Consider the following 72089-nt stretch of genomic DNA (forward strand, 5'->3'; position numbering starts at 1 on the left):
GTTGCACTTACACTTGTCAGAGTGATGTGCTTGTACAGAGGTGTGACATGCACTCAGGGAATGTGTGATGGAATGCATGTATTTGCACATGCTGTGCCTTTTGTACTGTCCCATGATTGCTAAGGCCTGTGACAATGTGACATGCTCATTTGTCAATGATGGTGTTCCTACGAGCTATTCCTGCTGCAGCTGCAGTTGGGTGTGGTGCACCTGCATCAACTTCCTCATCATCATCATCCGGTGCATCTGGCACTTGTAGCCATGGGGTATTGGTGTGTACACATATGTTGTGCAACTATGTCTGGGATGTACTGGAGCCTTCCAACTGTGATGTCCAGACACCTGAAATGTTACCAACAAACAAAAGAGTGGCCTGGTCAGAAACCTGTTTGTGTGCAGCAACTGAACTAGTTACCCGAAACCATTAGAAGCACTAGAAGTGATAGCCCAGGCATGTTAGAAAAATTCCCATCAGCCCACCCATGTGGTGGAATGTCGTCATGTGGGAGATGTCACCAATCCAATTCTCAAACAGTGCACCTAGTCATGGTGCAGAGATGGATGGATTAACATGGTGTAAATACAGACCAATGGGCTTCACTGGTGATACTAATGGGGTGCAGTGCAAAAAAATGAAAGTGATAAACGTGAAGGTAAAATTGACTCCGAGGGCCAAAATCAATTTTAATCAGTATGGCGCTTGGGTCAAGATTAAAATTCTGCCAAAATAGTTTGAAATTATAACTATGTGTGGGCAGAGTAAGTGAAGGTCGACATGTTTCAGCTGTACTGACTATTGGTCTTAGCTTTCTTCAGGACCATTAAAGAAACTGCGACTGCAAATCAAAAATTAGAGGATCAGTGATGCACGCTAATGTACATTGGATAAGTCCTACCAGTTCCTCTGAGCCCAGATGGATGCTGTAGGTAGTCCAGAACTGTATGTATCTCCTGAAGAAGAGACATAAGCGTGAATCAAAAACCATGTAGTGCACAACAGGTTTCGGGAGAACAAGCACAAGATACTAGGCACACAGACAGGGCGGTGGAGACTGTCTCTCCCCGCTAAATATATTGCTATGTTGTAAACAGTGTTAAAAATCACTTAAATTAGAATGAGCATAGTAACTTACCCAGCATCATGTGGGAGTACGCCTCACCTCACCCGGAACCCACTCGGGAAAAAGGGAGGCCCCGCTCTAGTTAAGGAAGGAAATGGACAGAAAAAGTACCTTTGAGAAATAGCAAAGGGACTAACAACAATAATAGTTGCCATTTCCATAGCTGTTCCTAACAAAGCTTTAATCAAAAAAGAAACTCAACCAAATATAAGAAAATTAGACTATGAGACTATGCAGAGAATCAATCAACCACGGTTGGAGGGTAAGGGTACTCCTTGGAGGACAATGTCCTGCGCCCATTAGTAACCTTGGGGGGACTGTGTCTAGTAAAAAGATGACTACCAAAGTTTGTCAATCAGCAAGTACTGGGCAAACAAGTAAAGGCTAAAGGTTGGTAGAGCCACTCTCCAAGGCAACTATCACTAGTACTAGAAACATGGGGCCCATGGGGCTTCCAGCCACATCCGCCACCTATGAATCCATACACTCCTTTTCCCCAGTTTTTCCCTAACCAGCCTTTTTTAGGGCGTGGCCGGGGCCAGAACAGGGGAAGAAGAAAAGGACCACAAACTGTCCACTGGGAAACCGAACAGACGTTCCCGAACACTCGGAGCAGGAGAGCAGCTCAAGAGAACAACAGTTCAGAGACGACAGGAGTCTAGTTGTGAATCTCAGCTCCCGTACTCTTACTCCAGTCGAGCAGTCAGTCTTGGAGAGAGGTCTGGGCTTTGTGCCAACTAATGTCGGAGACCCATTTCTTCTAAGAACAGAACTTGAGAAGTTCTTCCGCAAAGTGCGTCTTCACTTCTTCTTTAAGGATAGGACTGATGACTCTCAGTCAGGTGAAGAGACTGTTAAGAACACAGGACTATGTCCTCCTTCCACTTTTACTCCTTTGAATCATCAAGTCCCTTCCCTCGTTACCACCTTTGAACAGGCGGTCAGACACGATATCTCGCAGCTGCAAACTACCGAACGGAGTACGTTCCACAACTTCTCAAAACCTGAACAGCTGACGGTGAAAAATCTCTCACTAGACCCGTCCATCATAATAAAACCGGCGGACAAAGGGGGAGCCACTGTTGTTATGGACCTGGAACAGTACCGTCAGGAATGCCTCAGACAGCTGGACAATGATAAATTCTATCGTCGTCTTACTTCAGACCCCACCCAAAGTTTGCTTACTGAAATCAAAACTTTGGTGGACGAAGGGAATATGGAGGGGTGGATTACACCTCAGGAAGCTAGATTCCTTATAACAGAGAAACCTACCATTCCAGGTTTCTACTGTCTCCCCAAAATCCACAAGGCCACGAGACCACCACCAGGCCGTCCCATCATCTCAGGGATTGGTTCCATTTTGGAACCACTCTCCACCTTTGTAGACCATTTTTTAAGACCTTTAGTTAAGAAAATGCCTACGTATCTGGAGGATACAGCCGATGTCCTCAGCATATTACCAACTATTGAGTACAACGTGGAAACTGACCTCATGGTCAGTTTTGATGTAGAATCACTCTACACCTGTATTCCACAACAGGACACGCTGGATACAATCAGAGGCCTTCTGTCAATGGAAGATCTGGACAGCATAACCCCAGTCAACTTTATTCTATCTCTTGCAGAACTGGCAATGAAGCGAAACTATTTCAAGTTTGAAGAACAGCTGTTTTTACAGATCTCCGGGACCTCCATGGGGAGTGTCTTTGCCCCGAGTCTGGCAAATCTTTATGTACACCAAATGGAACAGACTCACATCCTCAACCATAGCAACTCATTTTCAGAACACCTGGTGCTATGGAAGAGGTATATAGATGACGTCCTGGTAGTGTGGCGAGGCTCTATCCCTGAAGTACAAGCTTTCCACACCTGGCTCAATGGATGCAACCCGCATCTCAAGTTCACGCTGGAGTACAGCCACACAAGACTCCCCTTCCTTGACCTATCCATCTTCCCTGAGGATGGCAGTCTCCGTAGTGAGTTGTTTACCAAACCGATGGCAAGAAACTCACTCTTGTCATTCAACAGCCATCACCCACGCTCCCTTAGGGAGAACCTTCCGGTGGGTCAGTTCCTCCGGGTCAGGAGGAATTGTTCATCCAGAGAACTCTTCAACAAACATGCAACCACACTAGCCACTCACTTAGAGGAACGCTATTACCCCAAACATCTTGTGAAAAAAGCTTGGAAGCGTGCCTCGAACAACAACCGCGAGGCACTGATTGAAGAACGCCCACCCAAACCACCAATAGAGCGCCTGACATTTGTGAGTACATTCAGCACAATGTCTAACCCTGTCCAGAAAATGGTTCGCAAACACTGGACGATTTTGAATAGCACCGGGGCCAACCTTCCATTACCATTGTTCTCATTTAAAAGGGCACCTAGTCTTCGAGACACTCTTGTCCATACAAGACCCAGGACTACCAAGACTGACGGCTCAACTACCTTATGGAACCTTCCTCCAGTCTCTGGTCACTACCCCTGTGGGTCGTGCAGTGTCTGTCCTCAGACTGAAAAAACTACTACAGTCGATATAGGGACTGGCAGGACATGGTTGCTCAAGAAGCACACGAATTGTAACACCGACAACGCTATCTATATGATAACGTGTCCCTGTTCCCTCAAGTATGTTGGCTATACCACCCGCAAGATTAAGTTAAGAATAGGGGAGCACAAAAGCACCATTAGGTGTCGTAAACAGGCTACTAAACTAACAAACCACTTTCTGGAGCAAGGACACACTGCTGACGAAATGAAATGGGTCATTTTAGAAAGGCCATTTATTCCGTCACACATCAGTGACGTAGCCAAGTTTCTTTTCAGGAAGGAGCAAAAATGGATTTTTCTTTTGAAAAGTCATATGCAAGGTTTGAACGATGACATACCGTGGACATCGCTGTCAATCTATTAGTCCAGAGTCTTATGCATCTGTCTCTTAAGCTACCCCATTCAGTTAGCATCCTTGTGGCCACTTAAGACTCTATCCCAGACCACATTTAGCCAATTTGAGCCTGTTACACCACTTGGCACATACATATTACTTATTTTAAGTAAACACTGTCAATTCTTGTTGTCATTAGTAGGATATGTCCAGCATCAACATCACTTGGTACATACGTATTACTAATTTTAAGTACACATTGTCAACTCTTGTTGTCATTAGTATGGTATGTCTAGCTGCCTTCATTGTGGTTCAATCTATGTATCACGTATACAGATATTTGGCATAAACACTCATTTTCTCCCACATTGGTAATAGGGATTATATATGATTGCATACGATTCCCTTACATCCCGCATTCATTATATCTGAGTGCCTTTCAATTTGGGAGTAGCTGGTTAAGCTTTGTTTACCCTTCGGTGTCACACATCGGCAGTATGATCGTCAGCGATGTGTTTGCACACCAGCGCATGCGCAGTACACTTTGACACATGCGCTGATTGCTACACTTGGTTTTGAGCCCGCGCATGCGCTCTGCGTCCTATGCGCTGTGCGCATGCGCGTTTACAAGTTCGCCTCTCACGCGCCGCACTATCGGAACGCCAAGCGCATGCGCATTACAGCGCGGGCTTCCGATTTCCTAAGCGGTCGCTTTAACAAACGACAACAGCTGCAGCCAGGTACCCAATCAACAAGGGTATAAATACACATGCGTGCTGAGCGTCGGTACCTCCGTTCCTGCTCGGACGCCGGCAGCGAGGTACCGACGGATAGGTAGGGTACCAGACCTTTTCCTTACCATTTCAATAGGGCGAGCCCCCCTGTCTTTGTTTCTAGTACTAGTGATAGTTGCCTTGGAGAGTGGCTCTACCAACCTTTAGCCTTTACTTGTTTGCCCAGTACTTGCTGATTGACAAACTTTGGTAGTCATCTTTTTACTAGACACAGTCCCCCCAAGGTTACTAATGGGCGCAGGACATTGTCCTCCAAGGAGTACCCTTACCCTCCAACCGTGGTTGATTGATTCTCTGCATAGTCTCATAGTCTAATTTTCTTATATTTGGTTGAGTTTCTTTTTTGATTAAAGCTAGGTTTTTTGTTAGGAACAGCTATGGAAATGGCAACTATTATTGTTGTTAGTCCCTTTGCTATTTCTCAAAGGTACTTTTTCTGTCCATTTCCTTCCTTAACTAGAGCGGGGCCTCCCTTTTTCCCGAGTGGGTTCCGGGTGAGGTGAGGCGTACTCCCACATGATGCTGGGTAAGTTACTATGCTCATTCTAATTTAAGTGATTTTTAACACTGTTTACAACATAGCAATATATTTAGCGGGGAGAGACAGTCTCCACCGCCCTGTCTGTGTGCCTAGTATCTTGTGCTTGTTCTCCCGAAACCTGTTGTGCACTACATGGTTTTTGATTCACGCATATGTGTCTTCTTCAGGAGATACATACAGTTCTGGACTACCTACAGCATCCATCTGGGCTCAGAGGAACTGGTAGGACTTATCCAATGTACATTAGCGTGCATCACTGATCCTCTAATTTTTGATTTGCAGTCGCAGTTTCTTTAATGGTCCTGAAGAAAGCTAAGACCAATAGTCAGTACAGCTGAAACATGTCGACCTTCACTTACTCTGCCCACACATAGTTATAATTTCAAACTATTTTGGCAGAATTTTAATCTTGACCCAAGCGCCATACTGATTAAAATTGATTTTGGCCCTCGGAGTCAATTTTACCTTCACGTTTATCACTTTCATTTTTTTGCACTGCACCCCATTAGTATCACCAGTGAAGCCCATTAGTCTGTATTTACACCATGTTAATCCATCCATCTCTGCACCATGACTAGGTGCACTGTTTGAGAATTGGATTGGTGACATCTCCCACATGACGACATTCCACCACATGGGTGGGCTGATGGGAATTTTTCTAACATGCCTGGGCTATCACTTCTAGTGCTTCTAATGGTTTCGGGTAACTAGTTCAGTTGCGGCACACAAACAGGTTTCTGACCAGGCCACTCTTTTGTTTGTTGATAGCTTCTCTTGGGGCATGAGTGGTTCTGGTCGTTAAATATAGCCCTAGTTGACCCTCCCTACGTCTATTTTCTCTACCTGAAATGTTACTTCAACACACCAAATGTGCGTTCCACGATGCCCCTGGTGTGTTTGTGGGCTGCATTGTACTGTCTCTGGGCCTGTGTGTTTGGGGCTCAGAGGGGTGTCATCATCCAAGGGTTGAGTGCATATCCTTGGTGACCTGTGGCAGTGCAGAGAGACATGAGTCAATAGTTGTTTGATATGTACTGCTTGTAGCAAAAGAGTGGCATCAATGTGTTTTACGTTGTCTCACTGCTGCTCCTCCCTCCCGAGCCTATTTAGTAGTGTGCGCAGCGCAGTTGCATCACTTGCACTCCTTCGTCACACCATTGTCATGCCTGTATGCGCATGTCTACAAGCCTGACAACGACACTGTGATGTTGTGTGTTGAAGGTGGGCAGCCTATGGTAAGGATCGGGCAGACACAGATGTATGGGTGGCTGAACTCGTGATGCGGTTGAGGGGAGACCTTTGCCATATGCTGCGGTAATAGCGACACACACAACAGTTGGCATGTATGATCCCGGACCCCGAGCTGCCTTGCGCTACCTCATTTACCCTGTCGGTCAAGCCCGCACTCCGGGGTCATGCTATATTGCAACATTGTGCATTGGGGGGTGCCAACACTACAACAGAGACACACGCATTAGTTACTTCCTTGGCAAGGCCAAAACTTAAGCAAAACTTAACCATGCCCAGAGTCCTGGGATGATTAACCACACCCCTTCGCTGGACTGTCATACGCCAGTCCACTCCGCTTACACTTACAGGGGGGTACGACACAACTACATGTCCCAGGTCTACCCCACTTCCTGAGGTGACATGGTTGTGTCCGTTGTTCACAGCACAATACTATGTGGTAGGTCCCGGGGCCCTCATGCATACATAATGACCACACAGACACACTTAAATAGTTTGTGGAACTGGCTACGGGCACTCTGCACGGCCCCTTTTATTGCCAGGGCCACATGTCCAGTGACACCTGTGCTGGATGAGTGTGGGGTGAGTGTAAGTCAGCCCTCGGAGTGGTTGGTGCTGGCAACAAATACAACAGTGATCAGACAATCAGAAGTTCAAAGTTCAAACAACAAGGGTCCATGACTTGAGCTAAACATAGTTAGTGGCTCCAGATGCACTGCAGCCGGCACAGGCACAATGTCACAGGACGGTGACTTGCGGTGCACTGAGGTAGGGCCAGAAGAGCTGAGCGTGTCCTCGTCGATGACGAAGATGAATGTGGTAGAGTGTTTCGGGGGACAGTGGAAGGTGTTCTTCCAGGGCATGATGCAGACTGCAGAACGAAGCAGAAAAAGGCAATATGGAGGAGATGAATGCTACAGACTAATTTTTACCACCAAGTCAGTATCAGCTACATGATGATAAAGACCACCTCAGGCCATATACTCAGATGCCACCTAAGTTCAACCAGAGTGTCCATGGATTTCCGGACACAGAGTCAGTGGCATCAGAGCTGAAAGGGGATGCAGTCTGGGATGAGGCCTGTACAATTATGTAAACTCTGGCATAAAGAAATCAAGGCAGTTCCAAATGTGTGACCTATTTGTCGACACTGTAGGGCAGAGGCAGCGGTCAGTAGGGGCCCACAGCCACATGTCATTGACTCGCAATGCACAGAGTTAGTGGCTATGTAAAAGCGCTAAAGGTACCCCCGAAAATTTCTTTTAGGTCTAGAGGAGGGGGAAACGAAACTGTACAATATATAGAAAACCTCTGAAGTGACCTATCTGATTTCACAAAATGGTATAACTCAAAAACTGTTTTTTTCAAAGATAACGCACAAACATATTCAAATATCCAAGAAACAGTGACTTTCTTTTGAATTACATTTTATTTATCTTTCATTTCTTTTTATGGTAAATTTTTTTTAACATTTCAAAATCAATTTTTTGGGTTGTTATTAGATTTTTTTATACAAAACAATGATTGGCAATTAGGAATAAACTAATCACCAAATACATCACAAACTTTTTCATACATATGTTCAAGACAAACCCCCAAAAAGACAAATATAAAACCGCTCGGTAAAATAAGCCTTATACATTCATTCAAAACAATATCACCATTCAGTCTACTCACACATACACACTCTCACATTCTACAAAAGATATAGAAACAACAGACAAAAACTAACTGAGTCAGTGGCACCAGAGCAGTTGTTGGTAGTGTTCGATCACCTCCATAACCATGATCCTATTTTCCCCTGGACTGAACCGCGTCTTCCTCTTACTCCTCACCTCTCATTGCGTGCAATGATATGAACTCAGCCTTTGAAAAATCAAGACTAAGTTCCAAATGTGTGGCCTACTTGACCACAGTGTAGGCCGAAGGCAATAGTTAGCAAGGGACCACAGACACATGTCGTTGGAATGCTATGCACAGAGTTGGTGGCACCACATTGAAGGGAGTGCAGTGATATCAAACGTCTCATTAACATATGAACTCACCCATTGAAAAACTCAGTTCCAAATGTGTGACCTACTAGACCGCAGTGTAGGCCGGAGGCAGCGGTGGAGTACATCAATGAGAAAGGAGTGCTGTGGGCCTGTGTTGCGGAGGCCCGCGATGGTCTGAGGAGGCTGCCAATGTCGCAGGCCTCGGGCTTGGAGCTTGCACTGGTACGTGGGGGGCCCTCTTTGACACACACCGGTGTCTGCAGGTGAGCAGTGAGGCCTGGGTGCACAGGGGCAGCCAAGACGGGTCTGGGGAAAAGCGGCCTGGGGTGCAGCAGGTGCACAGGATCGCAAATACCACCGCTCACGGCGTCAGCCTCGTGGCATGGTTAGAGGTGTTAACCTGGCAGACGCATTGGCTATTCTGGAAGACAACCACACCCAGAGCAACATGCTTTTTATTCACCCCCCTACACTAGGATGACGCACGCCAGGCCAGCTCACTCCGCTCATGCTTATAGGGGGGACGTGACAAGCTACATTTCCGCAATCTTCCCCACTGGCTGAGGTGACATGGTTGCGTCCATTGTCCACTACACTCCAAACACCAGCAGTGTATGTCAAAAAAGACATGTCTGTGGTCTGCATACTGCAGTCTGGCCAACACATCCACGCCACACTTGGCATTGTGTACATTATCATTCATGGGTCACTTGCCTCCTTCGCATATGCATGGTTCCCACCTCTCCCCACATATTGCGTGGCCGAGGGCCAATGCCAGTGATGGCTTGTGTACATGGCTGGCCCAGGTTACCACAGTAAGTTGTGCTATCATGTCTGGTAGGTGGGCATTTTGTTTGGTATGTTGTATGCGAGTTCGTGACATGTGCATTCCCAGAGTTGTGAATTGCATGATTGTGGAGTTGAGGTGTGTGGTGATTTCATTTGGTACTTACCAATGAGCAATGCATTCCCATAGGTGCCAGCCTCAAAGCGCTGGATGATGATGGACTGTCGGAAGATGAAGGAATCATGCACACAGCCTGGGTAGTTGGCGACATTGGTGAAGAGTCCCAGGTGGTTCACTATTGCCTGCAAATAATGGAATGCATGTGCCTCCTGTTGCGGTAATTGTGTGCAGTGGCGGCAGGGGGCCTGAGGCGCACATGTGTGCAGTCGATTGCCCCAACACATGCGGGAAGCCAGCTTTGGCATAGAAGCCTTGCATGGTCTCCAGCTATTCCTGCACAGTGTGGGGGAAGTGAAGGTGCTGGGGTACCAAGCTGATGATTGCATCCAAGACAGGTGTGAGGAACTTTGGTAGGGCTGGCTGTTGTGACACACACAAAAAGGAGGTGATGCACATTGTTTTGCATACTATACTTCCTACACTTATTTTTAATAGCACCAGCTCGGGGGCCCAATAAAGTTTTTGTTAACCAACGAGCCAGGTACTTTTTAGCGTCACTCACTTAAAAATAAAACCTCACCATGCACTCACATAGAAAATCCTCACTCACACCACACATAGTCTTTGTAAGTGCTCCCACGTAGTCGTAGGTTGCAGCACGCCGCACCTCGGAGAGGGGTGCGAGGACCCCGACGATGAAGCATAACACCAAGGGGCCTGTTGGTGTGTGAGGGGTATCAAAACAACTAGGGTGTTCCCCACCACTGGAGAATACACCCACCTTTGAAAGAGTGGATTCTCTTTGATTGAAAGCGATATATTTATCGCCACTTCGGCTGTGATAAAGTGCCTCTAAATCGGCGATAAGTCCTTCAGAATATGCCCCTAAGAGTCTTGTTTATGGGATTTTGGAGTGGGGAAGAGCAGCAATGCACTTTCGGCGCAGCCCTATGCAAAAGGAAAATGGCAGGAATGCACCATGTTTAAGCAATATGGTGCATTCCTGTCCTTTCTTCCTGCACTGGCGCCATTTCAACCTGATATCACCAATGTAGGCACCCTTGAACTTTGATGCAAGGGAAGCCTTCATCGCATGCAGGGTTATTTTTGTACCGGAAGGGGCACCTTCTTGCAAAAAGAATCAATTGAGGTGTTTTTCTCTGTGTCGCCTTACTCATGATCAAGGTCACAAAGTTAAAGGCTAGTTGGGTTTTTGCAGGAATATTGGGATGTTAACATACATTCTGAACATGTGAATAATAAGACAAACATTTCACTCACAACTGTCAATGCATTTGAGAGAAAAAGCAGAGCTATGTATCCATTTGCATACAAAATACTTGCAGGATACTTGTGCAGCAGTTTAACATCACTGTTAAGACACTACCTTTGTAAAAATTGCTAACAAGCTACTAGAGTAGCTGAAAAAAAGTACCTCTATTTTTAGCACCTACCAGAGTGAGAGGATATTAAACTGATCATAGATTAAGAGCTATTGGAAATTTCTGTACACTACTTGAAAGCTGATTTTATACCACAAGCAAAACACATGTACTGTACAGAAACCATGGTGCAACCATATGAAGCCATGTGGAGAGATGCAAGTAATTACTGGTCTGGCCATCATCTCCCGTAATGCTAAAACTTCAATTTCAAAGATGACTAACTTGCCAATTTCAAATACGCTAAATTTGCCAACTTTGCAAAACATGCTTAGTGCTATGTCCACTCTTAGTGAATATAAGATCTTACATCTAACTTGTAATATCATGCCAGGTAGTGTAATGAATTACTTTGCTCCTTTGATATTCTCTGCTGGTACTTTTCTAAATAACATTTTACTCTTATTTTCTAAATTTCAATATCTGAATTTTAGATCATAATGATGTGACCTTATTAATTGCGGGTCATCTTTTAACTGAAAACATATACTCATGTTTCTTGTAAACAGTTTCTGTTATTTGATAATGTTGGTATAATGAACATCTGAAATCTCTTAAACTGATCTGTCGGCAGGCAGAGAGGAAATGGAGGCAGCCATACTCTGATGAGGACAAATATTCATGGAAGGTCACAATAATGAATTACAGAAAGGGACTTGGCTTGGCAAAGTCAGACTGCAGATATTATTCTGAATTCCAAAAATCACACCAGAAGTATTTTTAAAATGGTGAAGGACATTACTATTCCTGAATGTGCACAAACTAAGATCGTGCCAACTCAGGTTCTTTGTGATAGTTTGGCGACCTTCTTTATGAAGAACCAAAATAAGATCATTGACGGATTGAAGGTGGGTAATCTTACTTGGAAGGAGGGTTCAAATAGTAGAATTGATGGGACCCATGACATAAGGAAGGAGACTGGGACCCTGACCTCTTTGCAGCATTTTGAGCCACCTACGGAGGAGATCTTTAACAGAATTGTGCTGGGTGTGTCATCCGGTTCTCCTTTGGATCCTCTCCCACACAACATCTGGAAGGAATTGGATTCTGAACTCTTCCCCAATCCCGGGCAGATTTGCAACAGCGCTTTGACTTCCGGATCAATACCAGCCTGTTGGAAACAAGCTGTGGTTACCCCACCTTTGAAAAAGGTAACACTTGACCCTACCTGTGCTAGTAATTACAGACCTATTTCTCTTTTACCCTATCCAGTTAAGATCGTCGAGCGACTGGTCAGCAGGACCTTGTCCCAGTTCCTAGAATCTAACACCAGGCTGGATGATGTGCAGTTCGGTTTTCGTCCTGGACATGAACTGAGACTGCAATGGTGGGTAACATACTGCGGTACTAACGCCTACAGGAGCTCAGCGATTAGAGGGTTGGACAACTCTGAGTGAAAGTCAGAGAGACTATTTCATAAATTGCATTCATACTTGAAGTAGTACTTAAGTGGAACTACTCATGTCCTACAAAACATCATTCACAAACCTATTTGCAACCAACGTGTTGGAGATCTCTGCACATGTGAGTACATGATTTGGATGTTAATGTGATGGTACCATGGAGAATTGTAGAAATATGGGAAATAAGTAATAAAATGGAATTGGTTAGGGAAATGTAAGGAAGGGTTTAGTGATGGTTCATGCTAATACAACTGGGGAGCCCAGTGACTAATCCAGCGAATTCCTGTTGCTTTGCAGAGGGTCGTTGCCGCATTTGGATGCTGCTGCTGGCCACTGAGACACCGGGGGGCCGCCATTTCCTGCTTGAGCCCCACAAACCACATTTCCCGGCATTCCGTGTGGCTCACACTTCACACACCAAACTGAAGAGTGCCAGGAGGCACACAAAAGGGGACCAGGGCTCCCACAGCTTGGGACACCCGCGGATTTGCCCAGGCAAAACCCAGGCCAAGGGCAGGCCCATCTGTGCCCGTTAGAGCCAGGAGGAGGCTGGGCGGGGCCACCCCTCTTTCGTCGAACTTCTTGTGCTCCAGGTTTCTTGATTAGCCCATTGTATTCTTATATTCATACTGCTATTTGCACTTATAGAACTGCATTATTGTTGTTTTTTATTCCATTCTCTTAAGTCAGTATGAATAAGGCTAATCGTAAGGGAGTAGGATGCTCGGGGTTGTGGGCGCCCTGGACGCATTTCTCACACGGGCGGAGTCGGTTCTTATACATGAGATCGAGCTCACCGAAAGGTGACTCTCATTAGTCTCGATTGGAGTCCTTCATCTAGTCTCCCACTCATTGCCAACCCAGCTGTTGATTGCATGCCATTGGTGTCCGTACAGTTACAAACATCTCAAACAAATGACTCTCTTCTAATAGCAAGCACCTTATCCCCTGATCCCTCTCCTCCTCCCAAGATTCTCACACGACAGAAAAGATCTGAGCAGAAAAAGGTTGGGGAGGCACAATCAAAAAAACGGGAGGCGCTGGCCAACCACAAAATTCACACCAGATCAGCAAGGTGGCTAAACAAAAGGGAATTGCTTAGGCAAGGAGGGAGGTCTAAAAGTCGCTCCAACACTGGGTATTCCTTGCCCCACAGGTGATAGGGATGAGGATGTGACTAACACTATACAGATGTTTAGGGAGTTCAAAGAGTCCATCTTAGCTAAACTGGGTAATAAAATCGCAGCCATGCTAGATCCCTTACTAATCTAAGCTGACTAAAATAGATTTGAGGTTGTCCAAAATAGAGCAACATCTCTCTCCCCCAGTGTCTACTCAAAGAGAAGATAAAAATGGTGCTTCTACTGATTTTAGATCAGCAGCAGTGCATAGCACAAGTAAACCCATCAATGAGGCAGGATCTAGCTCTAGTATTATAGGTACTTGCACTAGTACTATAGTGCCAGTCTCTAATGCAAATACAAGTAGTCCACACACAACATATGCCAACGCTGCCCATAGTAGGGAACGTCAGGGGCGTCGGGAATTAGGAACATCACAGGGTGGAAATGAGGATCCTAGCAAATCCCTAAATTTGCCACCAAAAGCCACACCATACACCATCATACTTTCTAACGTGCCGGTTCTTTCTACAGGTGGTGTTGAACACTGGGCGTCGCTAAAGAACAAAGCGCTGAAACTTTGAATACTAGAACTGAGTTGGGTAATTGCCTATTTCAAGAATTCAAAATGATTCGTAGAGCTGCTTGGGTAGGGAAAACCCAGAAATCTTATAGAGGTGACTGTGTGGTGTTGAGGTTTGGGTCCCCACTGCTGGTTCAAACAATCTTAAACATGGCAGGATCGAGGTCTCTGAGTAGGGACAATATTCATATTCTACCATTGGGTTTTTTATCGCACTCTACCACCGCAAATATTAGATAGGGTCAGCTCAAGATATCTAGTCCAGGCTCGAGGTCCCTACGACTATGTAGTCCCCCCCAAAAAAGATTTGAGCTGCTCTCCACTTTGGAGGATATTGACTGACTACGTCCTGTAGTGAAGTGTAATATGGCCTCACAGTCTTATTGAACCTGGGAGTGGGTGGTGGGGCTCCAGATCCTATCACGCTAGGTAGCCCTCTTCAACCCCCGTTGGACGGGACGAGGCTTGAAAATCATGCGGGTACGTCCAGGTTGGGCATGGGAAGGGATAAGGGCATGAGAACTATTGACAATTATATGTGCGAAGGGGCCCTCGATTCTGGGTTGTCTATTTATGTATGTGGTCAGCCAGGTCACGGTATTAACACTCGTGATCTAGCAGAACCCAAATTTGTTTCCTGGAACATCGCAGGGCTCTCACACAAAACAGTCTCTGCAGAATGGTCTAAATTTATCGAGCAGGCGGATATATTGTTTTTTTAAGAGACATGGGCAATTGACGCAGTATTTCGTCATGGCTGTTTAAACTTTGCAAAAGATGTGAAAAAAGGGCAGCGTAGCAGACCCATGGGTGGCTTGACCACTTGGGTCAGTCAAAGAGACCAGTATTCGGAGAGGAGTTCCATATTAATTGCAGGGACATCCTTATAATAAGGTTATCTCGGGTTGACGTCACTGACACGCTACTTGTTAATGTTTATTCTAGAGGCCTGCAAGGTGGGAAAGCTTCTACTGTTGTAGCCTCTTTAGACATGTTTTTATTAGATCACAGAGGTGATAACAATGTCATAATAGCAGGTGATTTTAACTGTACATTTGAACCTCTGGACAGTCATGACATAAACCTTGGCGCAGAGGAGGATGCCCAGTGGTCCATCCCCCCGTTAGAAATTCCTGCTATAACAAAATGGTTGTGTGCAGCACTTCAATTAAAAATCTTTTGCTTGGAGCACGGGGTAAGGGCTGCAAATGGAAGGTTCAATTCTGATAAACTAGGTTCCCATACCTTTAGCAATGGACTATGTACCAGTAGAATAGATTTTTTCTTATTAAACAAGGAGTTTGGTCCAATCTTGTAGATATGGAGGTCTGTGAAAGACCCGAGAGTGACCACAACCCTCTCCTGTTCTCCATATTACCCATGTCTATACTAAGTGGAGTCAGCCCAACTCCACGTATAGATTATGTGGAGGCCCAAATGACAAACAACACCAGGCGTGTCAAGAGGGTAAACGTGTTTAAAAGGAAAGAGCATCTGAATGAGATGAGTAGCCTGTTAGTAAATGCACTAGGTATTTTACAGACCTGTGTAACACAGGGTGAGCTCAACGCCAAAGTTGAACAGGTCCATGAGGAATTGTTCACACAGCTTAAAAGCTTTTTTATTATGAAAAGCAAAAAACCCACGACCCAACCTGACTCTAAAGCCGCAGCCTGGTACGGCACTTCTTGTCGCCTGGCATATAGAACCTTAGAGGCAGCAATTAGATCAAAGGACAGGGTTGAAATACGCAAGGCCAGGGTAGATTATAAGATAGTGCAGCATCATTCCAAAAGGGATTGGGACAAACAGCACTGGGCGGAATTGCTAGAAGCCTCTACAGGGAGAAATATGACTGCTTTTTGGCACTTGGTGAGGTGGGGTAGTGGGGCCACTAATAAGACCTCCCAGAATTCTGTGGAGCCCGATAGGTGGGTGTCTCATTTTAAAATTCAGTTTTCTTGTGCAGGCATTGATCAAGACTTTTATGTTATGCCATCTCCAGTCTCCAGCCTACATTTTACTAAGAAAGAGGTGGAAAATGCACTTGAGCTAGTACCAAGAGGTAGGGCACCAGGGCCTGATGGCATCCCCGCTGATCTGTTCCTTCACAATCTACCCAACTGGGCATCATACATTCAGCTCCTAGTGAATGCCATAGCTAGTGAAGCACATATGCCTGGTACTTGGGCAGGAGCAGAAATTCTTCCCATTTTAAAAAAAGGCGATTGCACTATGCTCGGGAATTATAGGCCCATAAGCCTTATTGATTGTATACAAAAGGTATCGGCAAGGCTGGTATTAAGCAGGATTCAGTCTTGGCTGGAGGAATGCAACATCCTGTCTCACCTCCAGGCGGGGATTTGGTCATGTACTGTAGTGTAGTTCCAATTTTCCCAATAGGCTCTGCGCATTGGAATAACATAAACAGCAGTGTAGACGTAGGACTGAGGTCATCTAGGTCTCTACTGACTATGTTAAACTTAATTTAGGTTTGAGCCAGCTAGCTCAGAGGTCACTGGAAACTTTCTTGAATGAAGAGGGATGGATTAACTTCCCTGGCTCAGACAAGAAGGGATTCAGTTTCCGACAACCGCATAAACATGACAACTTTGCTTCCTCAGAATAAGAGTATATCTCTAGAGTCATGTGAAAACCATAGACAGATATTTCCCTCAGTCAGCAGTGCATACTTAGTTTCACCAGAGTGCAGAGAAATAGAGAGACAGGCGTTTTCAATAAAAAGGTGTTATTTATTGAGCAGTCTTCTTTCTCATATAAGAGAAGTGAATTGCCACAATTGCAATACTTAGAGTAAAGTAAAGTGCGTACAGTAAAAGTAGTATTATGAAATTATACTGTAAAAGCATTGCTACGGTTTCTTAGCCATATGATACTTTAAAATGGATAAAATATATACATACATAAATACATTGACTAAAAGGCTCAACTGGTGCTTCCAACTATGCCTACCCCGGTGTACTTGACCTAAGCCTAATACGTGGGAAGGGACAAGTAAGTAGCAATGTTAAGTTAAGTTGGTTAAGATAATTTTACCAAGAATCTGCATCAAGAATTCTCCTAAGGGTTTAGTCAGCTCCGTACCTTGGTAATAGAATGTGGGAGGTCTGGTATCTCTTTCCTCAGGACTCGATATTCCAGCAACCCGAAAGGGTAGGCTGGAAACACCGGAGCTGGATTTTCTTGGCTTGAGAAAAAGACAGCATCTCTCTCAGTGCGTCAAACAGGAGGGGCGGCTTCCACGGGCACTCACATCAGCTGGGCTCTCGGGCAAGTAGATGGCTGCTCTGCTCCAAACCAATGTGTCTTTGCTTAAGGCAACTGTTGGTATTTTATACCTGAAAGGTGCCGGATTTGACATAAGGTTGGACATAAGACGTCACCAAGAACTAACAGTTCTTGCAGGACTTCAGAAGTTCTTGTTCAAATCAAAACAAAAGCATGGGGGGTTTTCCCGGGCTGCTGGAGGCTTGGTTTGTTTAAAGAACTCGTTGTGCTTTCTACGAGTCGATGGGAGTAGCCGTGCTGTGCTTTGGATTGCATAGGCTATTACTGAATATGATTCTTATGCCTTTGTCAGGACATTATTGATTATAACCTCACAAGGGCATAAATCGGGAATATCGAATTAGGGTCCTAGATAAGAACACGACAGTACAAGCACCATTGACCAGGTGTTCAGGTTTGACCTTATTTACTGGCGTACCGTGGTTCTAGGGAGAGGCACCATTTATTCTGCCTTTGTCGACTTAAAGTCGGCTTTCAACCTCGTTCCCCGAGCCAAGATGCGGCGCACTTTCTTACAGCTAGGTATGCCGTGAGACATACTGGCACTTTTTGTCAAGTTACAACGCGCAGGTGAGATGGGATGCACAGGGAAGTATCACCCAAAAGTTTCAAGTAGAGAAGGGGGTTAGGCAGGGGTATGTTTTAGCACCCACCCTCTTCTCTCTATATATAAATGGGGTGGGGAACTATTTTAAGAATTTCCCTACTGATGCGCCATCATTGCCGACGACACCCTCATCCTTTCTAAAACAAGAAAGGGCCTTCAAAGTGCCCTCTCTAGATTTGAGGAGTTTTGTGAGGACATGAACTAATTGTTAACGTGAATAAAACCAAGTATGTGGTCCTCCCAAACTCAGGACGATTGTCGGTAGAGTTGAAATGAAGGGAAGCACATTGGAACAAACTGATATTTTTTCCTACTTAGGGGTAACCATTGACAAAAACGTGAGCTGGAATCCCCAAATAGAATTGCTCACAGTTAAGCACGCACAATTGTCGGGTGTATTGCTCAAGGAGCAGAGATCCGCATATACCAAACCCATTGCTCCTGTATTTCAAATCTATCACACCAAAATTGGCACCTCGATCCTATACGGGGCTGAGCTGTGGGGATGCGCAAATTTGGAATCCTTGGTGCCTGCACAAAACAAGTTCCTGCGGTCCTTAGTTGGTCTTCCACAGTCCACCCCGTTATTACCTCTTTACATGGATCTGGGCTGTTATTTTAATAGGGACGTGGCACGCTATAGGCCAGTTGCTTACTGGAGGAGGCTATGGATGACTCTTGAACTTACGCACTATGCACTGGCATTAAAAGATGTTAAAAAGGCAGAAATAAAAATCCCATGGCTAAGGTGTGTTAAAACTACACTCAGTTTGATGGGGATGAGCCGCTTATGGATTACACCTGCTGATACTGTTTTTCTTTTTCCATCTAAACAGAGTTCAAGGTAGCATATTGGAATCTGATTATAATGAGGCGTTTTGCGTCCCTCACTGCACCTTCTCTGTCTAGAGCCTTCCTTGATTTTAAGCATGGAACAAAGTATGAAGGCTATTGGGACTTAATCACCACCCACAAAGACAGGAAACTGTATCATCAGTTTAGAGTGGGTTCACTCCCTACTAATGCATTCACTAAGAAATGGTGTAGCTGGAACATCAGTAATTGCCCATATTGTCCGAATTTGATTGAGACAGTGATACACATATTATTTACCTGTTCAGCCTATAGAAAACCCAGGCTAAGATGGTTAAAACCCTTATGTTCGAACATGGGTACCCGGTCCAGCATTGAGGCATTTAGGATTCTAAATACATCTACGGAAGAGTCCATTGTGACCACTGACGCTGAGTTTTTGGGATGGGTGTGGGTAATTCGCTGGAAAGCTAGTAGCACAAAGTAGATGATCAGGTTTTGTACTTGCACTATGCACTTTATATCACTGTTATTGTTTTTCATGAATTTGGTAACTTTGTAATACAGAACATAGATAGTTGGTATTTCAAGTGTCAACCCTGGTAGGGCTTCTTTTAGAGTTGTTAACATAGTATCTGCATAATTTTATCTTTTTAAAGTGGTTACTCTGATATTATATGAATTATTTTAACAACTGAACTGCATGAATGTTCACAATAAGCTAAAATTGGAACTGTTTTAATTTCACCGCTGTATGTGATTTGTATCAACTTTTGTGATTTTTAAAATTGAAATAAAGTTTATGAACTGAACTGCTAATCCAAACACATCCACAAAACAGTAAACATGTACCCAAGTCAACTAATAAAGTAAGTCAAGCACCACACATGACCACCCACAGGTCCTGCAAAACACTCCATGAAAAAAGATGGAGGTCTGTGTGTGGGAGGGGTGTGTGAGTGTGTGCATATTCATGTGGGCATGTTTAATGTGCTGTAACTTTTATTTTATTAGCTGTAAGTTACAAATAATTATTTTATATTTTTTAATGATATTTTACATTAACATATTTTTTATAACTTTAATTGATCTTTTTAGTGTTTTTCCCTTTACTTTCCCCTAGGAAGATTTCCACCACCGTGGTGAATATCTCCACCTCTGTAATTCTAATTGTAATTGTACTCATATATCGCTTACTACCCCTGATGAGACATTAAAGTGCTTTTCTGTCAGTAGAACGCTACTCCAGAACCCAAAAAGGATTAGCAGTGGATTAGTATAGTGAAATATAAGTAGCTAATTTGAGCAGCAGACATGTGAATCTTTAAGTTTGATTGACTAGGAGGGAAGAGTCTAGAGAGTGTTATTTGGGAGATCATAGTTGTAAAATTAGGTATTGGGATGAGCCAAAGGAGGGATAGAGAAGGAAAAGAGTATAGAAAGGGATTAGGGGGATCATAGTAGTAAAATGATGTTTGGGATGAGTCAAAGGAAAGATACAAGAGGGAAGAAACTAGAAAGAGTTATTGGGAAATCATAGTAGACAAATTAGGTTTGTCGTGCGCCATGGAGGGATAGAGGAGAGAAGAACCTAGAAAGGGTTTTGAGACATAGTGGTAGAAGGAGGTTTGGAAAGAGTCAGAGAGTGTATGTAGAGGATATATTATGAGAGGTACAGGATTAGACAGAGAATAATGAATTGGAGGGAGACAAATATTTGTATGTATTTCTTCTACAGTAGGAGTAAAGTAATAAATATATACATAACTACATAGAAAAGGGTGTGGACTTTCACAGCATGCAGTTTGTGCAAAAACAATCAGGGCATCATTCATCCAGTATGTTCTTGCACGGCTATGCTTCAGGAAGGAAGGCAACTGTTAAAAAACCCCTTCAACCAAAGGGGAATTCAGACAAGGAGGCATGTGCGCATATATATATATATAAAGCGCTCAAAGCCTCGAACCAGTTTTTCGAAGGAGACGACACAGCGTGGTGGAAAAACCTTTTCTTTATTTTCTTAGTCGCTGTCGACGCGTTTCGCCTGACCCAGCAGGCTTGGTCACGATAAAGTTTGCTTAAACACATACATACATTTAAAGTGCTCGATACTCACGTGATGCATCACGTGACTAACAAAATCATAGAACTGGAAAAGTTATTTACATAGATTCTCTTTGTGCACAGTATTAAAGTAAAATTTCTTTACGGGGCCATTTAGATGAATGTTTCAATATATATATATATATATATATATATATATATATATATATATATATATATCAAAACCAATCCACTTCTCCTTTTGACAGAAGGGGCCGACACAAGCTCGGTGAGGTAAGAGACTTTTAATTGCCAGTTTCTGTCAGCGCACAACACAAGTATTTACAGCAGCGAAACGCTTAGGCAGACGCGTTTCAGGCATTCGCCTTTCTTCAGTGCCCATTTCACTTCCGTGTTCACATTGCACCTGGGGGCCTGTTTTAAATATGTGATAGTCCACTCCCATCGGAGTCAGTTGGAACGCCCCCTGCTCTTGATTGCAAAAAGCGCAAGTCCCTGATCCTGTCCACTCCGAGTTTTGTAGATACCGCTGCAGGAGCCTATATGCAGTGATTAGGCTCCCGAACACCATGTGGTGCCCCACATTACTAGCCATGGCTACATAACTCGCAGGACAGCTTCACTGGGAGGCATTGTTGGAAAAGTCTTTTAAACACACACCTCGTTCCCAAACCATTTGGGTTCCTCTCTCCCCAACAGTGATTACGATCACAGTGGATGTTCTTTCCTGCCAGGGGGGCGTCGCGCTGTATTTTCGTACACCACCAGAGATTTTGCAAGCTGTCACGAAGCTCCTTAACGAGAGGGCGTGCCGGTACTCGGTGCGTGCAACCCCGATATATATATATATATATATATATATATATATATATATATATATATATATATATATATATATATATATATATATATATATATACATATATACATATATATATATATATATATATATATATATATATATATATATATATATATATATATATATATATATATATATATATATATACTAGCAGCCCGCCCCGGCGTTGCCCAGGGCAGAAGGGGGCTGGGGGCAGCATCTCAGCAGGAGAGTCGCAGCAGAGCGGCTGGGAGCAGCAGAGCATACTTACAGTGTTTCCTTGCTCCCGTTTTGTTGGTCCTGGCCGCTTCTGCCCACGCTCGTGTCCGCTGGTTCTCTGCGCTCGTTTTCTTGGTCTTGGCCACTTCTGCCAACTCTCCTGTCCGCTCTTACTCTGCGCTCCTCTGGGCATGTCGATGCTCCTCTACTCGCTCCGGACCTTGGAGGGTGTCGCTTCCGCTGTTTCTCCACGCTCGTTTTCTTGGTCCTAGCCGCTTCTGCCGACTCTCCTGTCCGCTCTTACTCTGCTCTCCCCTGGGCATGTCGACGCTCCTCTACGCACTCCGGACGTTGGAGGGTGTTGCTTCCTTTCTCCTGTCCAATCCTCGCAGGGTGTTGCTTCCGGCTTCCGCGCTCCCCCGTGATGTCAGCACGCATCAGCACGCAAGTCGTTAGCAGGCGCTACTTCTAAGGGACTTCTTTCCCTTAAAATTACGTTTCCCTTCTAACATATACATTTTGTTTTTATATAGCCTATGTCCTTCTGCTTGCCCTGACGTTTTCAAAGATGTATTGTGTGTTTGGATTGGTTGTGTACTTTTCGAGTTTACCTGGCTCAAAGGACACAGTTCTCTCTTTATAATAGTAGTATAGATATATTTATGTGTGTGTGTGTGTATATATATGTATATAAATATTAATCATAAGTAATGTACGTAATATATACATTTGTTAAACAGACCTAAAGAATAGCGCTATATATATTTATCCAAAGGTAGTATATATATTTGTAAAAAGAAATGCAGATATCTAAATACATACATATAAGCAAATTTGAAATATTTGCATATGTCTATGTCTATGTGTGGACACTTGTAGAGTGCACTGCTACTCCAAGGAGTGTCCTGGCACTAAAGCTAAGAGGTAGCAGCATGAAAGAAAGTTTAGGGGCAGGAGAAAAGCCAAGTTTTCCGTTTTTTTCTGAACAAGGGTTTGGATTCAATGCTTCTCAGAAGGAGGGGCATTTTGTTCTAGTGGAAGGGTCCAAGGAAGGAGAGAGGCTTACCTCCCATCCTAGACTTTTTAAAACAGCGGACATTGGTCAACAGCAGATTTAAGGAGCGAAGATTTCTATGTGGGGTGTAGAAAGAGATCCTACGTTTAAGGGTAACTTGGACTTTCACTATATAGGGCTTTCTGTGTGACAAGCAGACTTTTAAAGATTATACTTTTCCTCACAGGGAGCCAATGAAGGCTCCTGAGAAGGTGGGACACATGCGCATTTCGAGGGAACTCAAAGATGGTACGGGCTTCTGCATTCTGGAAAAGCTGAAGCCTGTCCAGCAAAAATCTAGGCATGCCGAGATAGAGTCCATTCCTATAGTCCAGCCTGTGATATGATCAGAGCTTGGATCACATGTTTTCTGGCAGCTCTGGACAGAAAAGACAAAAATGTACGCAAAAGACGCAACAGAGCAAAACAGATGCCCACTACTGCATTCACTTGAGCGTGGAATAGCAGCTGGTTATCCAATTTAAACCCCAGATTTTTCACCACCAGGTTGTTCACTGAGGGAGTAGGAGTGTCCGCTGTCCAGAAGACATTCAGCGGAGTCTCCACAGCCGTGCTAAAAAAGAGTAGCTCTGTCTTACCAGCATTACATTCCAACTGGTTCATTGCCAGCCAACCGAAGACAGCCGAGAGGTAAGGGCTAATATCCGGACAAGGCTCATTTCCCTTCCATGTAAACAAAAGCTGTGTGTGGTCTGCATTAAACACAATTTTGTCCCCCAATGATTCAGCCATTGCGGCTAATGGTGTGAAGTAGATGTTAAACAGGGTCTGACTCAAAGCCGAACCCTGTGGGACCCCAACCTTCAGTGAGCAAGAAGAAGCTAAGTCGGGATGACACCAGACCTCCTGCCCCCTCCCCTCTAGGAGTTTGGCATTTCCAAGGACTTTTGACCAAAACTGTTTACTGTCGCTTTCCGAAGCCAGAGAGTCACAAGCAGACTCAATCCAGTCCTCAACCAGGCCTACATCAATGCGAATCTTGCCAGTCAGAGAAGGACTAGCAGCTTCAGGCTTACTGATCAGTAGGTCCGATTTAATTTTACTGAGAGCACTGACCGTTCAGGGAGAGTTGCTCTCTTTAAGAGGAATATTACTGAATTTCGGTTACCTGAAGCTAAGGAGAAAATGATCAGACCAGACTAAAGGCACGGAAGGGTCAACATCAAGGGGAATTGTCATGAATATTTGGTTAAGCGTATGTCCGGCCAAAATAGTTGGGCCCTAGTGGAAGGCATAAGGCCAATGGCTGTGAAGCTATCCATCAGTGTATGGCTATCCTCTAGCTAATCACAGTCCACGTGTAAGTTGAAGTCCCCTATCAGGATGCAGTGTCTGTACCTCAGGGCCAAAGGAGATAGCATTTCACAAAGAGCCGAACGGAATCCAACCGCTGTGCCTGGTGGTCTACATATGAGGCTCCGGTTATTGATTGTTTGGGAGAAAAGGTTAGGGTAAATCCCAGTACCTCTGCCATCTCCAGGTTCACCTGTGTCAGGGAATAGCAGTCTTTAAATATATTAGCTATCCCACCACCTCTGCCCCTATTTCTTTCTTTCCGTTCCATTTTTACAGCCCTCAGGGATAGCTGTCCAAATATCAGGGCCGAGGAGTCTGTAAGCCAGGTCTCTGTTACAAACAAAGCATCTCAGTCTTCCTCCCCAAGGTGGTCGTATATATCAATGGCATGCTTAGGTAGGGAGTGTGCATTTATAAGTGCCACCTTTACCGACGTGACCTGCTCTGAGTAGTATCAGGGGGCGGTTTTACTATTTCTGATGGAAAAATTGCAAGAGGTGCATCGGTTTCAAGAGAGACCTAGGGTATCTAGGCTCAGTGGTGTGCAATTGGTGATGGTATTGAAGGAATGGAGTTGTAAGGAGGTATAGGTATGGTGGTGCTTACCTAATTTTCTCATTAGGGCATAATGGCTGGTGCTGGTCATGCCGGTGGTGCACAGTCGGCGCGCCCACTGGCGCGTTCGCACAGCGGCCTGATTTAAATGCATCAGCCTGTTAGAAAAGCTAGAGCGTGCATTAGCAAATATGGCTGCTCTAGCTCTCCCTGAAGGAGAAATGGCAGCCCCACACCATTCACTCGAGACGGTAGGCAAGAGAACCCCCAACAGTCTCCCGCAGCCTGCTCAGAGGAGGCGGACAGCAAAAGTAAGTGTTAGCTTAGGAGCGAGTAGTGCAAATTCACAATTCAAATTCAGTTCCCGATATTCACCATTACTATTCAAAGGAAACGTACTCCCTATCCAAATGTGTTCTATAACAGTGACCATTCTATGACAAGAGGATAACAAAAACACGTAAAACGTAAAAAGCAGGGTACATAAAAGAGGTTCAGTGCATAAAACATGCTGCTAACCTTTCAGCAACTGCGTCTGCGCAGAGGTCCGGTTTAAATGCATGAGCCTGTAAGAAATTAATGGTTTCCTATTTATTTATCATATTTTTAATGAATCACTGACAGAATTTCGATTACACAAAAATCGACCTACTATAACATCGAGTCTCAAACATCGATATCACTAATATCGACACCCTATACTTAACATGAAAACGACAAAAATATCGAGCAAACTATATCGATGTACAAAAATATCGTCTACACAAATATCGTTAACAGTATTTTCGACTACCATAATATCGACACTCAATACTACATATAGCACACTACAATAATATTGAATACTAAAAAATCAATAACACTATTTTCGTCTATATAAAAATATCGATTGCTAAATAATACTCAATTTTTAATATATAACACCAATAAATCTATTCTCTTACTAATACACACATTTTAAAAGACTTCACTATTTTTTTTTCAAATTATTAAGTAAGATAAACTGTAAAAAATTGTGTTTTCGCACACTAACGATATTTGGATATAAAGTCATTGTAAACATACATTTTTTAGACTTAGTACTCATTGTACATATTCTATATTAATTACAAGAGTTTTTTATAACATAAATATATCATTTCAGTTCCTCTAGATAAACAATATAAGAAGATACATCTTAAATGTTTAAGTTAAAAAAAATTCAAACTAACCAATAGTAACTCGTCTTTACATATCTGACCAATCAGATAGCAAACTTAATTACACATAGACTATATAAACCAGTCACAAACAGCCATACAACTTGCAGGGAATATTCTTCGTGACCACATACTGCCAATTTTGGGAGCACCATCTATATTCTTCTGTGCAAGAAAATTCGTCCTGAAACTACAAGTAAGTAATGATATAGCTCTGTTAATAAATGCTAATCTTTTTTAGTATTACTTATAGACCAAGATTTGTAACCTAAATTGTTGTTTCTTTATGTACTTTGCCTTTAAACAGACTCTACAAACAAATAAAGTTATACTTCAACTTCAAGATACTGGACACTTTACATTTAAAATAGGTATCTACATATTTTTAGTATTTACTTAACGTTATTTGACAATTAGTGTCCTAATTTCTAACTCTCTAATTTGTTTCTTCGGCTGTAACTCTTAATACATATTGTGAAGCCAGAATGTTTTGGTGAAAAAACGTTACAATGCTGTGTAAAAAATTATTGAATCCTGTTCTTAAATATGTATCTTTTGCTTTAACTCATAATACATGTGTCATCCCAGGTTCTTTTCAGCAAATAAGTAACAATGCTTTATAACAAGTGTGTATTGTTTATGGAACATATAAACGCATTGGTAATTTTCATAAACTTTCTCTCTAAACAGACCTCAAAGCTACAGAAAACAGATAATTCACATCAAAGAACAAACATTCTGCTACTACTCTAATTCTCTAGGTAAGTTCAGAAATAAAACATAACTAGTCCTTATAAACTCTATAGAATATACTCGAACAAAAAATGACTCTTTGTATGCTTCTGTTAATATTATCTTGGGAATGTCTCTTTTAAAATCCAATTAAACTAAAGTATTTTTAGAAATTGTAACTTTTCCTATAACAAACTTAATTTTTTTTCAACAGACCGTGGCAATAGAACAACAACATCGGACTCAACAAGCACCTACTTTCGATACATAGAACATTACTGCTGGTAAGTAAATTACTATAAGAGTACTTGCTTTATTTTAAATCTTTTATACATTTCACATTTTATTAATATTTATATATTAACTTTTCTAGATACCAGAACTCAAGAATGACTGATGATGCAAGATTTATTACATCTCAGAAAGGCAAATTTTTGTTATGCTATATGGGCTACATTTATACTCAGGAGAAACAAAAAGACCTAAAAGTAAATTGGAAGTGTACGAAATATTACTCCAATAAATGCTATGGCCGTGCTACAACAAGGGAAACTAGTGTTCTTAATACCAGTGAACATAATCACCCACCAAACATCTCGGAAATCGAAGTGAGATCCACTCTCGAGAATATCAAAGAATTAAGTAGCAGATCAGAACTACCTACCAACGTAATTCTGAAAGAATTACTACCTAAAGTTCCCAGAGAAGCAAGAGGTCAGCTACCATCTATTGCTTCCATTAAAAGAACAATAGCAAGGACAAAGAAAGCAAGTAGACCCAATATACCAACTCCTAGAACTTTTGAGGAAGTCATAATTCCGCCTGAGCTTGTAATCACTCATAATGACGAGCCATTTATTTTGTATGATAATCATAGCAAGGACAAAAGAATAATAATGTTTGCAACTAATAACAATATGAAAAAATTAACAGAAAGTGCTACTTGGATGATGGATGGAACTTTTTCTATATGCCCAAAACCTTTCTACCAATTATACACAATTCATGGGCAATATCATAATACCTGTATCCCCTTCATATACTGTTTATTACCGAACAAACAAGCCACAACTTACTCAGAAATTCTGCAAAAAATAAAAAGAACAAACTTCTGACTACTTCCCAATGAAAATCATCATAGACTTCGAACAAGCTATGATTAATTCTATTTTGAAAAGTTACCCACACACATCCATTCAAGGATGTTATTTTTATTTCAATCAATGTCTCTGGAGACATTTGCAAAAATCTGCCCTTAGTGTTGAGTATGCAACAAATATAACTTTTGCATACCAAATCAAACATCTCATTGCTCTGGCATATGTACCAGTAACTGATGTGGCAGAACATTACAATCTATTAATTGAAAGTCCTTTCTACACCCAAAATGAGCAAAGACTCGCCCCACTTTTAGATTACTTTGAGGACAACTGGGTAGGAAGACTACATAGGTCAGGCCACAGACGCCAGCCTAAATTTTTAATTCCCTGGTGGAATGTGTATCTACCAACGCTGAACCAAGAGGCAAAAAACGAACAATGCTGTTGAAGGTTGGCACAATGCCTTCCTCTCTTCTACTGGACATACAACACCCACATTACACAAGCTACTCACAGCTATACAAAAAGAGCAAAGCTTTCAGGAATTACATATAGAGCAATCTGTCATACAACTAAAACCAAAAATCTCTAGACAAACTGCTCAAATGTATCTATATCTTCAACAGCAAGTCCAACTATATCCTACAACAAGAGGACTGGAATATTTAAAAATGATAGCCAAAACATTAAACAAATTGCAATAAGTAAATCAATGGATAAACATCAAACAATATCCTGAATATGATAACACACATATTCTAATATAATAAATCTATATTTATTTAGTCAAATTTAACTTTTTACACTATTATAAAAAGACTAAATAAATATATCATTATATGAAATTATTTTTTTTAAATACTGTTTCCATCCAAACAAAATAATAAAAATGAATAACATACCTTTAAATAGAACATCATAAAGATTAATCCTTTACCGACAATACAATGTTTAAATCTCAAACACTTAATCCAACAAATCATTAAATATTTTTCTATTAACTGTGCTAAAACTATCCATCATCCAAATAAAACGACTATTTAAATGCCATTGAAAATGACGACAGTTATCTTAAACTGTGATAAATATTTCAGAGAACTCAAAATATAAAGGAAGAATGTTATACATCTCCGTTCTAACAACTGAAACACACTTCCTTTCCCAAAAAAAAGAGTAATCGGAAACGGAAATAGCTGTTTCAAAATACGAGACAAAAAAATTCAAAACAATCCCACCGACATAACACTAACGAGTATACCATAATATATAAACATAACATTCCGATTTGTTTTAATTTTAATTAAATGATACCACATACTCATTAACTCCAACTATTTCAAATGGCCCAAAAACTCGTTAACGAAAATACGTATTGAGTCCACTCCATTATATCATACTTTATTTACCAACCCCAAAATAACAAAGGAGTACCTTTAATTTTTAGTTACAATACTTTAAAAAGATAAAAGTAGAATCGTACGTACTCAAACGTGAACCTGCTTCCAACCGCGACTTTCCCTTTCCCAAAATAACGCAAAAAGACAAAGAGTGGTTACAAAATAAAAGAACCAAATTATATGTAACTGTGAAAAGTACTACTATAAATGTCCATTATTGTTATATATATGGTTCGAAATTATGTGTAATGTACAAAAAATTGCATAGTACATTGTGAAATGTACATATTTTTTGCTGTATATTAATTATATTTTACATACTTTTAATATTTATTACATTAAGTATAAAAATGTAGAAATATTTAATGTAATATTTATTAAAATTATTATATAACTAAATGTGTAATATTGTATTTGTTTTCCTGATTTACTTGTTTACAATATGACGAATATGTGAATATTTTTATTATTAAAACGTATTTATTAATAATAATAATTATACATAACAATATTGTATTGTTAAAAAAATCATTGATGATGATGTAAATGTTCTAATAAAGATATTTATATTATATTATACATTTGAAAGTGTTCATATAGTAATATCAACATCTGTATATCACTATATTTATAGAAATTTGGTGATTTATGTTTTTCATTACACATGTTTAATGTTTTATTAAGAAATAATATTTATATTATGTATGTATAATATCATACATTGCATTATGTTAACTAACCACTTTTTCTCTACAAATTAAAAGTACTTTTCAAGAAAACTACTCAAAAATGTGATTATTTAAAGAACATTGTCCTTCTTTTTTTTAATATTTATACCAAACATAGCTTGATAAAATGTATATGTGATCGTATTTTTCAATTGTTCAATAAAAAAAATTATAGTCAACAAAAATTGTGTAATTATTTTCTATTACCTATTACAAAATCATTTTTATATATTTTTGCAAATGTATTATAACTGTAATGTTCTATCTATTTCTATATACCACATGTAATTAGAGTACATACTATACACTGAACCTATAACAGTTATTATTCATACACCCATATACATATAATATCAATATTTGAAGGACACAGAATTAATAAATTTAATATTCCGACTCCAATCACCATTTACTTTAGGTAATTGCTTGTCAAAAATCTTTAATAATTTACTATTACAACTGCAATCACCATTTAATTAGGGTAAGTGCAGGACACAGAACCTATTTAATTTACTATTCTAACTCCAATCACCAATTAATTTGAGTAAGTGCAGGACATTAATTCAATGTAAATTACTATCGTAAATTAAATGAAAAAAAAAGTAATGTAATATAATTTATTTTAATTTCATTTAAATAATTTAATTTAAATTTAATCTTAATTTATTTTTTCCCTGTACCCCTGTACCCCAAAAACTAAAAACTGACCCAGAACACCATAATACCCCTTTACCCAAAAACTAAAAACTGACCCTGAAACCTGAAAATACCCCTTTACCCACAAACTAAAAACTGACCCTGAAACCTAAAAATACCCCTTTACCCACAAACTAAAAACTGACCCTGAAACCTAAAAATACCCCTTTACCCACAAACTAAAAACTGACCCTGAAACCTAAAAATAACCCTTTACCGACAAACTAAAAACTGACCCTGAACCCAAAAAAAAACCCTTTACCCACAAACTAAAAACTGACCCTGAAACCTAAAAATACCCCTTTACCCACAAACTAAAAACTGACCCTGAACTCTAAAAAAAACCCTTTATCCACAAACTAAAAACTGACCCTGAAACCTAAAAATACCCCTTTCCCCACAAACTAAAAACTGACCCAGAAACCTAAAAATACCCCTTTACCCACAAACTAAAAACTGACCCTGAAACATAAAAATACCCCTTTACCGACAAACTAAAAACTGACCCTGAAACATAAAAAAAACCCTTTACCCACAAACTAAAAAGTGACCCTGAAACCTAAAATACCCCTTTACCCACAAACTAAAAACTGACCCTGAACTCTAAAAAAACACCTTTACCCATAAACTAAAAACTGACCCTGAAACCTAAAAATACCCCTTTACCCACAAACTAAAAACTGACCCTGTAACCTAAAATACCCCTTTACCCACAAACTAAAAACTGACCCTGAACTCTAAAAAAAACCCTTTACCCACAAACTAAAAACTGACCCTGAAACCTAAAAATACCCCTTTACCCACAAACTAAAAACTGACCCTGAACACTAACAAAACCCCTTTTCCCACAAACTAAAAACTGACCCTGAAACATACAAATACCCCTTTACCCACAAACTAAAAACTGACCCTGAAACCTAAAAATAACCCTTTACCCTCAAACTAAAAACTGACCCTGAAACCTAAAATACCCCTTTACCCACAAACTAAAAACTGACCCTGAACCCTAAAAATTTCCCTTGAAAAAAAACTACCCACCCTTATCCACTATAAACTCGACATCCCGCTCCTAAAATTATGATACATTTCTTTATTAAATATCTACGAAAATATATATTTATAATACTTTTTACTATATACACAAAATCACAAAAATAAAAAACATAACATAATTGTGTATGAAATTACGCATTTAACAAATATTTTTTTAAAATTTCGAAATGTAGAAATAATTTAATAAAATACGAAATTTATTATTGTATGATTACAGTATACTTTTTTTATACACTACCCACCCTTATCCCCTTGAAACTCTACATCCCACTCCTAAAATAATTATACAAATATATGTTAAATATATATAAAAAGTTTATATTTACAATTCTTTTTAGTACATACACAAAATCAAACTAAAAAATGTTGTACTATACTCCATAAATTTCGATATAATTTCGACTTGTTCAAATATTTTTTTCAAATTTCTAAATTTAGAAATTTTAATTAAAATGCGAAATTTTAATTTCTATAATTAAACTATATTTTTTAAAACACTACCCACCCTTATCCCCTATAAACTCTACATCCCGCTCCTAAAATTATTTTACAAATATTTATAAAATTTAAAAAAATATTTCATATTTTCTAAACTTTTTAGTACATACACAAAAGAACATTTAAATTTTTATTTATATACTCCCAAAGTTTCGATAAAATTTCGAAAAGTTCAAAAATGTATTTCAATAATCGAAATTTAGAAATGTAAATGAAATTTCGAAATTTTAAATTGTATAATTACACTATACTTTTTTAAAACACTACCCACCCTTATCCCCTATAAACTCTACATCCCGCTCCTAAAATTATTATACAATTATTTCGTAAATATTTAAATATCAATATATATTTTCAAAAATGTGTACTACATACACAAAATCAAACTACAATTAATTTAACAATACTCCATAAATTTATATAAAATTTCGCCTTTTACAAATATTTAAATCAAATTTCGAAAATGTACAATTTTACTTAAAATTCGAAATTTAATATTCCATAATTACACTATACTTTTTTAAAACACTACCCACCCTTATCCCCTATAAACTCTACATCCCGCTCCTACACTTATAACAAAAATTATTGAAATTATATATATAAATTACCTTATATATAGACAACATTTTACTATATCATTACTTAACTTACTTTAAAACATCACTTTTACATATCGATATTTTTGACTATCGATATTTTAAGCTTCGATATTACTGATTTCGAAATTCATGTCTTCGATAATATTAACACACACACATAAATCGATATTTTCTACAACAATATTTTGGTTGTCGATATTTCTTACCATCGACTTTTAGGACTCGATAATATGGTACTTCGACATTAACAACTCGATATTTAGACTGCCTACCATTTTTAATGTTAGTGGCCTGGTGAGTAAACGATTTAGAAAAGGGGGTGGTGATGAACAGAGTGTCTGAGTTAAACAGACCACTCTTACCCAGTCCAAAGATCAGGGCTTTATCCATCACCGTTATTTATCTCACTGCCCCATCCCAGCTCAGAACCTGGCTATATGCAAATCAGTCTGTCCCTGGCCCAGTGCATCATGGGAACAGGGCAGACTAAACTACCAAGGCAATTCTTCACCAGAAAGGAGACAAGCTACCGGGGACCGGTTTCTGGCATTTCAGCCTTCTTCGGCCCGGCTTGCTTGAATCCTGATGGAGCAGTGAGAAAGGGACTCATGTCTGAGTATACCCTGCCACACCTATAGTGGCCAAAAACGATTTAGAAAAGGGGGTGGTGATGAACAGAGTGTCTGAGTTAAACAGACCACTCTTACTCAGTCCAAAGATCAGGGCTTGATCCATCACCGTTATTTATCTCACTGCCCCATCCCAGCTCAGAACCTGGCTATATGCAAATCAGTCTGTCCCTGGTCCAGTGCATCATGGGAACAGGGCAGACTAAACTACCAAGCCAATTCTTCACCAGAAAGGAGACAAGCTACCGGGGACCGGTTTCTGGCATTTCAGCCTTCTTCGGCCCGGCTTGCTTGAATCCTGATGGAGCAGTGAGAAAGGGACTCATGTCTGAGTATACCCTGCCACACCTATAGTGGCCAAAAACGATTTAGAAAAGGGGGTGGTGATGAACAGAGTGTCTGAGTTAAACAGACCACTCTTTCCCAGTCCAAAGATCAGGGCTTGATCCATCACCGTTATTTATCTCACTGCCCCATCCCAGCTCAGAACCTGGCTATATGCAAATCAGTCTGTCCCTGGCCCAGTGCATCATGGGAACAGGGCAGACTAAACTACCAAGCCAATTCTTCACCAGAAAGGAGACAAGCTACCGGGGACCGGTTTCTGGCATTTCAGCCTTCTTCGGCCCAGCTTGCTTGAATCCTGATGGAGCAGTGAGAAAGGGACTCATGTCTGAGTATACCCTGCCACACCTATAGTGGCCAAAAACGATTTAGAAAAGGGGGTGGTGATGAACAGAGTGTCTGAGTTAAACAGACCACTCTTACCCAGTCCAAAGATCAGGGCTTGATCCATCACCGTTATTTATCTCACTGCCCCATCCCAGCTCAGAACCTGGCTATATGCAAATCAGTCTGTCCCTGGCCCAGTGCATCATGGGAACAGGGCAGACTAAACTACCAAGCCAATTCTTCACCAGAAAGGAGACAAGCTACCGGGGACCGGTTTCTGGCATTTCAGCCTTCTTCGGCCCGGCTTGCTTGAATCCTGATGGAGCAGTGAGAAAGGGACTCATGTCTGAGTATACCCTGCCACACCTATAGTGGCCAAAAACGATTTAGAAAAGGGGGTGGTGATGAACAGAGTGTCTGAGTTAAACAGACCACTCTTACCCAGTCCAAAGATCAGGGCTTGATCCATCACCGTTACTTATCTCACTGCCCCATCCCAGCTCAGAACCTGGCTATATGCAAATCAGTCTGTCCCTGGCCCAGTGCATCATGGGAACAGGGCAGACTAAACTACCAAGCCAATTCTTCACCAGAAAGGAGACAAGCTACCGGGGACCGGTTTCTGGCATTTCAGCCTTCTTCGGCCCGGCTTGCTTGAATCCTGATGGAGCAGTGAGAAAGGGACTCATGTCTGAGTATACCCTGCCACACCTATAGTGGCCAAAAACGATTTAGAAAAGGGGGTGGTGATGAACAGAGTGTCTGAGTTAAACAGACCACTCTTACCCAGTCCAAAGATCAGGGCTTGATCCATCACCGTTATTTATCTCACTGCCCCATCCCAGCTCAGAACATGGCTATATGCAAATCAGTCTGTCCCTGGCCCAGTGCATCATGGGAACAGGGCAGACTAAACTACCAAGCCAATTCTTCACCAGAAAGGAGACAAGCTACCGGGGACCGGTTTCTGGCATTTCAGCCTTCTCGGGCCCTGCTTGCTTGAATCCGGATGGAGCAGTGAGAAAGGGACTCATGTCTGAGTATACCCTGCCACACCTATAGTGGCCAAAAACGATTTAGAAAAGGGGGTGGTGATGAACAGAGTGTCTGAGTTAAACAGACCACTCTTACCCAGTCCAAAGATCAGGGCTTGATCCATCACCGTTATTTATCTCACTGCCCTATCCCAGCTCAGAACCTGGCTATATGCAAATCAGTCTGTCCCTGGCCCAGTGCATCATGGGAACAGGGCAGACTAAACTACCAAGCCAATTCTTCACCAGGAAGGAGACAAGCTACCGGGGACCGGTTTCTGGCATTTCAGCCTTCTTCGGCCCGGCTTGCTTGAATCCTGATGGAGCAGTGAGAAAGGGACTCATGTCTGAGTATACCCTGCCACACCTATAGTGGCCAAAAACGATTTAGAAAAGGGGGTGGTGATGAACAGAGTGTCTGAGTTAAACAGACCACTCTTACCCAGTCCAAAGATCAGGGCTTGATCCATCACCGTTATTTATCTCACTGCCCCATCCCAGCTCAGAACCTGGCTATATGCAAATCAGTCTGTCCCTGGCCCAGTGCATCATGGGAACAGGGTAGACTAAACTACCAAGCCAATTCTTCACCAGAAAGGAGACAAGCTACCGGGGACCGGTTTCTGGCATTTCAGCCTTTTTCGGCCCGGCTTGCTTGAATCCTGATGGAGCAGTGAGAAAGGGACTCATGTCTGAGTATACCCTGCCACACCTATAGTGGCCAAAAACGATTTAGAAAAGGGGGTGGTGATGAACAGAGTGTCTGAGTTAAACAGACCACTCTTACCCAGTCCAAAGATCAGGGCTTGATCCATCACCGTTATTTATCTCACTGCCCCATCCCAGCTCAGAACCTGGCTATATGCAAATCAGTCTGTCCCTGGCCCAGTGCATCATGGGAACAGGGCAGACTAAACTACCAAGCCAATTCTTCACCAGAAAGGAGACAAGCTACCGGGGACCGGTTTCTGGCATTTCAGCCTTCTTCGGCCCGGCTTGCTTGAATCCTGATGGAGCAGTGAGAAAGGGACTCATGTCTGAGTATACCCTGCCACACCTATAGTGGCCAAAAACGATTTAGAAAAGGGGGTGGTGATGAACAGAGTGTCTGAGTTAAACAGACCACTCTTACCCAGTCCAAAGATCAGGGCTTGATCCATCACCGTTATTTATCTCACTGCCCCATCCCAGGTCAGAACATGGCTATATGCAAATCAGTCTGTCCCTGGCCCAGTGCATCATGGGAACAGGGCAGACTAAACTACCAAGCCAATTCTTCACCAGAAAGGAGACAAGCTACCGGGGACCGGTTTCTGGCATTTCAGCCTTCTTCGGCCCGGCTTGCTTGAATCCTGATGGAGCAGTGAGAAAGGGACTCATGTCTGAGTATACCCTGCCACACCTATAGTGGCCAAAAACGATTTAGAAAAGGGGGTGGTGATGAACAGAGTGTCTGAGTTAAACAGACCACTCTTACCCAGTCCAAAGATCAGGGCTTGATCCATCACCGTTATTTATCTCACTGCCCCATCCCAGCTCAGAACCTGGCTATATGCAAATCAGTTTGTCCCTGGCCCAGTGCATCATGGGAACAGGGCAGACTAAACTACCAAGCCAATTCTTCACCAGGAAGGAGACAAGCTACCGGGGACCGGTTTCCGGCATTTCAGCCTTCTTCGGCCCGGCTTGCTTGAATCCTGATGGAGCAGTGAGAAAGGGACTCATGTCTGAGTATACCCTGCCACACCTATAGTGGCCAAAAACGATTTAGAAAAGGGGGTGGTGATGAACAGAGTGTCTGAGTTAAACAGACCACTCTTACCCAGTCCAAAGATCAGGGCTTGATCCATCACCGTTATTTATCTCACTGCCCCATCCCAGCTCAGAACCTGGCTATATGCAAATCAGTCTGTCCCTGGCCCAGTGCATCATGGGAACAGGGTAGACTAAACTACCAAGCCAATTCTTCACCAGAAAGGAGACAAGCTACCGGGGACCGGTTTCTGGCATTTCAGCCTTCTTCGGCCCGGCTTGCTTGAATCCTGATGGAGCAGTGAGAAAGGGACTCATGTCTGAGTATACCCTGCCACACCTATAGTGGCCAAAAACGATTTAGAAAAGGGGGTGGTGATGAACAGAGTGTCTGAGTTAAACAGACCACTCTTACCCAGTCCAAAGATCAGGGCTTGATCCATCACCGTTATTTATCTCACTGCCCCATCCCAGCTCAGAACCTGGCTATATGCAAATCAGTCTGTCCCTGGCCCAGTGCATCATGGGAACAGGGCAGACTAAACTACCAAGCCAATTCTTCACCAGAAAGGAGACAAGCTACCGGGGACCGGTTTCTGGCATTTCAGCCTTCTTCGGCCCGGCTTGCTTGAATCCTGATGGAGCAGTGAGAAAGGGACTCATGTCTGAGTATACCCTGCCACACCTATAGTGGCCAAAAACGATTTAGAAAAGGGGGTGGTGATGAACAGAGTGTCTGAGTTAAACAGACCACTCTTACCCAGTCCAAAGATCAGGGCTTGATCCATCACCGTTATTTATCTCACTGCCCCATCCCAGCTCAGAACCTGGCTATATGCAAATCAGTCTGTCCCTGGCCCAGTGCATCATGGGAACAGGGCAGACTAAACTACCAAGCCAATTCTTCCCAGTGTAAGAATTGGCTTTTGTAGTTTGGTTTGCCCTGTTCCCATCATGCACTGGGACAGGAACAGACTAATTTGCATACAGCCAGGTTCTGAAACTGGGATGGTGCAGTGAGCTAAAAAACGGTGTTGGATCTAGCCCTGATCTCTTGACTGGGTGAGAGCTTTCTGCTTAATTCAGAGACTCTGTTCCTCACCACCCCTTGTTGTAAATACTGGTGAGTAAACAGCAACCCAGTGCTGCTGTTCACCAGTGGGCCACATTTAAAGGTCAGGAAGCCCGCATGCAGCCCTTGGGTCATACTTTGAGGAGCACTGATGTAGATGTTGAAAAGCATGGGTGAGATAATAGAGCCTTATGGGACCCCTGCTTTTGTAAAATAGGGTTTGGATGAGAAAGGGGGAGTAGGATTGGCATTTGTTCTGCTTTGAAGGTAAGATGTGATCCAGTCGAGAACAGTCCCCTCCATGCTGGCTCGGAAGAGTCTTTGGATTTGAGTGTCATGGTCAAATGTGTCAAAGGCAGATGAGAGGTCCTAAAGAAGTGCAGTGACCCCATTTCGGTCTACTGTGCTTTTAAGGTCATTCTAGATCAGGGGTCAGACAGACGGCCTACTGGCCTGCTTGCTTTGATAAGATCCATAAATTCACTTTGTGATAGTTGTTGGAAGGAATGCAGAGGATGGGTTAACTTACTCTTGGAGGGGATTGATGGAAATGAGTTGTGCTAGTGGTTTTCATATTTTGTCCAACATGTTTGCTTTAGCTCTGTAATGATTTGCCAGTAAGTTCTAAAGGAATGGGATGGTTCCTTTGTGTATTTAGGTTTAGGAAATGCTGTGGCATGTTGAGTAAACAGCAACCCAGTGCTGCTGTTCACCAATGTGCCACATTTAAAGGTCAGGAAGCCCGCATGCAGCCCTCAGGTCATACTCTGAGTATCACTGATGTAGATGTTGAAAAGCATGGGTGAGATAATAGAGCCTTAAGGAACCCCTGCTTTTGTAAAATAGGTTTAAGCAAGAACAGGGTACTTAGCTGAAGTGACAGATTGCGCACCACTGGATATTTGGTTTGGTTAAAAGTAATTGTTATGATGAAGTGGTGCTACTAGGAAAGGGGTGACCCTAACAACCCCTTGACAATGTAATACTTAAGCATACATTTACAAAAAGTGGGACAAAAAACCTATGCACACACAAACTAGTTAGAGAAATTTGATAATTTTCTGGTCTTATATGAAACAACAACGAGGGGCAGTTGGTATATGTAGCAATTGCATTTATTGCGCCAGCCAACACGTGTTTCATTGGAGTGGGGTGCACTCCAAATCTTCAGGGCTAGATCCAAATGGAAGAGATGGGTAATCCCCCACGACTGGTGATAATTCCAACCCAGTCAGGGTATCGATGGATATGCCGGTGAGACAAGCCGAAGGCGTCTAGGCTCACTTTGGCAAAAGTCAAAAAGAAATAGTCTTGCGCCGATAATGGGCTAGGACAGGTGAGGGCGATGCAGGTAGGAACTAATATTATATCGAAAAAATAATATTAGTTCCTACCTGCATCGCCCTCACCTGTCCTAGCCCATTATCGGCACAAGACTATTTCTTTTCGGCTTTTGCCAAAGTGCGCCTAGACGCCTTTGGCTTGTCTCACCGAAATATCCATCGATACCCTGACTGGGTTGGAATTATCACCAGTCGTGGGGGATTACCCATCTCTTCCATTTGAATCTAGCCCTGAAGATTTGGAGTGCACCCCACTCCAATGAAACACGTGTCGGCTGGCGCAATAAATGCAATTGCTACATATACCAACTACCCCTCATTGTTGTTTCATATAAGACCAGAAAATTATCAAATTTCTGTATCTAGTTTGTATGTGCATAGGTTTTTTGTCCCACTTTTGTAAAATAGGGTTTGGATGAGAAAGGGGGAGTATGAATGGCATTTGTTCTGCTTTGAAGGTAAGATGTGATCCAGCCGAGAACAGTCCCCTCCATGCTGGCTCGGAAGAGTCTTTGGATTTGACTGTCATGGTCAAATGTGTCAAAGGCAGCTTAGAGGTCCTAAAGAAGAAGTGAAGTGACTCCATTTCGGTCTACTGTTCTTTTAAGGTAATCCTTGATCAAGGGTCAGACAGATGGCCTACTACCCTGCTTGCTTTGACAAGATGCATAAATTCACTCTGTGATAGTTGTTGGAAGGAATGCAGAGGATGGGTTAGTTTACTCTTGGAGGGGATTGATGGAAATAGGTTGTGCTGGTGGTTTTCCTTTGTAATCCATCATGTTTGTTTTGGCTCTGTAATGATTTGCCAGTAAGTTCTATAGGAATGGGATGGTTCCTTTTGTGTATTTAGGTTTATAAAATTCTTTATTTGCACATTTGGAATTTTGAAATATGTCTGAATACTATCTGTTTTAGTATTTTAAATTGTTGACCGGTGTATTCTGTTAAGTTTGTGTAGGTGAAGTTTGTCTTCATTGCTATTAGTTTTGGATTGGGTGTGTTGCAGCTTTGCAATTAGTTGTTTTTATCTTTTTTAGTTCTGCATTCCTACAAGGTGCTTGTTTTCTTTTGTCCTGTTTTGTTGTTCTTAGTGATATTAGGATATATAAAGCATCTTGGAGCCTCTCATAAGGTTATTTAACTGAATTTACTATGTCTTGTTCTGTGTCGGATCTTAGTTGTGTTTCTGAGTATTCAAAATTGAGTTTGTTCCACAGTCAATCGATGGGTGTACTTAGGTGTTTTCATTTTTGGTGTTTTGTGTTGTAAACGTATCAAATGGTGGTCTGACCATGTAACTGGAGTAATCGCTTGAAGGTAACTGGTTCTGTATTTGTAAAAATGACATCTAGAATGTGTCCTGTAATGTGTATAGGTTTGTGGACAATCTAATGTAGGTTCAGTGTTGTCTAGGACAGAGATGATAGTTTTTGATGGGGCATATTGGGTTTGTCAAGCCATATGTGGAGGTCACCACAAATGCATAGGTTGGATTGTAGTGTCATAATCTGTTTCTAGAAACATGTCTGGTAATGTTGCATTGCTAAATGGTGGTCTGTAAAGGTGTGTGTCAGTTACATTTTGATGTGCTTGTGTGTGTTATGTATGTTTTTGTGGAGCAGTTGGGTGAGATATTGATGTGGTGGATTTGTTTGAAAGATTTCTATGTAAAGTACTTGTGGTGACTGGCAGTTTAATGGTAAAGGGGCGGGTGGTGATGTGCAGTGGAAAAGAGTGCATGTGGAGTGTGAGAGGGGATGGACAAGAGTTATGAGTGTTTATGTTAGAGTTGATAGCTAGAACAGGTAAAATGTTTGGTGAAGTGTAGTGTAAGGAATGTTTGGTTGTGTGTTTTTGGTTAAAAAAAGATAGGGTTGTGTTGGATGATATGAGGAACAGTAGATTATAGGTTTAGTGGAGATAGAAAGGAGTCTATTAGGAACAAGTAGAGGATAGAGCTGGTGGTGTATGAACAGAGAGAGAGTATTTGAAGGGACTAAGCTTATGTATTTTTTGAGTTTTAGTTGAGTTGGTGTTGTGTGGAGTTGATAGTAGTGTAGGACAGAGAGCTATTGTGTGTCAGAGTGAAGGTGACATTGCATGGCAGTTGGTGTAGAAACGTGTATAGGTGTAGTTTGTAGGATTTTAAAGTGTTTCTTGAAACATCGAAATGTGGATAGGGCTTGTTTGCAGTAAATAAGTAGTGTTAATTTTCTGAGAGTGTTTTTATGTTTAAGTATATTGGTAAGTTAAGGTGGTGAATGGTAAATGATAAAATGGCAAAAATGGTAGCATTTCTGGTCCTATGGTTGACCCAGCCCTAACAAGCAACTGCCCTTGCCATCTCCGCCCAGGCTGAGATGAACTGACCCTTAAATAGCCCGAGGTCAGGTGACCTTTGGCCAATGGTAACACTAGCCCTAACCTTATTTAATCAATAAACAAACCCTAAGCCCCAGGTCCAATAGAAACGGTACTCCTAGGACCCAATCAGAACCCTAGCCCTATCAGCCAATCGGATCTCAAATCCAACGTCAGGATTATGATGGCACTTTCCGAGAACAAATCCATTTTGGCTTTTCCAACATGGATTTGCTGTCAAAAAGTATCTTTGGGGGCCCCTAGCAAGGCCCCTTTCTCTCCTGACCCTCTGGTTGGGGGCTTGGAGGGGCACCTATGGTGTTCCTCTGTAAATGCCTGCCCCATGTGGCAGGCATCGTCAGGTGCCTGCCATACGGGACAGGGATTTACACAGGCTCCCATTTCCCATTTCTCTATGGAAGCTTGTTCTATGGCTGGTTTACGGCCGCAGCACAAGCTACCATAGAGAAATGGGAGTATGCACATGTAATTGTAGTGTCTGGACTGCTGACCAGAGGTGCGTCAATCCCAAGGCTGCAACGGTGTTACGTCAGCTCTGGCATCATAATCATGCCCTAAGTAGTCTCTTAAATACACTCTGGTTAGACTGGGGGCGTATTTTTCCTTTTTAGCTTGTAAAAAGGGGGGGGGGGGATAGAGTTGCCTTCTAAAGGCACAGTGTACGGGAAAACCAGGAGAAAAATGTAAACAGTCCCTTGTAGAAGAAAACAGCTAATTTAACAGTAGTAATTGCAAAGAAACAAAGAGATACATGTGAACAGTCATGGTTAGAGAAAAAGAACAGTTTTAAAGTTTCAAATGACACAGCACAAAGTCTGTGTTCTTACCACCTTCATTTTTTCTTACTCACTGTGCTGTTAAGACTCAGAGAAGCTGGGGCTACAAAACGGAAGTGCCTGTTTTGTGTTTCTTTCCACAGACTTAAGGGCCTATGCAGTTGTGAAGAGAGAGGGTAAGGCTGCTTATAAGGTTGAAGGCTAATCACTAAAGTACAAACTGGTACGCAGGGGAGCAATGAGGTACTCCTGAAGTCAGAATGTCCTTGGATACAGACAGGCTCAATCCACACTTTCTAGTTCCTGTTCAACTCTGCAATTAAATCACAAATCTAAAGCCACTAAAATACTGTTTGTCACGCATTGAAATAAATCACATTTTCTAGCCAAAATCGAGTGCAACATACAGTTTTCCAAACACAATTTAAACCGCAAAGCAGATTAATTTGTCTCTTAAAGCCACACAGGTTAGACTTAGGGGTTATTTCACCTTTTTAGCTTGCAAACAAAAAAGGGGTGGGGGTTCGCCTTCTATAGACCTTAGTACAGTTTAGGGGAAAACCAGGAGAGAAATTTAAACAGCCATGGGCAGAAAAAAAAGCATTTTAAAATTAGAAATTGCACAGAAACCAAGACATAAATTTAAACAGTCAAGGCTAGAGGAATAGATCAGTTTTAAAGTTTAAACTACACAGCACAAAGTTTGTGTTCATACCACAATACATTTGTTCTCACTCACTGTGTTGGTAAAAACTCAGTGAACCTGGGGCTACAAAACGAAGGTGCCTGCCTTGGGGTTCCCTTCATAGAATAAAGTGCTGGTACAGGTGTGAGGGGAGGGGTAAAAGGCTGCTTAAAAGCTGGAGGGCCAATCACAAAAGCACAAATTGGTGTGTGTGGGGAACAGGGAGGTGCTTCTGAAGTCAGAATCTCATGGGAAACTGACAGTCTAAATATACACTTTGTAGTTCCTGTTCAACCCTGCAGCTAAGGCAAAAATCAAAAGTCATTAAAATGCTGTTTTTTGACGCACTTAAATAAATCACTTTTGCTAGCCAAAAACAGTTGCTACATACACTTTCCAAACACAATTTAAACCTCAAAGTGGATTAAGCAGTCTGTTAAACACCTTCTGCTTAGGCTTGAACGTGCATTTTGCCTTTGAATCATGTAAAAAAAATGGGGTGTTCCCTTCTAACGACATTAGCACTGTTTAGAAGAAAACCAGGAGAGAAATCTAAACAGTCACGAGTAGAAGAAAACAGCAGTTTTAAAAAAACACATTGCACAAAAACCAAGAGATAAATTTCAATAGTAGATGAAAGGAGCAGTTTTGAAGTTTCAAACTACGCATTACAAAGTCTGTGTTCTTACCACCTCCCTCTGTTCTCATTCACTGTGCTGTTTGAGGCTCAGAGAAGCTGGGGCTACAAAGAACCAGTAGTAACTTTACACTCAAAAATCATGGTGTAGCAGACTCCATCACTTGATTTCAGAGGTGTAGAAATGTAAGTCTATCGAGAATAGCAAAAAAAGTGTAGAGTTGCATCTAGGTGTAGTAGTGAATGTATACTTGCTGACAAATATCCATGAATAAATACCTTTGCGAATAGGCCCCATAATGTAATTTTTTAATCATCTAACAATTGAAGTTAGAAATATTACAGTAAACGCTGACTTTTGAAAATAATTTCAGACATGTTTATCCTGAAGTGAAGAATGGAACCACGTTTGTTCCCTTTGTGTGCTATTGGTATTCATTTATTTGGGTCATTTGCGTGTATCATTTGCATCTTTTTGACATTGGAAGAAAAAACATTGGAATGAGCTCCTTATAATTTTGTGTAACTCAAACTCATCTGTAATTTCGGAATGTGCTAAAAACATATCCCTTCTTCTTCTAAGCCTTGGGATGGATTTATACGCTAAATAGCACCAGGACATCGTATTAGGGTAACATTGCACTACTGAAGCGCCATTAAAATTCAGTTCATCACTATATTGAACACTATTCATGTGCTGTGGTTGTTTTCTCAGTACTTACTTTGCTTTGTGTTAGGTTTCTATTTTGTTTTAACAATAGAACAACATCCTGGTGCATCTATTATCCATTTTGCATTATAATAACTATGACATAAACAAAAATAAAACATTTGTTCTTCTTAATGATACCATGTGTGTCAGAACCCATTTCAGAGGGCCACAAAACACACAGGGGCTACTGGGCTCAACCGTGGTGATTGAGACCTTTTACTCCTGAAGTCCCAGGGCCCAAACTATTATGAATGCTCAGAAACTGGGCTAAGTTCCCCTTCTGCACTTGACTCTAAGTGGTAGCTGTGGATGAGCAATCAATTGCTCCCTGGAGGCGAAGCGTAGATAGAGGTAAGTGAACATGACGCATAACCAATGTTCCCTCTAATTATCTTTCTCAATGGGTGCAATAAAGATGCTTCGTGCACTGAAGCCATGTGCAGCGTGCAAGCTGTCAAAATCAGTGCCATAGTAAGGGTGCCATGGGCCCTAATGCAAACCAGTAAAAAACAGAACACCCCCAAACACTTACACACTCCTCTGGGTTGGTATTAAAAGACACCCATTACTGGGGTGCAGAGGGCTCCTTGCACCCCTGGGCATAGGTGCCACTGCATCTTGTGTCCTAATCATTCTAGCTATAATTCCTCTCTATTTGCTGTCTCCATGCCACTATTATCTCCTCATTGCACCTTTTCTTGTCTCTGTCAATTTCCACGTGATCTTCTAGATTGTCCTTATGATCTTCCTCCCTTTTTTAGCTTTTTTCTCTCCTTGCTCTTCCTTACAATCCCACTTTTCTTTCTCTATTTCCGCTCTGCTCCACTTTTCCCTCATTCTGTCTCCACTCTTCAATCTATGTCTTACTCTTCTCTCTCCCACAAAGTCTCTCTAATCTCCCTTGTATCGCTCATTCCACCCTTACTCTGTCAAATCTATATCTTGACTATGTTTCTCTCTCATCTTGTTCCTCTCCTTGTCTCCAACCACCTTGTAGGCCACCTCTTGGTCCACCTATCCCCTTTAGTTTGTTTTATCATCCTTTCCTTCCCTACCTTTTCCCTTTATTTTCTGTTCCACTTCCCTTTCTTTCTTTTCCTCTCCCTTTCTTGCTTGCTATCTCACTTCCATATCTCATCCTCTCCAACCATGTTTCCTTTTCTCTCTACACTCAAATCTCCCCTCTTCCTCACACTCCCTAATCGTCTTTCCTCTCCAATTCTTTACTATTTCTGTCCTTCCTACGTTTCTAATTTCCTATCCAGTACCTTTTCTTACTTTCCAATCCCTGTTCTCTTCCAATCTTAAACCTGTCTACAGACATTTGCCATGCTCAGTGTCAGACACAAATCATTTTTCTCTCATGCTTCAATGACCCATAGCTTGCAGTAACAACACAAATCGTCCTTATAATATTGATAAGTACCTGTTTAGAGATTCTGATCTATTTGTATTAACTCTTTGCACTTTCTTTGCATCACAAAAGTGACACAAACCCGACACCCAGTGTTGTGGTTGGATTTACTTTCCAACCCACAACATGATTTGTGTAAATAAGTTGCCCACAGTAACGAAAAGTAGCACTTTGCACCTAGGGGCATATAATAGGTGGTACATGGGCATTCCCAAGCAACCACCCATGGGTTTTGAGGAACATCCCTATCTAATAACATTTATAGATGGGTAATTGAGCCAAAAAATGATGTCCGCTCAAGGCAGGCGTAACAGTGGAGTAGCTCTTAAAAGTCTCCATATTTTTCAAACTTTGCAAGTATGATGCACTTTACAGCACACATACAGTCAGAGATGTCTAATGGATATGTTTTGTAATGAAAGGATCCCATTTCAGTAAAAAACCTATGCTTGACAGAATGCTCACATCCTTGTTCTAAGATCAGGCACTGGAATGATAAGATTTTACATCCGTGCATGATGCCACATGTGCCATGTAATTCATCATCTGCTGTATAATATGAAGATTTTAATCCCCAAAAAGTTGCTTCTAGCTTGTATGGATAAAAAGTTACTAAAACTGGGTCTGCTGATTGCTGTGAAGTGGAAGACCTTTCGCAAAGGTTGACTGGTCACCTTTCTGTTGCTTATAGTTGTATTTGGGTGTTAAATGGTGCTTATGAGGTGAAACATTTGCTCATGTAGTGCTAGCATGTCTAGAATGTCAAAATAATAAAGTAATGCTATTATAAAATATGCAGCATTACGCTTCATAACTCGCCTTTTCTTGCCCCATAATTCAACCCTGCTGCATAATTTGGTATTCCATTGGTGCATAATTCCAGTGACCCAGACTATGGCAAAAGGCAAAGGTGGGTGAGACAACAAATTAATAGGGACAGTCGAGCCAAGGGTCTGCTCTGGCTCTTAATATCCCATATACAAGTCATGTCTTGAAAATATGTGGCGTGTCAATCATGCAGATGATATTATAGTAAGCTATAAGAAGCCCCTCATTTTATTACATCAGACTACGTGCAAAGTATTTATCCAAACATGAACTGAGAATCGTTCCAGATCCCCCCACCACCTCCACCCAAAAGCCAATGCTATTAGTGAACTAAAATGCAAGTCAGGGGTTTTCTACAGTGCAAAGCCTGAATTCATGTATTTGAAGTTGTGTTCTTTGTTATGATAAATAAAACGGAGGATCGGTTTAAAAGTATTTGCCTATACTTTAAGATGAATGTTTAATGTATTTTTTACAGTTTTTTGAGCAACCTCGACTGGAAAGTATTGGAGCTCTTTACTTGAGCATCAAGGCTGGAGTCTGTTTCCAGGGCTGGCTTTTTTGCTGGTGGTGCCCAGCTTGACACTGTTTGTTAGCGCCCCCCAATGACCACTTCCCCCACAGATTTCCCCTTACTATCACCCTTTAACAGGATTTAAAATATAACACCATGGTAGGGTGTTCTCAGTAATAATAACAATTGTTTCTACCCAAATAATTTGATAGCTTGCTGTTCTATTTTAGGATTTTATAAACTGCAAGTAACTAAAGGATTCCTCTAACAAAAGCAGTAACCCACTGAACTATCTTCATAAATACAGGTCTGTGATGTGCATGATGCACACCCTTAGCATCAGGCATAGTAACCCTCTGTGCTACCTTACAATGAGTCAAAACGTTCACTAGACAAAACTCCGATCTCACTCCAGGAAGAACATTAGTATACTTGCCCTAGAGCTGGCCCTGCAATGTTCCCCCTTTTCCAATGTCAGCAGCATTGGCCGTAATAACACATCGACACCCTCTCATTGCAGTGTAAAACACAATCACATATGATTAGTTTCACACTGCCTGCTAGGGGCCTCTTTGAACAATGTAAGCTGTCCCTTTGCCATTTAATTGCTGTACTGGGCCTCCTGGTGTGCCACCCGCTTTGAAAAGGGACATTTTCATGATGTGCTTTTGTTATGCATTCTGCTCCTCAAGGGGAGAGCGCGCTCCCACAGAGGGTCTGGGCACGGTAGGAAGCAAGTCTACATGCCTTGCACGCGCGCAGCCTCGTGGGAACATAGCTCATAACTCAAAATACATATAGTATGAATAATAAATCAATGTCCAATCCAATACTTACTTTTGTAAGAAAAAGAAGTATTTTATTTCTAACTCTACACATTCGAAGGTATACCAACATTGATGAGCAATAGCACAATGCCCTTGAGATCAGACATCTAGTTGTTGTCAGGCAAATTCTTGTCCCACCCTCTTTCTTCTAACATAGTCAGGGTTATTCCCCATTTGCTGCATCCAAGGAATACTTACTAGTAGGCCGTACTCGAGAGGTACACAATTTGGAAAAAGGGGGACCCCTACTCCTAATGCATTCACTACTCGTAGGGAATAAATTGAACTATTTTTTGAAAAACGAACAGTAGTGAGCTTAATAATTAAGCCAAAAAACCCAAGGAAACCAATCAACGAATTAGATGAATATTGTGACATGTAAACAGAATTAATAGAAACAAAACTTGCTGTTTATATACAAAATAGTTCTTTTTAGTTTATTTAAATTATTTTCTTCATTTTTGTTGAAAGTTTCTTTTATAAAAATACATATATTCATTTAAAAAGTCAATGACATACATTTTGTGATTCAAGAGGATTATGAAAACATACTGAAAAACAAGAAAAAAGGGAAACAAAAACGACACAAATGACTATGTTGTTAGGTCTGGCTAGTGGAGTAAGCAAAGCGGTGGATGGAGAGTCGAGAGGTACCCTTTGACTCTTAGGAATTTAACAACAAGTGTCCATGGTGCAGTAGCACCTTCAGCAGCAAATCCCCCAGGGCCCACTGCCCAGTTTAAGTCTTACTCACTTCTGCAGCACAGAGGATTTCAAAGCTTGACTGGCCTGAGCACAGGCATTCGTGAATTGTGCTCCTGCTCAGGAAAGTCAGGCTGTTTACACTACACACATCAGCACTCTGTGGGTGCAGGCTCACTCTCCTGAGTGGCGTGGTCAGCTCTCACCAGAGAGCGCAGCAGCTTCCAGCTCAAGAAGGCTTGGTAACTCACTTTCTCCTCTGCAGGGGAATTTGATTCTTTAACTCCTAAAGTGTAAAGGGAGGATCCCTTCCTCTAGTGTGGCTCCCACTCAGCTCACAGGAGTGCAGCAGCACAAATCTGTCTGAGGGGAGTCCTCTCTGTCTCATGCCTTCACCTGGCAGGCCTGGGATTCAAAAAATGGAACCCATGGTCCTCCATGTAATGTATCAATGCAGACACACTCACATTCACTGCACACTTATTGTCCAGGACGGTTACCGTGATGCATTGTGCCATTACAGACACACACGTTCAGCACACACATTCAGTTTGTTCAGCACTGAAGTTTTTCTGTATTGTACCAGGGTGTGCTATTTACAAACACACAAACTGCCAGCTTACAATGTGTGCACTGCACAACACTTCACCCTTCATGTATTGTACTTCACTGAAGCACACATACATCCAGCACATGCTTACAATGCACATGTACTGAACTGCATTGCATCTCTCATGTAATGTATTCCTCACAGGAATAAACACACCCAGCACAAGTACTAATCCCACATTTACTACACAGTACTGCTCTAACCATGTGCTGCACCTTTCACAGTCGCACATACATCCATTGCAAAGTTACTCTTACAATGCGCACCACTTCATAATTTCCTGATGTAGGGCAAGAGTGAATTAAGCATACAACAGTGGAACTTTAAAAAACAGTGAGTGAGCATGTAGGTCTCACTCTAATGACAAAGGATAAAAAGGACCCGTTCACTCCTACTGAACACTACAAGCTATGCTGCCACCACTGGAGTGCGCTGCTAAACTCTTGGTGGAGGCGATAGTCTCAGTGGGGTTTGCACAGGTAACGCTGTGGGGCTGGTTGGGGTGGGGGTAGTGGAGTGGGACATACAACAGGAAAGTCGAGAGTAAGGAAGTAAATATATAAAAGCACTTTGCGCTCGCAGCATCGCTGACTGTGATGCTGCGAGTGCAAAGTATGTGCTTTTCCTTATTTATTTCCTTACTTTTGACTTTCCCCATCATATGTCACACTCCTCTACGCCCAAACCCAGCCCGCCCCCATTTCGCCAAACCACCCCACAGCATTACCTGTGCGAGCTGCCACTGGTTAGCCTACCACCATTGTGAGGGTTGAACTTTGGGTGCCCTTGCCGGTCCAACAAGACCACAATCCATTAGACAGTCCTATGGCATGGTGAACACACATGATCAGTGTTGACCTATGACAAAAACAAATCAGCATTCAGGATCCAGACACCAGTATAGTTGGGCACTATGGGCAGGGGTACACATCTTTAACCAGGCAGAAGACTTTTTTGTCCCAACTCTGTGCATCTATCCTCGATCCGTGTTGCTCTAGGCAATTTGTGGTAAAGCCTAGCTGCTTCACATATGCAGGGACACAGAACACCAACACCAGGACCTGTGTAATGTCGGTAGAGGTGGATGTATTTACAAAGCCATTGACCTTGAAACTTGGAATTTTTTCTTAACATTGTCAGCTTTGAAAACCTTTAAGCTTGTTAAGTTTAACCAAATACTGAGGTATAAAAAGGAACTTAACCATGCAGCAGATACTTTTCAAATGCCTAAAGAGCAGCAAGTTGAAGCTGTTTATATATTTCTTTTTAAATTCAGCCACTTGCTCAGTCTCATTTCCCTTCTGCCTGAAGACCGAGGTGGGGACCTCCGGCATCACAGAAAATAGATGATGTTACTGTGCAGCTGTCTTTATTTTCTGCTACCACAGAGATTACAGTGGGGAAAGAAAAACATGCAGTCAGCCAGTAGTCCCACACATGTTGGTGGAACATCTAGTTGAAGAAAATGGAGGACAAAGTGAAAATAAGCCGGCTTTTGGCAAATTTGCAGAAGATCTTCCTTTTTCCCCAAAGTGCTCACGGGGTGATAAAAAATTACGCTACTCGTGACTCACTGCCAGGGCTGTTCTACTTTGACATTCAGGAACATGCCAGGTTTCAATGTGAACCAGTGAGAATTCCCCCCAAAAATTCATAGAGGTTCATTGTAGATATACTTTTCCTCAGCAGATACCCTGAAAATCCAATGAAGATCCACCTCTTGTGGGGGCATATTCACAAGGAAATGCCAGAGGGCAGAACTGTGCCAAGTTTGGCAGCGCCACTCTCCAGCATTTTCAAAACACTGGAATGTGCCGTATTCACAAGAATATGGCGGACCCCGTAGTTTGCCCTAGCGCTGGCACCAAAAAAGCTGCCTAGTGCCAATGCAGGTACCCTGCCGCCATGTTGCAAGGGTGCCTGAGCTGCAGATATGATTGTTTATGTTCAGGTAAAGAACACCTTCCTGCACATAAACAATCAATAATGGCAAGTTTCACCATCTATGTATGCTGCATAAGCATGGGCAAATTTTGCGAATCTGGCGTTCGCGAATTTTGCGAATTAGCGAACTCGCTATCCGCAAAATCTGCAAATTCTCGCGAATTTGCGGATTTTTTTTTTGTGTTCGCAAGGATTTCTGCCAGTTCGCAAGGATTTCTGCCAGTTCGCGAGGGTTTTGTACCAGTTCGCAATTGCGAACTTACATGTCGGCACGCAACGGTCGCGATTATGTTGCTTCTACGTCTGGTTCATCATCACAGGTTCCCAGCACCCTCTGTTTCACCCCTGCCACCCTCTGTTTCACCCATGCCACCCTCTGGTACATCAATTCCACCCTCTGGTTCATCATCACTGTAGATTATGGGGGAAAAAGCAAGCACACCTGCCTGCTTCAACTGACATGAATTAATTTGGGGTTGATTTATCAATGTGTCACTGTTTTAAAATTCCAGTCTGGCACCTGCTTCCTTATCTGTAATTTGCTTTCTGTTGCAGTGCAATTTTTTTTTCCAGGACCTTTGTGGCCTACTTGTAGCTATTCTATGAGCCTGCTGCGAGGGTCAGAGCAGGGTCATACAATTGTTGCAACTAGCAACTGAACTCTGGAGGGGCCCTTGTCAGGAAGCACTACAGGGAATGGTTACTAATGATGAGTTTGAACTTTTGAACCTGCTGAATGCTTTCACTTTTGCAAAACTCGTTTTTCTGCAGAACAGCATTACAGCAACTGTAATGCCCCAAACAAGCTTATATGAGAAAGTTGATTTCTAATCCAACAGTTATCCAAAGAAAATCAAAAGGCCTCAAATCCAAAAAAGTGCAGGCAAATGTCAACCTGAGGAGTTATTCTGATAAAAATCATCATTTTCAGAAGGTCTATGCTGCTTGCTAGTAGATTTCTTGTGCAGAATTGCAATTTTTGTAATTTCGCGAGTGCGAGATTGTTGCTGCCCACCGCACCTACATGTTCGCAATTGCGAACTTACACCGCACGCCGCAAAATTGTATCACCAAGAAAAAAAAATCCGCTGCGTGCGAATTTGCGGATTTTCGGTAAATCCGCGAGCGTTCGCGGATTGCGAATTTACCGAAAATCCGCAAAATCCGCGAGCGGAACGGATTTTCCGCCCATGCTTAATGCTGCAGAATGCAGCACACATTAAAAGAGCAAACAACAAGGCGAAATGAATAATTTCTCCACTTTGCACCATTCTAATGCATGGTATTTCCTTGCCTTTAGTTTTTTGCGCTGCCTCAGCCTTGTAAATTTAGGGCAGTATCAAAAAGCAATGGGGTTTTGAGTGTGTGAGAAGGTGGTTCTGACCATCTGAGCTGCCCTAATTTATGGCTTTTGGAACACCTGATTTTTGAGCTTTTACTGTGGGAGAGCTTTATCAGCTGGGACTCAACCACAGTGAACTCATGATGAAACAGTCTGCATGTGAATTTCACTGGTGCCTTGTGAAAGAAGGCCGCTGCACTGCACCCAGGTTAAGGGGCACCAGTCTGGTTACATGTGGACATGTGTGTACACACGTGTGCACCCGTGAAAGGGCTGCGTGGGGGAGATTCCTATTGTGCGCAGTCCAGGAGCAGGTACAGATAGAATGGTGTACCAGGGATTATGCAGAGTTTGGTGGTGACATGGAATAGGCTTTATAATGTGGGGAGACACATGTAAGGGAAAGTCAGTGTGCTTTACTGTTTCACTGTAGGAACACTCCAGTAGTGTCCTTCTGAGACCGAGATCACATGGGATAGTTACAGTTCCTTAGGGCCTACAAATTCCAGACACAAACCAAAGTACACTGTAAGTTGTGTAAACATAAATATTCTGATGAGTCCAAAACCATATCTGTACTGCTTATGGGACATCCAGAAATGTCATATTCCTCTGACTCAGCTCAGAGGAATATGACCCTGCCAGGCTGGAATAATTACCTTCCTCCCCAAGCTGTAGCATCATAGGCCTACCCCTTCACTGTAAGCATTCCTATGGGCAAAGGTCTTCTATCCAGGAAGGGGGAATGAGAGTGAAGCTGCAGGTTATCCATAAGCAGCTGTCACCCAGTGCCAGGCACCATGCCTGCTCCAGGCCCGGGCCATGAAGTTAGCAAGTGGGGAAGGGGGCTTTTCAGGAACCATGTGGCATGAGACCCCAGGACAACGCCATTTTGAAGAATCCCAGAGGCCTGTGCAGGAAGTAGGGAGCAGGGGCAAAGAGGTGATCTGTCATTTTAGGAAAGGGCAGAATTGCCTTCCTGCCAGCCCCCTCCAATTTCTTTTACAAAGGCTTGCACAGGAAGAGAGCTCTCTTTGGGGTGTGGTCTTGCTGAGGAAGACTGGTCCTGGAGCCAGCGTCATGGGCAGTTGGAAGAAGGAACCCCCTGACTGTCCCAGAACTCTGGACTGCTCCTTTGAGGGAGTCCAGGGCCAGTAGGGAGAAGCCTGGGCAGCTGCGCAAGGTGAAGACAGGCCCAGAGGGAGAGTCAGGTGAAAGGCTGGTGCAGGGAGCCAGTGAAGACTGTCCCTTGCAGAGTATATCTCTTGGAGGCAAGAAAGGTGGTCAAAAGTGCTCCAGGTGGCTAGAGCTGGCCACCAGGAGCAAGAAGAGGCCAGGATTGTGAAAATCACTCCCCTGGGGACTGAGATATGCCCCCCAAAAGTTAGGCGACCTTTGACCTTTGATGAGACCGACGACGAAGCACGTGGGGCTCCACCGCCGATCTTGGAAGTGCCCTGTGGTGGGTCAGGTCCTGGGGGTTGCCCCAAGAAGAAAGTGAAGCCAGAGACTGCTGTTACGGTTCCTGTGAAGGTGGCACAGGGCCCAGGCTCTCCCCTCTTGGCCCCCCTTAATGTGAAATAGCACTCCCGGGGTTGCCAGGAGTCCACCCTGACCCCAATGAGAACTGAGGTAGATGTGCGCCGTCATGCCCCCTTGGAAATGGTTCGAGGGGCTTGGGACCCCCAACTCCAGGCCCCGTAGAAGTCGGGGAGTGCTGTTGCACCCCCCATGAAGGAGAAAGCTGGGGAGCACCGTCAAGCTCCCCGTGAAGGAATTTCTGGGGCCCGGGACCCCCAACTCCAGACCCTGCAGAAACGGAAGCCGGGGAGCACCGTTGCATCCCCTGTGAAGGAATTCCCTGGGGGGTCAGGATCCCCAATTCTGGGTAACCAGTGTGAGCAGAGAGGAGGGGGGAGTTCAGATTCACACCCCTACAGAGAGAGGAAGGAGGGGGAGTGCTGCTGCATTACCCCGAGGCCCCAGCCGACCGGCAGCATCATTGGTGTCTGCCCACAGTAGAGGGCAGACCAGAATCGGGAGCTGGCTCCCTCGGCAGCACATGAGGGTGCTGGCCAGTCGGGGAGCCCGTGGGCGCAGCCGAGGGTTGGCTCCCGAGCTGCTTCCTCGAGTACCTGAAGGGGGGCCTCAGTGAGACCGGGCCCCCAAAGAGTTGGGAACGCATCGTGAGGCCGCCAAAGGAGGCAACTTGGATCTCCCTGGAGCAGTGTGAGAGCTCCTGCTAGGATATTTACACAAAGTGTGCAAGTGCCCCATAATGCCTTGCAAAGCATACGGAAGCCTGCAGGGAAACCTGTTTGTTTCATGTGGTGGCCCCAGGAGGATGGGGTCGCCACCATTTGTGTGTAAAGGCCCAAAGTGAGCTGCAGGAGCAATGCAGACTCCCCCAGCACTAAAGAGGAAAGTCCCCCCCTAAGTTTCTTGACGACTTAAAGGAAACAACCATCAAGGGTTCAGCCATGCTTCAAAGCCAACCTTTTGATGGAACTTTTGTGCTGTAGCTGGGTGTGGGTGTTTAGGGCTGTACCAATAATTGAAAGGCTGAACTCGGTATGTCTTTGCAGAGGTATCTCTTAGAGGTGAAGAGGTGCAATTGCACAAGTGATGCATTGACATGATGTTGTTCCTAATATGGACTGGAAGTCACATTTAATATGTGAAATGCTAAGTAAATTGGGAATTTGTTGCTGGGCATTCCTGCCAGGGTGCCTGGTTGTAATTGAATAATTCTGTGATTATAAATGTGATGCCTTTTGGGGGCTGTGATTGACTTGCATTATACCTGTTACCAGATATGATAAGTACTGTCATTCTAAGTGATGCCTAGACATGTATTCTTGCTACTGCATTAGTTGAACACCTCAACTGTCAGCCACAGTGATTTAAGTGGGTACTGTAAGGTCAGTATGAGATGCGCAGTCAGGGTTATGTGTCACTATGGCAGGTGTTCCCATTATAAATGCTTGTTGAGATAATAGGGTGGGCTGTGACTGGGATGGTGACAGTAGGAAGGGCCCTTGCTCCAGGTGATGGTCAACTCACTGCATTTCGGGGCAAGATGTTGTGCACGAATGTGAATGGTGGTACTAGAACCGCCCCCCCTCCCTCCCCTTCGGGAAGGGTGGGGATGATATGCAATGTCAAGAAGTATTTCCAACAGCTTATGTATATTTGTACATTGATGCATAGTACTGAGTAGTGTTTGTGTGTAATACGTGTACTCTTCCTTTTTATAAAGCGATGTACAGACTGGACAATTAATTATTGAGTGTTATTTCTGTGCACCTGTAAATGGTGATTACTAGCCCACACCACCTCCCTTGAGTAAGGCTTAGACTGCTCTACAACGCTACCCTATGAGAGTCAAGTGCTACAATGGGGTGTTTGGTTCCCAGTGAAGGACAAATGTAGACATGGTGTTTGTGCAGGCCTCACAAATAATGACTCATTTTCCAACAGGGTGGAATGCTTACAGTTACACCTATTGCACGCCACTCAGAGGACTGCCGCGGAAAGGGCCATATTTACAAGGTGACGTTAAGCCACGCAAAGTGGCTTAGCCACAACTTGTAAACATGTTAAATGGTGCTGGACCACTGGAGCATCAAAAAAAGTGATGCACCGGTAGGAAAGAGGGCTTGTAAATATGCCCCGTGGTCGGATGTTGGGTGCCCGTGACCATAGCCAACATGGTGCCACCATGAATTTATCATCAAATTGATCTATGCCACACATTAAAAGATGGCCTCCGCACACTCAGAAACCCTTCTCCTGATGAATTCCAGACAACAGTACACGAGAGAGCAGAATGAATCATTCACCTTTGTAATCTGTAGAATCCATAGTCACAACAAAGAGGCATAACGTGGTGGCATGCTGTGTCATTGGGAAGCGTGCTGTCTACTAGTAAAATATCTAATGACCTGGAAACTACTTTATTCAAAGCATGAAAAACAGCTGAGAAGTGATCTCTTACATAAAGTGGCGATTTATCATACCTCAGTATAAACATCTAACAGGAGCAAGGCCTGTAACATAAGAGTTTGCTTATTTTTGCATTCTGTTTTTTACAATTAAAAAAAAGTCAGAACTAATGCAAAAGGATGGAGAACAGGGTGCATTAATCAGCACACGGGAAAGAGGAAAGGAGAAATGATTTATTTTCATCTTAACTCGGAGTCATGATAAAAAAAAAAACGAAAGTAGCGTGCTGTGTGAGTAATCGAGAGAAAGATGAAGATCCGGAGATGAGCTTGAAAATATCGCGTCTAAATATACAAGATGGATTATTTGGGGCTAGTTCCCAGAAGAGTCCGTGTTTACTCAATCCATCAGTGCGACGATACCAAGCACTGCACTCTGGGAGAGACAAAACCGAGAGGCGAATTTGCACCTTATTAAATATTTTGAGACAATGCAATCGTCAATCGATGTTGTTAATTTTTCCCCACTCTGGCTGCCATCCCTTTATTTTACGTGCAACAAGTTTCCATTCCATCAATTTTTCTATTTTTCTTTCCCTCCTTTCCTTTTAGTTTCAGTTTGCTTTACAATGCCCCCCCCCACACTACATACCCGCTATGGCCAATCTATTATCTTGCATTTGCCTTATTCACTTTCACTTATTGTATTTTTCAACTTAGATTTTCTTCATCTGGTCTGCGATCAAACTTTTACTTTATATCTATTCTTGATATATATTCAGAATGTTCGATTTTTTTTACAGAGCTACACACAAATGTTCAGCACTATAAAGAATAACTCGTTTAATATCTAAAAAGGTGCTTAGTTTGATAACCCCTTGCTGGACAAAGGCGAGACCGCAGCACTCATCCTCCTAGACCTCTCTGACGCCTTCAACGCCGTCTGCCACCGCACACAACGTGCACGCCTCCACGCCGCAGGGATCCGAGACAAGGCTCTAGATTGGACCACATCCTTCCTCTCCGGCAGAACCCAGAGCGTTCCCCTCCCCCCATTCCGGTCCAAAGTCTCTGAGATCATCTGCGGCATACCCAAGGGATCCTCCCTCAGCCCGATGCTGTTCAAAATTTAAATGGTCATGCTCACACGCGTAGTCCGACAGCACGACCTCAACATAATCTCCTACGCCAACGACCCTCAGCTGATTCACTCCCTCACCAAGGACCCTATCATTGCCAAAGCCAACCTCCACGAAGGACTGAAGGCCATCGCCGACTGGATGAAGACCAGCCATCTGAAGCTGAACTCGGACAAGACGCAGGTCCTCATCCTCGGCTCCAACCCTTCAGCCTGGGATGACTCCTGGTGGCCGACGGCACTGGGGGCAGCCCCGACACCCACTGACCACACACGCAACCTGGAAATCATCCTCGACTCAACGCTCTCAAAGACCAAGCAAGTCAACGCCGTCTCCTCCTCCTGCTTCAACACCCTCCGCATGCTCCGCAAGATCTACGGATGGATCCTGACAGATACAAGAAAGACAGTCACCCAGGCCCTCGTCAGCAGCTGACTCGACTACGTAAACGCCCTCTACTCCCAAGCTCATCAAACGACTACAACGCATCCAAAACGCCTTGGCACCACTGATCCTCGAAGTACCACGCCACGGCCACATCACCCCCCACCTGAGAAACCTGCACTGGCTCCCCGTCAACAAGAGGATATCCTTCAAGCTCCTGACCCATGCACACAAGGCACTCCACAAGTCCGGCCCAGCCTACCTCAACAGATGGCTCTCCTTCTACATCCCCAACAGCCAGCTATGCTTCGCCGACCTCTCACTCGCCACCGTCTCGCGCATCTGAAGAACAATCACCGGTGGGAGATCCTTCTCCCACCTCGCTGCCAAGACATGGAACACCCTCCCACTGAGCCTACGACAGACCCAAGACCTGCTGACCTTCAGGAGGATACTCAAGACCTGGCTGTTCAATCAGTAGCACCCCCCTCTAGCGCCTTGAGGCCCTTGCGGGTATTGTAGTGTGCTTTACAAATGATTGATTGATTGATTGATTGACCCCCGCACTTGGCCCCAGTCCCACAAATTGCATACATCATGTGGTGTCCCTTCTGCAAATGAGCCAACATACACACTTCTTGTGGTGGTCATTTGTTGGCCGCAGTTTTATTAGGAATACATGCAGTGCTTAATTTGTGCCAGTGCTTTCTGGTGCTTAGCACCGGCACAATTATCAGGGCCGGGTCCACACCTCAGTCCCACTCCCACCTCGAATCAATGACTCGACTACACGCTTGTTATGTGTTGCAGTAAGTAGAATTCCTTTACTTTACAAACTGCCTCCTGAGCCCCAGTGAATTTACTTTACAAACTGCCTCCTGAGCCCCGGTGAAGAGTAATGGTGCTGCGGAGCCTGCAGCTGATAAAAAATGAATGCCACAATTTCCTGTCAGTTAAGTGTTGCCACTGGGCCGCACTGTTTGGGCTAGATGTGTTTCTGTAGGGTGGGGGATGAGGCAGCCGCGCTAGCATGCGTGTATGCAAAATGTTTCAAAATTCCATGCTACACGCACTGCCTGGAAGTGCAGCGCCTCAACAACATCCAGAGCACTAGTTGTGAAGCAGGTGCAGCCAGCGTGTGGTGCTGCAGTGTGCAGGAGTAGGCCTCTGTCTTCTATAACGGCAGAGCCTGCAACCTTAGTAACCCAGTAAGTAATCAATACAGCCAATGGTGCTTTTTTCTTCAGCTCCGTTATCGTTGTTGGTAAACACTTGTAAGCCAAGTCTGACAACGTTGTCCCCAGTATGTAATATGGTGGGATGTGGCAGTTGTGTATTTCACATATCACATGTAATATCCTTAATAGTACATTCTTGAACACTTTACCCCATGCTTATGCAATATAAGGTGTTTTGTTTCAGAATATAAAAGCCTATATCTACTCCTCCATTTCAAATCTGAGAAGTAAAAAATTGTAATTGTTTATCTCGAATTGTTTTTCTTCCTTTTCTCTACTTCAGATTTCACAGGAATCTTGAACAGAACATGTTGTGTTAATACTGTACTTCTGTAGCTGTTTTCATGTAGCGGCATTCTAATTAATCTAGCTTGTTCACAAGATACTGCATAATATATATTGATGCTAATTGTAACTTATCTAGATATAATACTTTTATGTTGTAATTGAGATGAATATTTTAGTATGCACACACTATTGTTCTAATAGAGAGATATTGTTTGATTTCAGCAACACATGGGTGGAGTCACTGGCAGGGCTGATAACATTCTGTATATATTAGTTAACTGTTGCAGTACCATGACAATTATTTAAACATCATCTTGAGTACATGTATATTTTGAATTTTTTAGTTATTGGTTGATTCTCTCTGCAATCATGTGTGCTTGTGTGGGGAAATTGTGAGATATTGGATTATTCATTTGGGAGGATGGACCCCACCAAATTCATAATATTTTATCTTGCTAGGTCAAAATACAGTTTCATTTAGAGAACCTAGGCCATACACTTGGTAGCTAAGTCCATAGCAGCAGGCTTTTCCACAGAGAAAGTCATGTTAAGTATTGAAGAAGCACCAAAATAATATTCATCTCAGAAAACCTAACATTAAAAAACGAAATGTATTTAGTACAAAAAAGAAACATTTGAAAATGCAATTACTGAAAATCTCAACATAGGGCTATGGATACTGGATATTTTAATTTTAAAACAGTTTTGTCTAAAATGCTCCAATACAAAACACCAGAACACATCTGTGACGTGTTGAAAATTCAAATGTAACGTGTGTATTAATTTCCTACATCAAGCCTAGTGGCTCAGGTTATTTAATTTATGCAGTCAGTGGTTCTTGTTCTTAGGTACGCGGATAGGTGCAGCCTTCGCCCTCGTGACCCCCAACTGCTGGTGGTGGAGCAGCAATGCTAGACATTGATTCTGCCCATGGTCACCTCTGAAGTGAGAGCACGACCAAATACACAGACACCTCAATAATTTCTTTGATGGTGTTTAATGTATTTTCATGCCAGCAGGTCGAAAGACCTGTTGTGCCAGCAACTATGCAGACCGGTCTGTGGAGTCCGTGTGAATGCAGCTGCTGGTTTCAGTACCCTGCTCACGTGCCATCTGTCATTGTGGGCCAACAGTGGGGCAGTGTTTTTTTCATCAGGGGAATCACATTGGATAGCATTTTCCATCTGTATTGCTGCTTCTCATGTAGCTCCCTCTCGAAGCATGCGTCTGTACTCTAAGAGATGTAGGGAAAGGTTTAGGCTGATTACATACTTAAACCGGGACTGTGAAATCGTTGAAGTAGTATCCATTGTGCCTGGCTCTCTAGGCTATACGAAACAACTACATAACAGGAATACACATGCAGAAGACACTGTGAGAGTATTTTATCTACCGTGTGGTTTTAAAAGAACTCTTTCAAGCCTTGCAGCCACACCCCATACTCATGGCTTCTGGTTTGAAGAAAAGGAAGCAAACTTAGCCAAAACGAAAATTAACTAAACCAACAGGCCTCCATATTTATAAAGAAAGAATGCCCTTCTCATGTCATACATTTCAAAAGCTGTGTTTGGTACTGCTCACTTACAGGCTGCAGTATCTTTTAGTTTTTCTGGAGTTCCCATAACCCCAACGGGCTCCTTTGAACAAACTGCCACTCAGGACAGATGCAAGATATACTCCCGTAGATCTGTGTGCATGTTCGGTATGGTAGGTAGTAGAAGTGAGGTAGGACAGGTTTGCATCCTCTCTATGCCACAGCGAGGCAACACTGACACCTGCATTTTATTGACCTGTCGAATGTCATCCTCTCCAGCTCTGATCCCCAAATCTCACTTCAGGTAACAGCCAATGGTTGTCAGTATTCTAATGGCACATTGAATATGTTTCACACTAAAGCCTAACCATTAGTCAAAGTGAGGAAAAAAGGTAGGGGAATGGTGGGTAGAGAATCAGAGGGCAGGAATACCTGGAGAATTGGGTCATTGGGCGTAGTTAGTGATGTGGCAAGAAAGAGCAAAACATCTACATTTTTAGTATTTCACTGACCAGTGACAGCTTGTTACGTTATTTAATTCCTATCAAAACCATACTTGGTTTAAGGCTCCCTTGCTTAAATTCAGATTGGGTATTACATTTGACTTTCAGCAGTGCCATTTGAGGATGAGGGTGGGGTCCATAGAGTAAGTGGGTGGAGCCAGTGGTGGAAGTGGGTGGAGCCATCAAAATGGGTGTGGCCTCCAACAAACATTTCAGCACCTGGGGCCTCATTTATGAGGCTGTGCGTCACTTTTACTTCGCCGGGGCATCGCTTTTTGTGACGTATCAGTGGCGTGAAAAATGCGCCTTGTTGAACCATATTTACAAAATGACGCATCTAGGTAGATGCGTCACTTTGTAAACCCCTGCGCCACATAATACCTGCGCCAGGTATAATGTATGCAAGGGGGGCGTATTGACGCAAGGAAGGGTCGTAAAAGTGACGCAGTGAAATCTATGAGATTTCACTGCGTCACTTTTAGGATGCCGCTGCGTGAAAATCTTGCGCCTGCCTCACAGCAGGCGTAAGACTGACGCAGGCCCTTTCACATGGGGCTTGCCCCATGTGAAAGGACGCATTGCTGGAGCTGCGTCACTTTTGTGACACACTCCAGCAATGCGTCACTTTTGCGCTTACCGATACGTCAGAAATACTGACGTATCTGTAACTCCTTGCGACATGATGCATCATACATTAAATATGACGCATCAGGAATGTCACAAGGAGTGCGCACTTAGAAGTGACGCATCGCTGCTTTCATGCAGCGATGCGTCATTTCTCTTAAATGAGGCCGCTGGACTTCATATTTCTACAAATTAAGCACTGAATACACGTATCTCTACTGCAAAATTACTAGTCACTGCAAATTATACTGAGAGTTCATTTGGTTGGATTTTCCTTTTCTTCTGCATGAGGGGGTGTAGTAACTGTCCTGGAGTTAGGCCCAAATCGCTCCCTTTTCGGACTCCTGTTGTGCCCTGCCAACCGGCGGGGGCTGGGCTGCGAGCGCCGTCTCCGTTTGCTACCCCCTCTTGGTAGGCCGACTCACCAAGCCGTGAGTCATCGTAAGGTGAGTGGTCCTACACGCCGTCCTTCGGTCCCCTCGCCCAGCCGTGAGGCATCCCAAGGTTAGTGGTCCTGTCCCGGCACACCGCCCTCCGGTGTGCCTCTGTACCAACCATTCTCCCTGTCGTTCTTCGCCACTGTCCTGCCTGTCCCTCAGCCCTGTGACATAGCTGTTCCTTAGGTGTGGGTGGGTGGGTCAAAAGTTCCTGGCCCAGTGCTGCTCTCCCGCTCACAAAGATAGGAGCCTACCTGGGGGAACCAATGCTTATATGTCCCCACCGTACCTCGCGCTGGCTCTCGGTCGTCTCCCCATTGGGCCACTCGTATGGCACTGGGGCCCCCATTGGCCGGGGGTGTTTGCGCCGCACCGGCAGCTGCTGAGGCGGGCGGTGTCTTCCCACTCTAGGGGCACTTTTTGGCACCAAAAACCGGTTCATGTAGCCTGTGCTCGGCATTGGTTATGACGCCGGCCTCCTATGCCCCAGTTGGGAACTGCCTCTGCGATAAACCCCGCACTTGGCCCCACTCCTACAAATTGCATACATCATGTGGTATCCCTTCTGTAAATAAGCCAACCTACACACTTCTTGTGGTGGTCATTTGTTGGCCGCAGTTTTATTAGGAATACACATATCTGTACTCAGTATATTATTGCATATTATTGCACATCATGTTTGCAAAATAACTTGTCACTGCAAATTATACTGACAGTTTGTTTTTAGATTTTCCTTTTCTTCTGCGTGAGGGGGATGTAGCAACTGTCCCGGAGTCAGGCCCAATTCGCTACCTTGTCGGACTCCTGTTGCGCCCTGCCAAATGGCCGGGGTTGGGCTGCGAGCGCCGTCTCCATTTGCTACCCCCTCTTGGTAGGCCGACTCACCCAGCCGTGAGGCATCGTAAGGTGAGTGGTCCTACACACCATCCTTCGGTCCCCTCGCCCAGCCATGAGACATCCCAAGGTAAGTAGTCCTGTCCCAGCACACCACCCTCCGGTGTGCCTCTGTACCTACCATTCTCCCCGTCGTTCTTCGCCACTGTCCTGCCTGTCCCTCAGCTCTGCAACATAGCTGTTCCTTAGGTGTGAGTGGGTGGGTCGAAAGTTCCTGGCCCGGTGCTGCTCCCCCGCTCCCAAAGATAGGAGCCTAACTGGGGGAACCCCGCATATATGTCCCTGCCGTACCTCACGCTGGCTCGGGGTTGTCTCCCCGTTGGGCCATTCGTATGGGGCTGGGACCCCCATGGCCGGGGGTGTTTGCGCCGCACCGGCAGCCGCTGTGGCGGGGTGGTGTCTTCCCACTCTGGGGGTGCTTTTTGGCACCAAAAACGGTTCTTGTTGCCTGTGCTCGGCATTGGTTATGACGCCGGCCTCCTATGCCCTATGTCCGTTGGGAACTGCCTCTGCGATAAATCCTGCACTTGGCCCCACTCCTACAAATTGCATACATCATGTGGTATCCCTTCTGTAAATAAGCCAACCTACACACTTCTTGTGGTGGTCATTTGTTGGCCGCAGTTTTATTAGGAATACACGTATCTGTACTCAACATATTATTGCATATTATTGCACATCATATTTGCAAAATAACTTGTCACTGCAAATTATACTGACAGTTTGTTTTTGGATTTTCCTTTTCTTCTGCATGAGGGGGCTGTAGCAACTGTCCCGGAGTTAGGCCCAACTCGCTACTTTGTCGGACTCCTGTTGTACCCTGCCAAACAGCGGGGGCTGGGCTGTGAGTGCCGTCTCCGTTTGCTACCCCCTCTTGGTAGGCCGACTCACCCAGCCGTGAGGCATCGTAAGGTGAGTGGTCCTACATGCCCTCCTTCGGTCCCCTTGCCCACCCGTGAGGCATCCCAAGGTAAGTGGTCCTGTCCCGGCACACCACCCTCTGGTGTGCCTCTGTACGAACCATTCTCCTCGTCTTCCTGTGGCTCCCCCCACTCTCGTGGAGATACCTTATCTGCACCCTGACATGGCCATGGCACCCCGTAGGTTGCTCCAGAACGTGCTCATGCCCTCCTCGGACAGGTGTACCCCATCCTGTGCGTAGAACTCGGGGCGGCCCGTGTGGATGAGTCCTTGTCTGATTGCCTCTAACCCATTTGCTCTGCAGAACTTGCTTACGGTGATGTTCTGCTTTTTCCAGGAGTTCTTCACCGCTTTCTGGGCCTCTGCTTCATGCCACTCACTCCTGACGATCAGCTCCAACCAAATGATGGTGGTGCTCCTAAAGGCTGTGGCTTCCTCGGTGAGGTCCCTCTGTATATTGTGGAGAAGTGCTTTCCTCCCCAGTTTGGCTAAATCGTTCCCCCCAGATGTATGATCAAAATGTCCGGGTGCCAGGCCGCTTCTGCTTGCAAGCCTGCTAAGGTCGCTGGCAGCTGATCCCATCTCATCCCAGGTTAGCGGTGCCTCTGCACCCAGGTTTCCACTGGCCGTCCTTCTTGCTTGTGGCCCCTTTGTTGCCACCAGGTGTGCATTAGGGGTGGGCGGCCTGCTACGCTCCGTGCACGGAGTGTGCGTAGTGCCGCCTACTCCGCATTTTGCGGAGCGGGCGTAGCCAGGCGGCACTATGCATGCTCCGCAGACGGAGCGTAGCTGCCCGCCACCCGCCTCCCTCCGGCCCTCCATAAATACTTTAAATAAAAGAATCAAATCATTTAAAATGCACTTACCTTGCCCGCCGCTGCCCGCCGCGTCCCCGGGGCTCGCTATCTTCCGTCTTCCATCTTCTTTACTAATGCGCATGCGCGGGCGGCCGCGCATGCGCATTTTCTTGTGAGAAATGCGCATGCGCGGCCGCCCGCGCATGCGCATTAGTAAAGAAGACGGAAGATAGCGAGCCCCGGGGACGCGGCGGGCAGCGGCGGGCAAGGTAAGTGCATTTTAAATTATTTGACTCCTTTAATTTAAAGTATTTAGGGAGGGCGGGAGGGAGGCGGGTGGCGGGGCTGGCGGCCAGTGGTGTTTGCGGAGTGGGGCTACGCGGAGTGCGGAGATGGGCGTAGTTTCTCGCCCACTTCGCGTAGCTCCGCGAAGCCCCACTCCGCCAACTCCGCCCAGGGTTAGTGTGCATCCGGTTTATGAATGAGTGATCCACCACGCATACCAGATGTGGTCTTCGTCCTGCCGGTGAAGGGATAGCAAACAACATTGTCACATGGCTGCCAGCCTGCTGGAGGATGCCCCTCCATTTCCCCAGCAGACTCTGTCTCTCATAGCTATTGCGGCCTCACGTAGGTGCCGTACGCCTTTGACCGCCACCTCCCTACACCCTGAATCCCGGCCTTGCTCATCCCCTGTTGTGTGGCGGTCATGGCTGCTCCTATGCTGAATGAATGGGACCCGAAGCCAGCGGGTGGTAACCCTGCTAAGTTGAGTGTGAGATGCAGAATCGCCTTGAACTGGAACTTGCTCAGATGCGTGCCATCTCTGTGCCTGAACAAGGGGTCATCGCCGGCCGTGCACACAACCATGAACGCCAGCAGGCAACACACTGCACAACAGTCCTGGTCCCGGATTCATCGCAGCTTTATTAATGCCCCTTTGCCGGCCTGATCTGTTTTTGACTGTTTCAGCAGGATCTCCACCTGCCTTGCCTTGGGTACCACATCACCTGCTTGCAAGCAGTGCTTTGCCGTCCCTGTCTTGGCTGGTGCCACTAGCTTGCTCAGCCGGAATGCCCCGAAGAAGGCGGTCGAAAATGCTGCCCTAAAGAGCAGGAAGTTCAAAGCTGTCTTTTTCAGTGCTCTGCTGTGCCCCCATTAGTACGCCCAGCCTAGTGTAATCTATTGGGCGCCTGCTATCCTTTTTTGTACCCTCAGTATGTCTCTAGCCATTCATAGCTGTCTTGATGTAGTGTGATGCCACCGGATCGTGCCCGGTCACTAGTTTACTGTAATGTGATATTGCGGACAGGTGGGCCTGTGCCCATGACCTGGACTTGCTGGTGTTAAAGGCCCATCATATGAATACTTTGGTTGCCCTGCCTGTTGCCCTTACTTCGCCCAAGGACAGGATGTCACCTATTTGCATCACGGTGGTGGCTTACTTCCTATACCTCCTGGCTGCCTCCGGGTAAGTGCCTGGCTGATCAGTTCTGATAAGTCTACCCCGCCAGGTCCCACAGTCGGTCCGGAAAGGGGGTCATGCTCTGGTCCGCGCTGGGTGCTACTTCCCTGAACTTCGCCATTTTTGCTCTCGACAAGGTGTCCGCCACTTCGTTGTCTACTCCTGGTACGAGGCGTGCTCTCAGGTCTATGTTGCTCTCCAACTGCAATTTAATCAATCTGCGCATTAGTTGTAAAGTATCTGGGCACCTAGCTGTCCCTCTGGTAACTGCTTGTACTACTCCTTGTTATCAGACCATAGTGTCAGCTTCATGTTTCATATTTCCCGCCTCCATACCGTGAGTGCGACTATGATAGGGAATAGTTCTAAGAAGGTGATATTGCTGGTCACGCGCTCTCTATGCCATTTGCTGAGCCACTGTCCTGTGCACCACATGTTGCCCAGGATCGCCCCAAAGCCTGTGCTACCTGAAGCGTCGGTGAACAGCGCGATCTGTTTGCTGGTTACCCAGCCTTCCCTCCATATCAGGATAACGTTGAAGTCTGTTAAAAAGGTGTCCCACCTCAGCAGATCTTTCTTGACCGCCACCCCTAACCTCACATGGTGGTGTTCCTGGGTAATTCTACATGTTAACTGTGTCATGCGCCTGGCAAATGCCCTGCCTGCTGGGATCACTCTGTCTGCGAAATTCAATTTGCCTATGAGACTTTGTAGCTCCCTCAGTGTGGCTTTCTCCCACCCACAAAGGCCTTTGGTTTCTGCCCTGAAATCCTCTACCTTCTCTGAGGAGAGTCTGGATGTTCCAGCGATCGAGTCTGTCTCTATCCCCAGAAATGTCATGGTTGTTGCCGGGCCTGCTGTTTTGTCCGCGGACAGGGGGATACCCAGTTCGCCTGCCAAGTCCTTAAATGCTGCCAATGTGTTTCCACATTCAGCTGACCCTGCCGGGCCTGTGAAAAGGAGGTCATCCAGGTAATGGAGTTTCCCACCCGCCAGATGCCTGTCATGTAAAGCCCACTAGACGAAAGTGCTGAAAATCTCGAAGTATGCACATGAGACTGAGCAACCCATTGGCATAGCTTTGTCAAAATACACCTTCACCTCCCACTGCAAACCTACCAAGTGGAAACTTTCGGGTGTACTGGGAGTAAGAGGAAGGCAGACTCGATGTCGGCCTTCGCCATGAGGGCTCCCCAGCCTGTCGCCCTAACTAGGTTGATGGCGTAGTCTATCGAGGAGTAGCTCACAGAACATACTTCTGTGCTGATCCCATCATTCACTGTAGCACCATCCCATCGGGGAAAGATAGATGGTGTATTAACCAGTACTGCCCCTGCTCTTTTTTAGGAACCACTCCTAGTGGAGAGATCACAATTGTCCCCACCCGTACCCTTAGGTCTAGTGAACAGCTCTTATTGAACGTTCCTAAGATAAACAAAACTAGGCTAGGTGGTAGGGCCTTGTCTGTGGTGGGTCCTAATTTTTGGAACGCGCTCCCACTCTCTTTGAGACAATGCTATAACCATCTTCATTTTAGAAAATATCTGAAAACTTTCCTGGAGCGATAAACCATGATGTGACTATATTACGTGACAAATGTTGCAGAGTATGTTAAGGTGTGTAATGACATATTATGACTAAATGTTTGAATCGTATTAAGTCCAGTGGACAAATGGTTACAATTATTCCCTTTCTCATAAGTGTTTAAAGGTATGAATTTAAACAATGTAATAGGGGGACATAAGACATCTATGGAAATGGGTTCCGGAGATCTAATCTGCGGTATTGTGCATGCATCACCGCCAGTTTGAAATGGTAACTGCACAAAGTAATGGAAGTCACAAAGTGCATAATAATGTGTCATTGCATCCTGTAGCTACATTTTGAGTGGTCATATGAACAGATTTAATACCAGGGAGCTGGCAAAAGTGGTATGTGTATAAGGACAGAGATGTCTGACATGATAAATATAGGGCATGTGAACGTAAATGCATCATGTAGACGTGTAATGATGATTTTAATTTTGGTCATAGGAGCACACAGATGGATATATCACTGGTAATATACTCTTGTGTTCTGGGGTTGTAATTGGAAGACATAAGAGGGTCTTGTGTATTATCTGTTTGGGGTAATGAGAATATAGTTCATTCCAAGGGATGTCCTAATTACAACTAAAAGATAACCTGTGCTCACCTTTCTATAGTGTGTCACAGAGTAGTCAGGCTAATCTAAAGAGGCAATGTGTAATGTATTTGTGCAACACACACAGTAACACAACAAAAACACCACAAAAATACTCCACATAGGTTTGGAACAATAGAGAATACTTCTTTGAGAAACATTAACCAAAATAACAAAAGCCCAATAAGTAGAACTGACGTTAGGTATTTTTAAAGAATACATCAAAAAGTAGTGCTTAGAAGCAAATAGCGCCTAGAGGTTACTTGAGGTCGTGCTGAATAGGGGTAAATACAAAGTACAGTATTATTGTAATGCTCTGCATTTAAATGCACATAAGTCAGTACACAATAAGCTGCAACCACTTCTCAATATCCCAAAATATCAGTCTGTTTCTAAACACCTTAAAATCCTCCATTAGCTGCTGATTAAATACAGAGATAATTTCAAGGCTCTGTGTATCAGTTTCAAAGCCCTATGTGCCCAAGTTCCTGCATTTCCGAAAAACCGCCTCAGCTGGTACATTCCTATCAGGGTATTAGGATCGGCTTCTGACAAATTTTTGACCATCCCCAAATTCAATCGCATGGCCTGTGGTAGCTGCATCTTTATGTTTAGTGCTTCCACTACTTGGAATAGTCTATCACTCTACATCAAATCTCCCACCAACCTTCTTACCTTCAGGAAATCTCTTAAGACATGGCTATTTAATAGAAATTAAACTTAACTTTCCAATTTTTCTGAATTCAGTAGATAGCGCCAAAATGCCCATGGGCATTAGTTGCGCTCAATAAATATATTTAACTTAGCATAACATGCTGACCACGATGAGGGACAGGCCTGCTACAGGACTCACGCAGATCCAGCCGATAAAGTATCTTGGATGGAGCAAGAATCGGTGCCAAAGACTCAATGTGAGGAGTCGTGAAGGTGACACTTCGCTGTCAAACCAATGGATGGAGGCGAAGCATCAGCACCGATCCAGGCAGTCAATGAAGGCTTCGTTGACGAACCCCTTTAGGATGCAGGTGCTGTGTTGTTGTCGAGCAGCGTTGTCTTTTGGCATTGAGCCACGCAGTCCATTGAGGCGATGTCATCAACCTGCTACTGCTTCTGCATCAAAGGGCAATGCCACGGTTCTAATCAGCGCAAATTAATCACTTCAATGATGTTGATGATTCTGGACAGCAAAAATCACCTTTCAAGGGTCCAGGACTGTTTTACACCATTTGGCAGGGCAGGACTCTCAGAGGGCAGAGTCCAAGTTCTGTTGCAGAGTTGAAGAAAGTCTGTGATGGCCCTGAGATTTCAGAACAGGGGACAAGACAGCAAACCCTTGGAGTCACTCTGGGCTCAAATGAGATGGGTCCAGTCCTTGTACTCAGCAGGGCAGAAATTAGCAGGCAGCAGGGCAGAATACCAAAGGAGAAAGCAGTTCTTCCAGAGCAGCAGTTAAGCAGAGTGGCAATCCTTTTATCTCAGCAGTATTTACTATTGGTAGAGTACTTCACAGGTCCAGTGTAGTGCTTGGTAGGATAAGAGCCCAAGTGCTCATACCCAAATGTGCCTTTAAAGTGGGTGTGACATAAAAGCAGGCCTTTGAAGTGCAGAGGTCCCCTTTCATCCCAGCCCTGTCTGACAGGCTATCTGTGGGGGTTAATTAGCATGTTGTGTTTGAAACAGGACACAGCCTATTCAGGAGAAAGTGTCAGCTCCCCCCTCTCATCCTTCCCAGTAAGAGTTACAAGGATACTGATGAGTTCTCTGTCACACCCACCCTTCCTGTGTTTGTGGCTGTCTAGAGGGAATGCACAAAGTATAGTTGTCACCCACCACATACATGTGTTGAAGTCAGGTTGCAGGCACGCAAAGTTACATTAAGAGCAATATTCAAATTCTAAAAGTGTAATTTTTAAAACAGTAATATTAAATCCATCTTTACCACTAAAGATGATTCCTCATTACTATCCCTAAGATTTAAAACATGGTGCAGCTACTCCTTTCTAATCAGGAATCCCAGGTAAAAAGTGTGTTAAAGATTTCCTGATGCTAGCCTATGGAAGGAGTATGCCTCACAGTAGTGAAACCATTAATTTAGATGTTTGTCACTACTAGGACATGTAAAACTTAAAAGGACATGTCCTACCTGTTACTTACATGGCATACTGTCCGTAGGTCTACCTAGGGCCTACCATAGGGGTAACATAGGTGTAATAAAAGGGGAGTTGAAGGCGTGGCCAGTGGTTTTAAATGACAAGTCGAAGTGGCAGTAAACGGCACACAAAGGCCATGCAATTGCATTGCTGAAACAGGTTTGAAAGGCTTCTTGTGTGGGTGGCACAACCAGGGCTGCAGGCCCACTAGTAGAATTCAGATTACAGGTTCTGGGTATATGGGATACCACTTTACTAGGGACTTATAAGTAAACGAAATATGCCACTCCTGTATATACCAATCTGACCATGTTCTAGGGAGAAGCACATACACTTTAGCAATTTTTAGCAGTGTTAAAGTGCTCAGAGTCCAAAGGCCAACGGAAAGATACAGCAAAAGAGATATGAAGACAAACGTTTGGGGGAATACCACTATAAGGATTACAGGTCTAACAGGCAATATATGGATGTACCATTTGATGAGGAGGGTAGTATTTATGTAACATAGAGTTTGCCAGGGTATAATGCCCTTGTAGTGGCATCACCAACCAGTTCCACAAGGGGTGTGCACACCTATTGGCTCCCATCTTGCTTGCAATGTAAACTGAGATCCAGGTTGTGGCTGATGGCTGCATCCCCATGTTGGTAAAGGAGATACTGATTGTTGCCAACTTTTGACGAATTTTTGAAGACCAGCGGTACGCCTTGGGGAAGAGAATCTTGTTTGGAAATCGGGAGATCAATGTGCTGCTGAGGAAATAGCCAAGGAAGTGCAGTGAGTGAGAACAACCAAACAGCCTGCTTCGCTCCAGCCGTGTAGAAGAAAACCGGAGCAGGGACAGCGCGCCGCACGGTAAACAACAGCGTGCCCCCATCAAGTGCAGCAAAAA

Source organism: Lissotriton vulgaris, chromosome 2_1 (assembly GCF_964263255.1).
Source record: "Lissotriton vulgaris chromosome 2_1, aLisVul1.2, whole genome shotgun sequence".
Taxonomy (NCBI): Eukaryota; Metazoa; Chordata; class Amphibia; order Caudata; family Salamandridae; genus Lissotriton; species Lissotriton vulgaris.